Source organism: Hermetia illucens, chromosome 5, assembly GCF_905115235.1.
Source record: "Hermetia illucens chromosome 5, iHerIll2.2.curated.20191125, whole genome shotgun sequence".
NCBI classification, from domain to species: Eukaryota; Metazoa; Arthropoda; class Insecta; order Diptera; family Stratiomyidae; genus Hermetia; species Hermetia illucens.
This window is the reverse complement of record NC_051853.1, coordinates 33,403,706-33,475,794: the sequence shown is the minus strand read 5'-3', so window position 1 is coordinate 33,475,794 and position 72,089 is coordinate 33,403,706. Positions and strand designations below refer to the sequence as shown.

Below are 72,089 nucleotides of genomic sequence, written 5' to 3'. Positions count from 1 at the left end.
CTTAAGACGCTTAGTTATGAAGCCCACTCCGCCTTTACTTCCACAAGTGCATTGCACCGCTCTCTAACCAAACCTTTACAGCACTGAATGCTTCCCATGAATAGACCACAGCATCATCGAATTACTTTGCATGTAACCAGCGCTATGGTCTCGGCGTAAACCACACTGAACTACAAGATTAACTTCATGATTGTCCATGATATTCCCCGGCAATGAGTCCAATGGAACACTCGCGAAAATAACACACTCCTTGGGTCCAACGCCGGTTATTGTATGCAGCTAAGATAGGTGAAAACCCCAACTATTGCTAGAAACTTCCGTATAACGCTTCAATTGGCCGAATCCAATACATCCCTCAAAACCAGGGTCACTACCACGCACGCAAGCCTTTCCATGAATTTTATTTTTTGGCATCAATGATTGGTCTGGCTTTAAGGAACCCGTATTACCTATCTGAAAGACCACCTTGGCTCTCCGTAATCGGGAGTAATCTATTGTAAATTACCCTCTCTAAAATTTTCTCCATACTATCTAGACTATAGGGAAATGAATCACCAACTGGTTTATCAGCCTTAGGTTGCTGTACTAACTTCAGTGACTTGCATAATGCAGGAAATATACCCCCTGACATGCACCCTTCAAACAACTCAGTGAACATGTCCCGTCTAGATTTAATGGGGAGGTTTACGACCTTATACGGTATGCCGCCCAGACCCGAGGCTTTACTGTTATCTATTCTACTGCAAATCTGAAGCAGCTTACATTCAAAGGTCCCTCGAAACTATCAGTATCCACCTCTTGCTGGGTAAATATCCAATGGCTAATTTTCAATAATAGGGTAGAACACGTCAATGAATGTGCTTGCTTTACTAGGCTAGTCCAACCACCGCTCCATAAATGTTTGCCCATCCGCTACTACATTGTTTTCATTGCAGTTAACGCCTTTCTATATTATTGGCATTTACCGCTTCCGGCAATATGCTAGTTTTTGCCTGTTCTTTTCTCTGGTTCCTAGTGCAATATGTCCTTTCTTCCTACACCTTCGGCATCAGTTAGATCAATAAATTCAGTTAGTGCACATCTTCTCCAAGTGCCTAAACATAAAACATTTGAAGCACCACTTTAACTAGAGCTGTTCTCTTAGGCGACAAAAAACCCATAAAATTCAAACTTTTTGTAAGGCCAACACCTTCAGCGCTGCTTCCGCTAGCAGTCGGCTTGTAACCATTTGAATACCCCCATAAGCTTTTCTAAGAGTCGCGATGAATTCTTTTGCAAATTCTTCCAGCTTAAATAGTTGGTCCAAAGAAATGCAATTCAACGTACCAGCTCTCAGTTTTTCCCATTTTGGGTTTTTTCAGCTTAAACATAAGATCCCCTTTCTGAGCTATTCCGATTTTATTTCTGCCAAGGTCTCCTAGGTCGGGATTGGATTTAACCCTTCTATCTCATCACCATTAACGGCGCAACAACCGGTATCCGGTCTAGGCCTGCCTTAAAAAGGAACTCCAGACATCCCGGTTTTTCGCCGAGGTCCACCAATTCGTTATCCCTAAAAGCTGTCTGGCGTCCTGGCCTACGCCATCGCTCCATCTTAGGCAGGGTCTGCCTCGTCTTCTTTTTCTACCATATATATTGCCCTTATAGACTTTCCGGGCTGGATCATTCTCATCCATTCGTATTAATTAACCCGCCCACCATAACCTATTGAGCCGCATTTTATCCACAACCGGACGGCCGTGGTATTGCTCATAGATTTCGTCATTGTGTAGGATATGGAATCGTCCATCCTCATGTAGGGGGCCAAAAATTCTTCGGAGGATTCTTCTCTCGAACGCGGCCAAGAGTTTGCAATTTTTCTTGCTAAGAACCCAAGTTTCCGAGGAATACATGAGGACTGACAAGATCATAGTCTTGTACAGTAAGAGCTTTGACCCTATGGTGAGACGTTTTGAGCGGAACAATTTTTGTAAGCTGAAATAGGCTGTATTGGCTGACAACAACCGTGCGCGGATTTTATCATCGCGCATTTCATCTATCTCCGTGTACGATAAATTTCTCTTGCTGAAGAGTGTATTCTTTGCCTTTTCAGTCACAATCTTGGTCCATCCGCCGTTTTTATTTCCCTTGGGCTTCGTTTCGCTACCCGACATTCCCAGTTTAGGGCACATGCTCTCCCCTTTACGAACTTGCAGCTTCGTTTGTTGTACCTGCTAAAATGCCTTTTTTATTTTAGGTAACATTCAACTCCCTAAAGCTTCCCCGTCTTTATCTCGTACTCTTTGACTTGGCCGTATAATTTGGTGCCCCTTGGATGCGGTGTTGGGGCAGCAGGTTTCGGCTTCTTTCGTCCTCACATGACCTTTTATAAATTACAGGAACGACTATCACCATGTTTTTAATGGCTTGGTCCACGTATACGAGTACATACCCTTAATAAGTTAAAAAAGTTCAATTATTTGAGCTCCGTGAAAGGCACTTCTTGCGGATCAGGGTTCTATTATCAGTAATTCTTGGTCGAATTACTTCTTTAACACATTGCTTCTCCTTTAGCATTTATCGAGCTTCCCTAAGCATTCTCTCCTACCGTTCTTTGGCATTGGAGGAGATCCTAAAATTGATAAGCTTTTCCTAAATGGAAGCTTTTCCTAAATGGAAGCATTTCCTAGGCTTGGAATATCACTTGATCAGATGCGGTGGGTGCCACAATCGCCTTCGTCTGCCACCATTCTTCGTCTTTGTTTTTAGTGCACTTGGTGAAATTGTGTATCGTTTAAACGCCTCCTTCTTCAAATTTAAATCAATGGAGCATTAGATGATAGGGTGGCCAAGTTGTACTTTGTTGTGTTCCAGCCTATTTCTAACACCTCTTTTGTCATAACTGGGGGTGTTCTGCCACATTTAAAGGTCTCAAAAGACGGTTGTCCCGCCTATCTCTCTGATGAAATAAGCTTTAAGCAATCTTCATGAGGATATCAGCACTAGTAATTTGCCTTTACAACCCTGTAAGTCCTTACCCTTTGATTTAAAATATATCCGTCCTTGTGTAGTGTCAGTTATGGTAAAGTAGGTTCTGCGTAGCTAGCTTGAGGTTTCTTCGGGCTTCCCCGCAGCCTCCTGATCAATCATATATACAACGATTAAGATCAGATAGTTCACTGTTCCACCAGCAGCTATGCTTTCTGCAGGGAAAAGTATGAAGTTTCGCCATCGATATATCGCGACGGCATACGAGTGTCTAACTACGCATCTAGTTTTTGCCTATAGAAAGCCAATAGCAGACTGCCTCATATATTCCTGTATGGATTTGCCAAGCGTGCGTATTGTCAGATCGACTTGTCATACTTTATTAACAGAGGTTCGCTTGTTATAGCCGCTTATTTCTCCAATTTCTAGGTGGTATGGAAGAGCAGGTCTTCGACGACCGCAGTGGCTGAAATCCGAATCTAGATTTCTACCTTCAAAGTAAGCTTGTCTGGGTCCTATCCGTCTATCTGTCTGGCAGATTCAATTTACTCAAAAATTGTTAAAGCTTTTATCACGAAATTTGGTGTGGAATATGTGATCTGTAAATCCTTTACATCCAGCAAATAGCACCATTTTATTTTAACATACATCATAAAGTGAAACAGGTTTTGTTCTCAGTACTTATCTAGCTTAAAAATCTGGTAAATATCACTAACATGTATCAAGATAAAATCTCATTCTCAAAATACTTTGCATTTCCATTTAAGGCAACTAAAATTCTTTTTCTTCGCAGTGCTTCGGCCCGTTTTAGCCCTTGGCTTCCCACAATATTTGTTTCGGGGTATCTTGCCCTATAAACCTAATAGGATTTCAGCGTTGGCATCAAATGCATCTTCCCATCCATTTCTCGATTTTCTCACTAGCCTCCTTCCGCCAATTTTTATCTTAAATTTAAATTCTATACGAGCCTCCTCCACAATTTGACCTACTGCACAAGTGACACAAACTTTAAACAACCCGCTCGAGAATATTGATGAGCAATACGCTGCCATCAAAAGTGCATTTTTCCTGGTGCGAATGAAATTATCGCCCACTTCCCAAAAGGATGTTACAAGAACAAAAAGAACTAAGAGATCTATTGGCGGGTGCGAAGCCGGCTGAGTGCGGCTCGCTCTAACTCCGTGGGAAAGCACGTGCTATGTAAAATACATTTTCATGCTTGCGGTCAATTAAATGCATATTCCTTTTGCATAAGATACATTCACAACAACCCATAAACTGGCTGCAGATATTGGATTGCGTATGTCCACAGATGACAATGTACTTTCAGCGAGCTCTGATCAAAAGTGTTCAGAGCTTTCAGGGAAATATCTAAGAACTGAAAAACATGAAAATAAATTATTTATTCAACAATTGTAGAAAATTATTGTAGCGTTTTATCACTTTAATTGAAGAGCTCTGTTTTGGAACCGCCACATGCTTAATCCACATCCAAACTGGTTGACAATCCCAGTACCTATTTGTGCGTCGGCTGAAAACCCGGAAGAGATAACTGTGAACTAACGTTAATGGAACTAACATTCAAGAACTTCTAACTTTACATCAAACATAAACTACATATCATAATAAGTTGACACTACATAAGGCATTCGCACTTTATCTTCATCTCACCATTCAAGGGCGCAGATACCACGAAAAAGCTTTTATATTTGAAAAATTTATATGCTACAATTAGCGCATTGATATCTCATTGGCCTTCGAGATAACACACTTCTTACATAAGTTACATAAGTTCAGTATTACGCTTACTTCTACGTTTTTGTTTTATTCTCTCCTATTTGTCCCTTAAATGCAATGATCATTGTTTGTAAACAACATCGAGCACACAGAAAAACAGTGAAAAACAATAACAGTGGAAATTGCGTACTACGCCACACCTACACTCAATATGAGTTTATCTGTAATAGCGATAAAGAGGTTTTCCTTTCATCTAGCGTACGTAATTATTGGTAACAAGTACCTGTGGAAGAATGTTGGCGCACAACGCAATAAATTGATCTAAGCTTCAGTTTCCGTGCGTTAGATGTGGACACAATAAATGTAAACATTAGCGTAGTTTTCTAGTTCGAACTAGATACTCTATCGGCAAATGTTTAGATATTTATATATATTAATCCGGGGACAAGGTTAAGAACCATATTGAGCCACTGTTGTAAACTTCTTCACCCTTTTTTGCGGGAGTTGTAAAATTAAGTTTGAGTTGCAAACAGAGTGTAGCTCCAGGCAATGAGTATACTCAGCTGAGCAAGTAGGAAGGTTGATATAGTTTTAGGAACCTAATTTGTGTAAGATACAAGCACTTAGGATTTTGCAGTGTGGGTGAAATATAATTAATATTCTTGATAGGATCGTGTTTAGAACCACCTGGGTGTTTTCAATCCAGAAATAATAAATGAAATCTTTTTAGATAATATGTATTGATTACTGAAATATACAAATGCATATAGGTAAGTGATATTATCCAGCCTTAAGGGTGAGTAATGGCTAAAAACGTCGATAAAGGGTTTAGGAAGAAAGCATTGCTGAAACCAGTAGTTTTCTAGGTGTTCAGATAACTTAATATAATGGTTAGAGCAACCAATTTTCAAGTGACGAACTCGTTTCAGTAATTATTAGGATTGCACTATAGCCAAGGACTATCCTAGTTGGCGGAAGTCATCCAAAAAATCAAAGCTATCACAAAAACCTAAAAAGTGCTGCGTCCGCATCTTCGCTCTTATAAACTATTTAAAACTATTTTCAATTTTATGATAGCAATTTTCAAAGATTCCCGTATCGATCATTAACTTTCTTTATTGATGTTTTCACACTCATGCTGCACATTATTAAACACATTTCTAACGTTTATTTATGACTAAGGCGAAATGTCATGCATGCAAATGTAAATGGTGGGGGACACTTTCTGGGTATTTTGTTTGTTTTTTTTTGAGGCGAAGCCGGTTCAAGACAAGACAGCTATATATAAATTATACAAAAAATTTAGGCAGCTTTTGCTATTGTTCCAGGTTGAGGGGGGTTGGGCAGCTTAGTAAGGTGAACGGGGAAGTCAACTGACTCGACGATTTGGTTCGGGACTTTTATAATTTTGTAATGTGGATATTTCAAAAAATAAAGTAGGGAAAGTGATTTTTCCAGCCAAGGGGTTTTCTTGAAGTATCTTTTCAGCATTTCCCAAGCATTTTGAAGAATGTGTTCAGAGCCGCTGATGGAATAACACTGGTTTTTCTTTGTAATTTCGGATAGTGAAGGATGAAATTGGTGTAGTTTGCCTTTGCGAGTGACTCATATGATCTGTTCGGATTTCTGCGTCGCTGGCAACAATGACTGGAAGTATATTAATCAGTGTACAAGTTACTTCCAACTTATCGAGAAAGTAAAGTGGCACTTAGAGGATATAAATTTCCAACAACTGATCCTTTGTCAAATGGGGGATTTGCTATTGCGATGAAAGTTGTCCGGCGTTTTATACTACATCTTTTTCGAACGCCAGTACTCTGAAGAGCTCACTCATATACACTTAGCTATTATTATTATTCTGTAAAATGAGTAAATTAATTAATAAATTCAAATGAAAAAAAGGGTAACAGGCAGCCCTCCATAATTTTCACCCCAGGCCCGGATAATTTTCAACCCGAGCCCTGTTTTCCGTACAATTTTTCCCCCGAGCCCGGATTTTCTCCCTACAACCAAGTTTCCCTAGTATAGTTCCCTCGGCCGTTCCTCTTCATTTTTTAATGACATAGCCACGAACCCGTTTCCGATTCCACAGAAGGGTTCTTCCACGTGTAGAGCCATCCCTGTTCCCTTTCTAGCCAGCTTGTCCGCTGCTGTCCAACCCAACCTGGCCTGGAACCCAGAGAATCCAGACCTTATTGTACGAGCCGAATATATGCAGTCTCTCAAGGCATTCCCATACCAGTTTAGAGTTCACCTTATTAGGCCTAAGTGCCTTGATCGCTGGTTGGCGACGGCCGTGGTATCGCTCATAGATTTCATCATTATGTATACTACCGAATCGTCCATCCTCGAACGAGTTCGCAATTTATCTTGTCAACAAACCAGGTCTCCCAGAAATATATGAGGACTGGCAAGATCAATGTCTTGTACAATGAGAGCTTCGACCCTATGGTGAGACGTTTCGGGCGAAAAAATTTTGTAAGCTGAACTAGGCTCTGTTGACTGACAACAACCGCATCGTCATAGCTGTTATCAGTTGTGATTTTCGACACTAGGTAAGAGAAATTATCATCGGTCTCAAAGTTGTAGACTCCTATCTTTATTCTTCACGTTTGACCAGTGCAGTTTGATAGTGCTGATTGGTTGGTTTTTGGTGCTGACGTTACCACCAAATATTCTGTCTTGCTTCTTTGATGTGCAGCCCAATATCTCGCACCGCCTGCCCAGTCTGGATGAAGGTAGTCTTTATGCCCGGGATCGTTGTTCCCATGATGTCGGGGGTCCTCGCATTTACGTCAGCATCACGGAAAACTTTTTCCAGGGCCAAGTTAAAGAGGACGCATGATAGCGCATTCCCTTGTCTTAGACCGTTGTTGATGTTGAATGGTCTCGAAAGTGATCCTGCTGCCTTTATCTGGCGTCGCACATTGTCAGCCTAGTCACTCTTATTAATTTTGTCGGGATACCAAATTCTCTCATGACCATATACAGTTTTACTCTGGCTATGCTATCAAAGGCGGCTTTGAAGTCGATGAAGAGATGGTGCAATTGATGTCCATACTCCAACTGTTTTTCCATCGCTTGTCGCACAGAGAAAATCTGATCTGTTGCTGATTTGCCTGAAGTGAAGCCTCTTTGGTATGAACCAATGATGTTCTGGGCGTATGGGGCTATCCGGCCCAGCAAGATGCCGGAGTATATCTTATAGATGGTACTCAGCAATGTGATACTTCTATAATTGCAGCTTGCACCTTGAGCATCAGTTGATGAACCAGTTGGTGTAGTTGGTCGCCTCCATATTTAACCAATTCGGCTGTAATTCCATTTGACTTATGGTCTTGAAGCCGGTGGATTGCAGGGACTTTCTCTTCTACGCTTGCTGGTGGCAGTATTTGTCCGTCATCTTCAGTTGGTGATGCCTCCAACTCACCGATATTTTGGTTCCTGAGCAGTTCATCAAAATACTCAACCCATTGCTCCAACATGCTCATCCTCTCGGAAATCAGATTTCTCTCTTTTTCTCTGCAAAATGAGCATCGAGGTGTATAAGACTTCATCCTGCTGACTTGTTGGTAAAACTTGATTTTGATTCTTCATCTCCAAGTACTCTGTTGACTGCGGTTATTGCGACATCCATTTCTCCCTTTTAGGTGTATTGACTCTCACCTGATTGTCAGAGGGGGTTCTGGGTGGTATTTTAATTCGAGCCCGGAGCATTATGCCAACGAGATAATGATCCGCGTCTTTATTGAACCCCCTATATGTTCTGACATTTATTAAGACTGAGAGGTGGCGACGTTCAGTCAGCACGTGGTCAATTTGGTTTAAAATGGTCCCATCGGGAGAGGCCAACGTATGTTTGTGGACCGCTTTCCCCGCAATCTAGGTACTTCCTGGAACCATTTCGTGCGATACTGCTAACTGAAAATACGCAGTTCGTTATCATTGGTATCCCTATGTAAGCAATGGGAGCCAACGTATCCCCTGAAAACAGGCCTGAAGTAGGAAACTTGACTGTTGAAATCTCCTAGTATGATTTTTATATCATATTTGGGACAGGCTTCGAGGATCCGCACAACTGTCTCTTAGAAGGAATCCTTCTCCGACTCTGCAGTCTCCTCTGTAGGGGCGTAGACATTTATAAGGCTTATATTTCTAAATTTGCCTCGCAAGGGCAGAGTGCATAGCCTTTCGCTTATATTTTCGAACGCGATAACAGTAGGTTTCATTTTTTGGCTGACTAAGAAACCTACTCCGAGCACATGGTTTACTGGATGGCCGCTATAATATATGGTGTAGTGACTCTTCTCCAGGAAACCGGTCCCTGTCCAACGCATCTCTTGCAAGGCTGTTACATCGGCCTTATATTGGGACAGGGTGTCGGCTAGCTGCTTGGTAGCTCCATCTGTGTACAGGAAGCGTTCCATGAGAAAATACACAAATTGTTATTCCGTTGTCGCTGCCGAGTTCATCGTTTTAAAACCCATCCTATCCGAGGCTCCTTCAGTGGCTTCGTAAGTTAAGTTATTTTCCGTGTAGGGTTGTCAGCCTTAACCAACCTCCGATCTGGAAGACCAGTTGTCTTCATCCTTTTCCATCTACAGTTTTTCATGAAGAAAGAACTACAAGCGATCATCACGTGGAGGTGGAGATAGGATTTAGTAGTAGAGCTGTTGGTATTGGTTCAGCAGGCGTTTTCTAGGTGTTATGTTCCATCGTCGGTACCAATCAACGTTTCGCCCTGGGACCAATACTACCCTTTGACCGCCCATATTCATACGGACAATATTTGGCTGACAGAACATCAAAGTCTTTTATAAACAGACATCAGAAGCCGTTTAGAGGAACGTGAGACAATCTTTGACACCACTCAATTACCGAGGAGATCGTCTCGCTGCCACTTTCTTCATTATACCTCTGCAGCATGTCATCCCAAGGATTCCCAATGAAATAAAGCTAGTGACATATGCGCATGATATATAAACCAAAGCAACCGTTCTAATTCTGGAGTCGGCGGCAATGAAAATGCAATTAAGTTCCAACATACCAAAGGAAAATTTATGACCGAAACAGGAGAACCAGCGCCAACACATAAAGCACTCCTGGAAAACGGTCTTTGCTGCCCTGCTGCTCAACAAAATCAGGAAATAAGTCTAGCAAATAAAAGTTGGTCTTCCCTATTCCGAATTTAGGGAAGCTACACAGGAACAGCAAATTCCACATACGCAGGACAACCATCGGACCACTTTTACTGTTTGACTGGGAAAATTGGAGCGTGGCATGGGTATTGAAAACACCGGCCTATACGGAAGGAATCAGGTTGGAAAATCAGGTGCAACCAGCAGATGTACAAAAGCTTAACCACCCAGCTGTATCAATTTTAGCCTAACTTCGTAAACTACAATGGGCAGGGCGTGTGAGAAGCATATTAACGAAGCAAGAATTCCTAAGCACACGTCAAAGGAAGAAATTCAAGGCACACGACCACCACAAGGAATACCACGAAAAAGATAAAAAGACACGATGTACGACTACAGCAGTTCACTGCTAGGATTTGACCATTGAAAGAAAGAAAGAATTCCAGAGGTCAAGAGTTCATTTAAACAGCCGAGCTATTAGTGATGATGAAGCCCACCACCATTATGTTTATTAAACTGCCTAAGTACCACTAAGTCATCTTTTATTATTCAGTATACACCTTGACAATATACTATGCTACACTCAATGCTGAAACTATTCTAACTTCGACGCTTTGTATATATGCACCTAAATAGAGCAGCATTTGAAAATAATCAGTGGAATAATAAACGAAGATTGGTATTTCACAAATACTGTTAACCTTCATCATCTACCATATTAGGTTACGTTGTGGAATCTCAAGAACCGTGATCTCATATTAATCATATTCTAGTATCACTCGCGGGTTTTTCCAAATGAAGGGACATCTCATAATCATAATGAAATTCCTCGCTAAAGGATACCTTGCTTAAATCTGCAGAAGCTGGAAGGCTGCATATGAAGCGCATAGATGATGACCACCAGAATTTTCTCTAGATAGTACTTTAGGAAACAGTGTCCTAAAAAAACTTTTCAAAGGTTTTTATGCTCCAGTTTTTAAACTTTTCCAATTGGGTTGCATATATTCTCGCGGCTTCACTCTTTGGGAGAAATTTGACGGTGAAAAGCCACCGCTGACCAGCCAATTTGGCAATATCTTCGAAAAACTCCCACATTTTGCACCTATTGAAGTTTTTGACGTTTAGAATTCATTCTTCCTCGTTTCTTTGGGGAAAACTGGATTGATTTCAAATAAATAGATTCAGTATTCACTAGGACGATCAGGAGCATCATTGCCACATTAGCTGAGAGCTCAAGTATATGAAATGCTGTGTAATCGTGTTGACTAAAGGTCCAAATCAGAACTGCGTTTAGAGATAGTTCGAAACATACCTACAAATCGACTTTAGACATATGCGCCCAAGAGATTACTGAGAATTACGTTGTCCATTACATTTTCAACACACATACGCAAAATGCTCGTCAACCAAGTTAAAATCATGTAGGATCCTCTCCAAGATCTCCCCCATTGTTCCTTATAACTAACTTATTCTCACATATTTTGTAAGGTCTTACACTCAAGGAGGGAAAAAATGGTTCCCGAAATACGGTTTATGTTATTAAAATGAAAATTCAAATCCAAGGTGAGATAATCATCTAATTGTTAGCATTTAAAAGGTTAGCTAACAAACATAGTCCAGACTCTTCAAATGAATATAATTGTCACCTTGGCCAACAGACTCTTCAAAGTTTCGAGCAGAATATGATATACCCCCGATGGTTGCCTTACAACTGTCCACGGTCCAGGCACTGGTCGCACCATTATCACGTTGTTGCGATCAGTTTGACCATCTATCATTCATCAGATTCAGACTGATTGAATCACACGAGATTTAATAACAATCAAAATTACGATTAATTTCGTAAAAAATTGATAATAAAAACGAGGCTAAATGTACGCATTTATATGTAAAAGTGTAATATCAACATGTAGCCTACGTGCCAATGATGATACTCCCTAATAAAACATTTTTTTTTTAAATTGTGAATCGTAAATTAATTGTTAATTCGACATAACAGTTCAGGGATTGGTGCGGAATAAATAATCCACTAAATTTCAAATCAGGTTTGATTTTTTTATTGAAATTACACGCGTACCATACTCAGTGATAAACCCAACATGAAAACTATTCAAATGAGGACACTTTACATTTTTATTTTATAAAAATTTTAAAATATAGCAATAAAAACAACGGCCGAATTTATTTTCATTTCTATTTCAATTTTTTAATGAGTTGGTCGCAGTTTTCCTTACTTTTTTTTTCTCAGATAATATACAATGATATGTCTAATTTTAACATATTAAAAATTAATTTTAACATATGAAGAAATTACACATGGTCACATTTGTTATATTGAAAGAAGGAAGCTTTTCGAGGATGATCATGAATTATTTAAATTTAAAACCAACTCAAAAACTGAAACCTCGGTGATTCAGATATGAAAACTTTTGCGATTTTCTTTTGAACGAAATGTTGCACGTTCTACCTATACGTAGCTAGCAATCCTATATCCTAATGCCCTATAAAGTCCGCGTATCGGAAATACCCCGCCTTCTTTAGTATCAACCCTCACGACGAGAAAAAAGTAGAAAGTATTATGCCGAGGTCCACCAATTTGATGTCTCTAAAAACTGTCTGGCCTGCACCATCGCTCCATCTCAGACAGGGTCTGCCAAGTCTTCTTCTTCTGCTGTGGCGCAGCAGGGTTAACAGCATTCGAAATTTATTTCGAATGTTGTTAATTCCACTGTCAGACGCCACCGCCGGTGTTCTCCGTGGCGGAGTAGGCTTGAAAATGAAATATGAAAAATAATAAAAGGTTGAGTTGACAATGAATTTTCAGTCAAACTAAACGAATTATTGGAAAGTTGTAAACTTTAACTTTGAGAGAGTCTCGCTAATTATTCCTTAACTTTATATCAATAAAATTATTTAAGCTGTGATTTCTAAGTTTATTTTAAAATGTTAGGGTTCCGAATCGGAAGGAGTTGCTAGTGATATTAATATCCAATATCTGGAAGAACCTAGAACAATTAAGTCGCATCAAAGTGGTGACCCCGAAACAAGAAGTTAGAGTAACGGATCTTCGCACTGTCAGAAGACTCCGCCACTGTGTTGCAATTCTGACTCGCGGCAGCGAACCCATCAACTACCGCGTATCCAGATCCATTCGGAGAGCCGGCGCATCAGAAGTCTAACGAGCGCGACCACCGTTCAACATTCGCAGCAGCAACCTAGGCAACGAACAATTATTTGACAACTGCGGCCTCAAACTCAAATAAGGCCACAACTGACTTCATCTCAACATCACCACAGCATCATTCGCGGTCACAGATACAAAAACAGCCCCCATCTCATCCGCAGTAATCAGTGGTGTCGATTGGAAATTTAGTTGGGCCACTGTCGACGACATCGGCAAATGGTTTCTCTTCGTCAATCCCCCAAAATGGCCCGAGGAATAAAAGAACTTGTTAGAAGTGATTTAAAAAAAAAAAAATAATGTTAATAATCATCATAAAACCGCCGCAAGAGAAGGCATTGATACTCTTTGGATTTCCGCGTCCTCTTCGGGGTGCGTCGGTTATGTCTCTTTTTCTGTCGAACGGGCATTTCTGGATGCGGTCTGCCATAGTCAGAATAGAGCCTTTTAGAATTCTGTACAGCCACGTCTTCGATAATACTCACGTCGTTAACTTAGCTTTTGTTATGTCGATTGACAATAAAGAGGCGGCAGGCCCATGGGATCCTCAGGTGACCGCCCTCGCTGTGCGCGTCCCTCCCTTTTGGCGACGGAATCCGGAGCTGTGGTTCGTCCATCTGGAGGCGCAATTCCAGATGTCCGGAATCACAGCGGACGCGACTAAGTTTAATTATGCCTTTGTGGGCTTGGATGAGGAGTCCATCCTCCCGGTGGCCTACATATTGAAAACAAAGTTAATCAAGCGCCCGTCCGTAAGTGAGTCAACTAAGCTAGATCACTTGCTGGCAGGTTTGACGTTGGCGATCGGACTACCAGCCAATTGCTTCGCGAAATGAGGCAATTGGGTGAGAGCAAGATCGACGCGCACCCCACGGTAGCGACCATTCTTCTGATGAATTAGGCGAGCTGAAGCGTGAGGTTGCCACTTTTGTGGCCAGCATGGCAGAGATGAACGCGACGCTCGACGCTCAGCGTTCGGGCACCAGGTCGCAAGCTCGTTAGCAGTCTAATGCTCGAAAAGGGCGATCGGTTAGCAGGTCGTCAGGACAACCAACGGACCGAAGCATTTGTTGGTACTATCGCAAATTCAGCGATTCGCGCCAACCTAAAAAAACAGGTCCGCGGGGGGTCCTGGTGACGGCCACCCAGAACGCAGCGCCACGTCACCTAACAATTTATGACCCTCTCAGCAGACGCTATGGGTTGCTGGTGGACTTGCAAAACAGGTCCCTTATAAACTCCACAACCAACCTTAATTCCCCGGGCAGAATCTCATCTCTTTCTAACAGCAAACTTTCCGTACTTTTACTGGTTCCCCTATCTTCTCGAAGGTGCGTCCCCTACCACCCCAGAAACTGGCCATTGCACGGAAAGAATTTGAACAACTTATCCAACAGGGTATCTGCAGACCTTCGGACTGTTGTTGGTCTTCCCCACTCCATATGGTCCCTAAGTAAAATGGCGAATGGCGCCCCTGTGGGGATTACAAAAGGCTAAACGCGCAGACTATTCCAGACCGATATCCTATTCCACTCATCCACGACTTTGCGCAAACTGCCGAATCTTTTCGACCTTGAATTTAACCAAGGCGTATCACCAAATCCCTGTAGCTCCAGAAGACATTCCAAAGACGGCCAAGAGGCTGCTACCGACGAAAACATAAAAAAAAATCTACCAAATAATTTTAGATAGCCGAAAGTGAAGTTGGTCGGGATAGTTGAAGCTCTAATGATATCAAAGGACATATGGGTATGCGAAAGTTCTGTTCAAAGTGAATGCCGCGCAAGCACACAATTGACCAAAAACAACAACGGTTTGACGATTCTGAGCAGGATTTGAAGCTCTTTCTCCATAAAAAACCAGAATTTATGCATCAATATGTGACACTGGATGAAACAACAAATTTTATCAAATCTATTATCTATGTTAACCTACGAACTCTTCAGGCCACTTGGTACATTGACATCTTGAGGAGGCATCAGCTGCTTGCTATCCTTTTCATCCAACCCCCCATTATATGCACCCCACGAAAGAAATTTCTTTATATCAGTTAACAAACCAAACAAATCCTGCATGATTTTCCACTAAAACAACCCTCTCCTTCAACCATGAAAATTTTCATCATTTCTATCACATTCCCTACCAAATAGTATGCATAAAACTACCCTTTTACAACCAGATGAAAAGGAGAGAATAATTATTTCGACTCATATTTCTTAGATCCTGGAAATGTTTTCATCTCAACATGGAGTATTCATGACAATTTCTACTGGAGCAAATCAAAGAAGCAGGAGGCAAACAATTTACTATTAGGCAAGTGCTCACTCCGGCTCGTAAACGAAAGAGTTCCTTCCATACCATCTTGCAAGACGAGAAGCATTCATCCAGATATGTACAATATGAATGGGCTACAGCTCAACCAGTTCGTAATGAACATCATGAATGCGGCTTGTCACACTGACTAACAAAAATCAAGGATAACACCCTGGTGACATTAAGCAGACTCCTGATGAATCACGGCCAAATGGCTTTCATCCATTCATTTTCCACATTAATTCATCTTCTCTACTATTTGAAAAGTTCCCCAAAAAAAAACATTCTCGTAAATTAAGGATACCATCTATTATATCTCTTTGGGAACTGTTGAGTCATTCGCTACAGTCATCGGAATCAGAGAGCAAAGTGAAGTTGAGAGAATACATCAGCTCAGTGATGTTGTAAGCGACCCACAAAGGGATGTTAGCTTCTACGCAATCCATCCTTTGATATCAAGGATTACATAACAACTTAATTTTATCAAAGTTTCGATGGAAATTTTAAGGAGCAGGGCATGATTTTATCATAAGGACGCAGCTGGTCGCAAACAGAATTTGGTGAGTTATACACACAAATTCGGGATCATGTCAAAGAACATAGAGAACTGGCTGAAGTTTTCCGAAGGAATACAAAACTGAGTAGGTTGGTTATATCATGCAATGTAAAAGTCATTCCTATTTAAGGCAAAATACTGAAATTGTACAGAATAAATTTCAGAAGTTTACTATGGCAATGGCTCAACTTTATTTTAGGAAGCCAAATTTAACATCAGGTGTTGACCTAATAATAGGCGGAGGCCTAATTAACTTTCAAGTTTTTATCTTTCTCAAGTAATCATTCCTGGTTCCAGGACTTAAATATAAATTTAAACGCGATTACATCGAGTAAGCTCTTGAATAGTTTTCCACCAAAATTCACCATAAATGGGTTTTCAGCCTTCTTTGGTCCCATAATTGCTCGTAAGAAAGAAGGGGAAAAAATAGAATAAAAGTTAGTTAACACAGTCAGAATGGTTTTTAGCTGTAACTAGAGATCGTCCATTTGGAATTGGACAGTAAACGTGAAAGTATTACAATATCAACGGTCAGTCAGCAAGGGCCTGCTTCATTCACTAGATATAGGTAGGTAGGGATCAGTGGTCGCTCCGAGGAACACAATTAGCGCTGTGGTGGGCCGTTTTGATGCCACAAACCCCTAAGACTATGACTGTCAGGGTCCAGCCGGCCCAGATCTTCACAGGCAACCCCTAGTGCGAAGGAGAGCAGCTCTCCCAATCTGCAGCTAGAAATCGCTCAGAGGTTCCCAAAAAATAGTTTACCAAGTGTCCGTAATGTAACTCTAGCTGGAGCTGAGCAATCGCAAAGGTTTCCGCCTCTTCTCCGCAGCTTTGGCATGAATTGTCTGGGCCGGGGCCCTGTGCACACTGCCGTTATCTGGCACAGGTGATGAACCTTCACCATCTGAGGTCGGCGGCTTTAAGTAGTGCGATCCACGAGCAGAGTTCGCATGCCCAATTCGTCAGCCCGCTCATTCCCTTCTACATTCCGATGACCGGGAACCCAGAGGAGGGTGACGTTTCTGCACTGCCCCACCAGCCTGGAGAATGTCGTCCCTAAGTACAAGACCTTAATGGCCGCTCGGCTGTCGGCCAGAACGACTATGTTACGTTTGGGGCTCCGATCATGCCTCAGCCACCGATAGGTTTCCGGTATCATCAGTACTTCCACTTTAAATACCCTGACCAAACCTTGAAGACCATACGACTCGGATACACAGTGTGCATTCGAGGAATTTCTCGCACTAACTCCACAAACTATCTTTGATCCTTCGGTGAAGAATACTATGTCATAGCGTTTCAACACGCCGCGGTCTTCCACTCTGCCCTGGTTGAAAAGTTTACAGTAAAATTTATGGTGAAGGTCAACTTGCATGTGGAAAAGTCCGTGGGGAATGCCCAGATTTCCCAAAGTACTTCGTCTAAAATATTATTATGACCGTAGGCCTTTGCTGTACAATATCCGGACTCACGTAGTCTGACGGTGCTAAACGCTACGACGACACGTTAATGGTAAGATCTAGGGGAAGAAGATGCAGGAGTACATTGAGAGCATTTGCCAGACAGGACTACGCAGCCCCGGTAGCACCTCCACACGCGGTGCTTTGAATCATATCAACCTTCTTATTATTGTACTTTTTGCTCAACGCGTGCCACCATACAATAGATCCACACGTTAGATGCGGCGCACATAAGCATGTCCATCCAGAGAAGCATCCTTGGCCGGAGACCCCATTTCTTTGCGAAGGTTCTCTCGCAAACATAGAAGACTATACAGGCCTTCCCTCAGTTATATGTTCAATCTCCAATTTAGCTTGGGATCTACACCCAAATAGTTTACATTGGAGAGAGAGAATCAATCTTTGTTCATTCAGCCGCGGTAGGTGGAATTCAGGTACCCTTGGCTTGGTGGTGAGTAACATCAGTTCCGTTTTGGTTGGGTTTATGCCGAGTCCACAGGCACAACTTTTCCAACGCTTCTTCCATGACGCTACTCATAGTGGAGGCAAACATCCCTCACATCAATATCACCAATACATCGCCATACGCCACCACCATCGCCTCTGGTTGCGTGGAGGGTTCGTCAATCCCCGTCAGATCACCCGTTGGCGGCGTTAATTGAATTTAGGTCGTCGTCCGGTTTTGTAGCGGAACACTTTTACCTTTGGGTTCCTAACTCCGAACCGTACTTTATAATCTACCTTTTCCAGTACCTCCAGGCACTCTTCATTTATACAGAGCAGGAAAGGGTGGCTGTTCGTCTGGGGTTCCTCCTCCTTGATAACTACCAAGTCGTGCATGGGAATATCGGGAGTTTGAAGGCGCAGGGATTGGACGAGCTTGCCCTTATCCATGCGGATCTTCGGCAACCAGATGCGAGCGGCCGGTCTCCTGGGAGTCTCGTCGTTGGGATAACTTTGAGCTTTACGCAGTAGATTCCAAGGTGGAAACCACTAGCCCGTCTACAGCCTCGCTCCGGGAGTTCCCTGCGGTTGGTTTCAGCACAGTGGTGCCACGGCTGACCCCGATTGTACTGTTTTTGGACGACTGCTGTCTAATAATGTTTCCTGGCAGGATGCCAGCAGCTCGTCCGATAATGCGCCTGGCATCAGCACCTCTTCTTCTCTCATCTGTTTGTTATGTTTACTTTTTTAATTGAGCCCATGTCTTGGTCCCACAATTATTCCGGGAAGAATGTCCACCCTGGCTAACCTGGCCACCAAAATAAAGGTCTTATTTGAATCTGAACTGAACCCTCGGCGTATGCTGTTCCACCTTGGCTTGGAGTCCTAGTAGCTCTTGCTCTACTGCAGGAAGGCGATCCCCGGGCTAATCCCCCGCCAGATCCATTTGCCCCTAACACAGAATCAGCAGACAAGCAGATCCTCGTCAGTTGGATGATCCTACTCCCAGCCCGCCAATACATACTCTTACCTCGTCCAGGTATAACTAAGAGCTCTCAATTTGACTTATTAAGAACCCATTGCCTTGTACAGTCAAAGCTTTGACTCTTTGGTGAAGCGTTTCGATTGAAACAGTCCTGAAGAAGGCTCTACTGGCTGCCAGCAACTGTGCGTGGGTTTCGAAGTCATAGCTGTTATCAGTTATGGTTTCGATCCTTGATATTTGTTATTTTTTGTTATTTTTCTTTTCGGTGCTGACCATGCTCGACTGCTATCAGTACTGGTACGGCTCGACTGTGATCCTGTTGGTTTTATCTGGCTTCGCTCATTGGTCAGATCAGCATAATTCCGCTTGTTAATTTTGTCAGGATGCCGAATTCTCTCATAACAGTATGAAATTTTACCATGACAATGCTGCCATAGCTACTCAGTTAAAATATGGTGCTGACGGTCCTATTGCAACCGCTTTTAATCTGACTGTTGACTTTTTGCTAGAATTTTCGGAATTATTGCAGTTGTTCCCCGTATTTCTTGGGTCTTGTAGTTTTTTCCAGGCGCCCTTCTCCTATTTATGAAGTCGCTTTACTCAAAATAAGCCTCAGCGCGTGATTGTGTTGTCCGGATTCGCACATTGCCCGGCGAGCAAAGGATGAATTGACCAAGCGACAATTGTGATTGTGCTTCTTCCCTCGAGGATTTCTACGCCATCTATGGAATTCACTCTTCCAAGATGGCAAACGGGTGAATTGCTCCAGGAACACTTGGGGCAGAACAGTAGAGGAGGAGTTCGAGCGTCTCAGAAAGTCCTGGAAGCAGTTAGAATGCATTTCACCGAGCCGTCAACGATGGCGCATAGGCGTGGTTAACACACAAAACATTACCAAGATGTGAATGGCAACCATATAAGCATATTCAAGTGATTCATGATGCTGATGCTTCAAGGTCACTAAACTACTAATCTATGTCTTCATCCAGGTCAATCAGGCAGTGCGCAACTTTGCATTGCACATTAATTAAGGCAAGAGGAAATATATGGGGATAGCGTCAGCACTAAAACGCACTGATCGACAAAAAACATCAAAGATAGAAGAATGCAACTTTGAAATTCTAGGATTGAAAGCCACAACGAATAACAGCTATGATGACAAAATCCTCGCTGCTGTTGGTGGCAAACAGACCCTCTTATAGCTTACAAAAAGACTCGAGAGGTCTCATCATAGGATCAAAATTGTAGAAGACAACGATCTTGCCATTCCTCGTCAACGTAGACAGATTTACCGAAGCATTTCTTAAGATGAGAGAAAGTCGCTAAACGCATATTTATTGGCAGGGAAGGAGTGATGCCCCGAGCCTAGAGTTTTCACAGGACATTAACAACTTGATTTGGCAATCGGAGGCAGAGAAAACTCACCAGACGCTGCCTCTCCCCTGCCCTGAGAGCAGTGTAACCGGAGCCATACCTGGAGCTGTGCAAGAAGTCACATACCTCAGGGTGACAATGAATTCCCGCCTGTCCCACCTCTCTCATATAACGAAGGCACTAATCCGTGCGACTGGTGCCTTCAGGTCCCTGTACTCTATCCTAAAATTGAATATCCCTGCTCCCAAAAAAATTAAGCTCTTTTGTTCTAAGCAGCTTATCCGACCTATCCTCACTTTCGACTTCATTTTCTGGTCCGATAGTATACCAAACAGCAAATACCAATTCCATCTGCTGCATTGTCTACCTACTTAAGGACTCAGCAGGACAGATCGGGATGGAAGTTTTCCAATATTCTTCTTCAAATCTCCATTAAAAGTATAATAGGTAGAAGTACCTTACTCCAATTTCTGTTTGTACAAGTATTTACCGTTATTTAACAAAGTAAATACTATCCCTCAACGTCAAAGAACTGACACTAGAAGAGAGCATTATACCAGAGGCAGCTTTTCCTACCGCAAGCAAAGTCATGTAACCGAGAATGTTAATAAGTTTCTAACTTTCCCGGTAGTTCTCCAATGTATAAACTCCGACCAAGCAGACGGTTCTCACGAATGGACAAAGCCATCTTTTTCACAGAAAGGCTACCACCTCAAAGAGCAATGGACCCTCCTCTATTCCAACTATAACTCGAAACGGCAAATATGTATAGATGACTTAATGACGTTTCGGTACAGTAGGAATCCTTGAAAGGGGTCTGTCATATTTCTTTTTCTGCATCTAAGAATTTGATCCACATCCTGCAAAACAAAGACGCAGTCAATTCGATGATATTCAACTCTGCTTTCAGCGTTCAAACCCGAAATATGATTTGGGTTTACACCGTTCAGCAAAGAGCACCAAATCAGATTCACAAATTCCACCACAATAGCCCGTGTCTGTGATATACTTCATTCAATCGAAACTTTTGTCAAATTCGATGATTATTCAGCAGATAGGATACCGATTAGTTTTGATTCACCCAGCCCAGTTTTTACCACTTTCCTAAAGGTTATCACAAAACACACACGACCCGTACTAGCTGCCTGTCTGTTATCGATTGATTGTAGGGCAGCCTCTGGACAGTGTCCTCTTTTGGGCTTTAAAAGATCGATTAGGCTCAGGAATCAGTCTAGGCCACAGACCTTCACCAAAAGTTTTACTTTTGTGAGAATGAAAACTCTCTGAAAGCCTTATTTCTCGGGCGAATTGCCTTCAGTGTTTTCTGGGAATTTCATGATGTTTGATGTTAATACCCTCATTATAAGCAGAGCTTTTCGTAGGCTCTTCAGCTTAAAGGAACGACAGTATAAATGTTGTGCCTTGATGTCAGTCCTGCATCCGGCATAACTTAGCAGCACTAGGATTTAGACAGTGGACCTCTAACTAGCGGCGAAAGGTCAATGTATGACTGAAATGGACCGTGATATTATGCAAATATGGTAAGTATTCACTTCTATTGGTAAAACTAAACTAAAGGAAGAATTTTGACACCATAATAAAGTAATGATGTCTGCGGCAAAAAAAAACTTGTTTGCTAGCCTATCTATCAGGAAAATACCACCATAGTTGCAAGTGACCTTTGAGACTTAGTGTGCATCATAAGAGAATTTGCAGTTGGTAGATAATCATTTGTCCTCGTAATAGCCCTGGAGTTAATTATTTGACTCCCACTTTCAGGTTCAATGCAAATGGCCTCTCGATCCCAAGGAGGCAGAAAGTTTTTCCCGGCTTTCTATTTCAATCAATTCTTTTTTTATATAACAGCCTGTGCGCTCCTCAAACATTCAACACATTCAGTTAAGATTAGATTTAATGGTCACATGTGTACATTATAAGGCTTAGGAGTACCAGTAACCGTGCAGTGACGCATTATATTAAAGCATGCATTAGATTACTATACTGTCGTCATTTGGCTAGTGCTAACAAATACTACAAGAAAGTGACGTACACCCTTGAACTTCATCCGATTTTCACTTTGTAGATTCCCATAGAGCAACCTTGTGGGCGTTAAGGGAGATAACCTTGTTCTGACGTCAGTCGTAGTACATTCAATGGCGAACACAGCAAGTGCTTCAATTTTTTACTCCTGACATCCTTGGACATTCGATAATATTTTGTAATCATCCAAATCCGCCCATAATAATGGGGAGCAAGTGGTATTTTTTTATAAAAAGCATTTTTAGATTTTTCCAGTAAATCCCAATTCGAAGGCTAATTGCCACCGATAAAGGTTTCTAACTGCACCTTATCTTCATACTACTCTACTTTTTGCAATAAATGCGTTTGTTATTTGTGAATTTATACACAAAGTGGAAACGGACGAGATGGCAGTGTCTTTAGAAAATGTGCTAAGACTGATAAGATGGTCATGCAATCACTGACATTGTAATCATTTGAAACACGTGCATATCAGGAAATGTGGGTCATGCAACTTTGTATGCGGAATTTTTTAGATCATCTTCCAGGGTGAAATATTATATAATTTTTAATATAATTTTTTTAAAAGAGGAAGAGCATTAAAAAGGTCGTGAAAAACATGCTAATCTACGCCTCCCCTTACAAGGAATATATTGAGATTGAAGTATGATGTCCGCAATTAACATTCAAATTGTTCTTTAGTCACACAAGATGCAACCTTGCTCCAATCTGATAAAAGAGCTCAACCGAACAATCTGAAAAAAATACCATATTTTTTATCACTACATTTTTCGCAAATTGACTGGCACCCGTCAGGGCGTCCATCGCCGCCTCTACGAATAAAAAATTAGTAGCACTTGACAAAATCCACTCCACCGTCCTCAAGAAACGCGCCCCTAGCATTGCGTCCATCATGTCCTCTATTATCAACCACTGCCTCATCAACGCCCACTTCCCAACAGATTGGAGGATAGCCCCTATCCCAAAAACGAATCAAAATCCTCTAAATCCCGATAACTACAAGCCTATCTCTATCCGCCAGGATATTCAAGCCAACATTGACGAGCACTGTGACTCCAATCATTCACTCCCTCAGTTTCAATTCGCCAACCAACCTAAACACTCGGTTCAGCATGCACTCCTTCTGCTCTAATCGGACGTCCTCCTGGGCCTCAACTGAAACACGCCGACCAAAGCCTGTCTCCTAGACATAAAGAAAGCTTTCGACTCCGTATGGCAATACGGACTCGCTTATAAGCTTTCCGAAGTCTTCCATATCCATCCACACCTCTGCATGCTAATTTTTAGCTTTCTTGACGGGCGGAAATCCCAAGTCCAACTCCAAGAACATCTCTCTTCTCCCTCAGGGATCAGTCTTCTCCGCTACCCTCTTCTCCCTGTTCACCGCAGACCTACCCAAACCAACCTCACACGGAAATCCAATCCGAACCCTCCAATACGTGGATGATCTCATCCTCTACACCTCCACCAGCAACATCCAGGCCGGTGAAGCCCGCCTGAATTTCTATTTGGCGAGCTTTACCGGTACTTCACCCCTTTGAAACTATCCTTGAATCCGTAGAAATGCGAAACTATCGTATTCTGCGGTAGCGCAAGGATGACGCCGAAAATAAGGAGCAACATATCAACTCTATCCCTGAAAATTCACAACACCACAATTGCAACCGTAAAGGAAGTCACCTACCTTGAGGTGACACAATGAATTCCCGTTTAACACCCCCCCCCCCCCCACCCCTCTCACAAAAGCACTGAGCCGTGCAACTGGTGCCTTCAAATCCCTTTATCCAATCCTAAAATACAGCAGCCAACACCTCCAAAAGTCAAGTTGTTTTGCTACAAGCAGCTTATCCGGCCCCTCCTCATTTTCGGCTTCATCTTCTGGTCCGACAATTCCCCTACGCAAATCGAACGACTCCGCCTCAAAGAACGCAGAATCCTACACCACCGTTCCAAACCCTACAAAAACGAAGATCGCTCCACATTTATCTCCAACCAGATCCTCTACGGCTCCTGACAAACGCCTCGCATCAACGCCGTCCTAACTCGTCATGCCCTTAAATTAATCAACAAATGTCTATCCCATCCGAATCCCCTTATCTCCCAGGCCATAAAGATTGAGATCGTAGAAGATTCTCTCATCTGTTCCCTCAAATCCTCCTATTTCTCCAGCCCCGAAACCTTGTTTTCGACCCCGACGGTAGAATAATCTTCTACACCGGTAGGTAGGTAGATAGATGTCAGTGGCCGCTCCGAGGAGCCCAATTAGCGCTGTGGTGCGCCGTTTTCATGCCACAAACTCCTAAGATTGTGACTGCTGTTATGGGAGCGGGCAGGCAGAGTCTAGCCGGCTCGGAACTTCAGAGTCAGCCCGTAGCATTCACGAAGGAAAGCAGCACTCTCACCCTGTAGCTAGAAATCTCTCTTCAATCTCAAATTTAGCTTTAGATCCAGAATTACACCCAGATACTTTACATTATAGGAAAGAACCAAACTTTGTTCATTCAGCCATGGTAGATGGAATTCAGGTATCCTTGTCTTGGTGGTGAAAAACATTAGTTGCGTTTTTGTTGGGTTTATGCTGACTCCGCGTCTTGCGGCCACAGGCCTTTCGCAATACTCCTTCCATGATGTCGCTCATAATGGACAGAAATATCCCTGATGCTAATATCACCAAGTTGTCGGCATACGCCACCACCTGCATCCCGCTGCTGTCCAATGTACGAAAAATTTCGTCCATTACTATTACCCAGAGTAACATGAAGCCACCCTGGCGCGTGCCTCTGCTCACAGCTCTGGTCAAGTGATTGCCTCCTTGATCCGGCTGGATTATCCTGGTACTTAACATGGATATAATCCAATGGGTGAGATACCCCTCCAATCCAATACCAGTCAAGGCTTCGTTGATGGCGTTAGTACTAACGTTGGTAAAAGCTCCCTCTATATCCAAGAAGACAGCTAGGGTATACTGTTTGTAGTGCAGCGACTGCTCAACGGTGCCAATTACCTCATAGAGGGGAGTTTCTGTGGATTTTCCTTTGAGGTAGGCATGCTGGGACTTAGAGAAAGACGTTCTCTCCATAATCGTCCTTAAGTGAAACGTCCAGGACGCGCTCTAGCATACATTCAGCACAAAAGAGGTCAGGCTAATTGGTCGAAAGTCCTTCGCGAACTCATGACCGCACCTGCCCGCTTTCGGTATGAAAACCACTTGTGCGCACCTCCAGGACTGTAGTACCTATCCTAAAGAGATGCAGCTCCGGTAAATCTCAACAAGCCACGGCACAACCCTTTCTTGCTGATTCTGTAGCATGATCTGCATTATGCCATCTGGGCCTGGATGCGGAAAAGCTGTTTATAGCCCAATCGATCTTATCCTCGGTAATTACCAATTTGATAGTCTCGCACAGCTGGGGTGGCCGCAAATCCTCCAAGCAAGGTTCTGACTCACAGTCCTCCTCGCTGGCGTGAAAGTGCGTTTGAACCAGCAGCTCCAAGGTTTCGCTAGTCCACCCAGAAGCCTTCCAACTTTTTAAGAAAAGATGGGCTCTTATGTTTTTTGGACAGAATCTTACTGAACCTCGCGGATTCACTGGTGTTTTCGATGTTCCGACAATAGTCCAACCAAGACCGCCCCTTGGCGGTCCTGTTGGCCGACTTGTACTTCTTCAGACAGTTCTTGTATGACTACCAATATTTTTGCCTGTAGCAGATGTTGAAGATTTCTCTGGTCAACTTCCTGAGGCTGAAGAGATCTTCATTCCACCACGGTGGCAGTATCTTTTTGCTATAGTTAGTAGGGTACGAGACTTTAAAGGCGGTATGGAACGCCTTTTCCAAAGCCCCGACCTTTGACTCCACTTCGTCTGTCCTGCAAATCTTACGTTGTTAATTACTTGACCAAACTTTCTGCAGTCGATCCTCCTGGGGTCTCTGAAGGGTTTGGAGACCTCTGCGCCGAGATATAGACTGAAAAGTATCCAACTTTGATCCTAGAAGGATCTCTGGTCAGCCACTCTTCAGTTACTCACCGATAGGTTTGAAGTAATAATAAAATCAAAGAATGACTCACCCCCTCTCGTTGATTTCCGAGCTTCCCCAAGGCGTATGCCTTGCTTTGGCATCGCAGCCTACCAACAGGTTGGCTTTCTTTGTTGCTATGGTGTTCGTCAGATCCTGTAGTTCTTCTGGCGGAGCTGATCGGTGGTGAGCCATGTAGGCCGAGGAAATATACACGTTCTCTGCCCCGGCCTGTTCCAGCTTGATCACGACTAGGTGGCTGGAACTCAAGTCCGTACACAGAAAAGCGTGCATACTCTTCCTCGCGAGAATACATGCTGTAGGTCTATCCTGATTAGCGTCTCCTGTGCTGTGGAATAAATTAAAATATTTGCTTTGGAGCCTTTTGATGGTTCGGTCGCCTCCGACCCAGGGCTCCTGTATTAGTGCGATGTCGATGTCTTCCTCTAAGAGGACAATCAGATTAGCTGAGGCGCACTTCGAGTGCGAGACTTACCTTCGTTACCCTCAGCAGCATTCCTCGTCGGACCGTCGATCATCATCTCCTCCAACAGCTCATTGGCGGCGTCGATTGGATCTAGGTCGTCATCCGGTTTTGCAGCGCGGAACACTTTCACCTTTGTATTCCTGACTCCGAACCGCACTTTATAGTCAGCCTTTTTGAGTGCCTCCCGGCACTCTTCTTTTATACCGAGAAGCAAAGGTTTGTCTGAGGTACCTCCTCCTTGATAACAACCCCGTCGTCCATGGGAATCCCGGGGTTTCGAAGGGACAGGAATTGAACGAGCTTGTCCTTATCCATGCGGATCTTCGGCAACAAGATGCGAGCGACCGGTTCCCTAGGAATCTCGTCGTAAGGGATGACCTTGAGCTTTACTCCCTCCCAGGCGTCGCTGAACTTAGCAGCGCACGAACCGAGAAAGTCCCTAGAGAACTGGTCCACGCAAGCTACAACGTGCAACCCACGGACCACCTGAGAGGAATCAAAGCAGGGGATTAGTCCCGCGTGTTGCCTTCGGTGTCCAGAAGATGCTCGAAGACCATCCCAGACAACCTGGCCTCAACACTGGTCCACACCTCCGGCGCTAGCTTGCCGCTAGCAGAATTACCATCCGCCAGCGCCACACGTAAATGGATCCTCGCCACGTCGCTAAAGGGTTTCGCAGTTCCTGGCCCGTCGGCTGACTGTTGCTGCGCAATTTTCTTCGCATGTTGCTTGGCGTTTGAGCTCTTGCCCACTCTGTTCCACTTCTTATCTTGCTCGACCTCGTCTTGGGATCGATTGCGTTTCAGAGCGATGGGCGCCTTCTGCTCGTCTGCCAGGTTGCTATTGTATTCCTCAACAATCGCCTGGTATTTAGCGAGGTCTTTTTCATCCCGCTCGTCGACAGTACCGGATTCCTCATTCTTAGCAATCTTGCTGAGAATATGCATGGCCTTCTGGTACTGGCTCTTGAGCAGGACTCCAGTGAACCTTCGCTTCTTAACGGGTTTCCGGCGACCGACGTTCTTGTCGGTTTTCACTTTCGAGGGATCTCACGACGTTGGGAGTTTCGGATTAGGACTGCTATGTTTGGTACTCGCCACTCTACTATACTAGGTTGACGGCAATGGATTCCACGCTGGAAGCCACTATTCCGTCTACCATCTCGCTCCGGGAGGTCCCTCCGGTTGGTTTCAGCACAGCGATTCTACGGCTGGCACCGAGTGTACTGTTCTCGGCGGCTACTGTCTCCTGGCTGGAGGCCAGCAGCTCGTCCTCCGATGATGCGCCTGGCATCACTCCCTCCTCTTCTATCGTCATTCATGATCCAAACTAGAGAAATCTAACTGTGACATACATAAATGTACACTAGGCCTTCCTGTCCGAATTTCTTTACTTAAACTAGTTCATCGCCATGAAAAATATCAAATTACGGAATTCACTGGAGAAAAATTGTCTGTTTACATTAGCATTTCCCACTGTTCCTTCCGAAAAGTTCCAGGAAAAAATCTGACTCTGTTGTACATTCATCTGAATTCGAGGTCATTGCGAACGGGCGTGAAAAGCTCCTCAAACATGAACGACCTCTGAAAATAGAAAAGTTCCATTATTTATGGATCCAATGGAAGAAATTGCCCATTCAAGGTCAATATCTGGCAGCTGTTCCTCATTCCATTATCTGTATACAAACAAATGGGGGAAGAAAAGCGTTAAACAAAACAGCGGAGTTATGGCGGATATGTGTGAGCATCAATTTTCGTTATTCTTTTCAACACTCCAGAACTGCACGAGGTAAACAAAGATCAGACGCACTGGATACATCGGAAAATCGCCCGTTCCCAGTGCCGTATAAAATTGAGAAATCATATTGCCGTGATTTTATTGCACGATCAAGGTAAGCACAGAGAATTATTGAAACACGCCAGGCCGTATCGATATTGTTGGCTTTTTATGACAGGGGAGAAGTCTTGATAATAATCATAAGCGGTCGCCATAGATATTACTCAATTGACTTTATTGGAACCTGCGAGCAGTAATGCGCTGCAAATGCTGTTTTAATAGTGCGGTAATTAGAACATTGGTCATTGATCACATATAGAATGCTGGAAAATGTCCATGGAGCGAGATTTCCGGATAAAGCTAGAAAAATACAACACATTGTAGCGACATTGGAGCTGATTTCGCTATACTCTAAGAACTGCCTCCGTGTGTTTTACCGGCAGGTTCGGTTTAGATCCAATTCTGCACCACAACCGCCGACTGGTGTTATACGAAACTCGGGCACTCGTATCACATTCGATAAGAGAAGACTCGTGGCGAATTCCTTCCATAACAATGCACTCCTTAGGTCCGCACAATAGGAATCTTTGTAAGGAATAACTCTCGACAAACCTAGCTAAATAACCAGCAGCACCCAGTTGACATAGTGTCTGCAAAACTTGCCAAGGATTCACAATACCTGCTGTCGCACTAATTGTCAAATGCCTATATTTCCTCTGGCAGGCCATCACTTTTACCGAATGAACGCGAGCAGGGCGGTCAAAGGATAGTATAGGTCCCAAAGCGAAATGTGGACTGGGACCCAAAAAGGAGCATAGAACTTGGGAAACACTTGCTGAACCAACACCAAAAACTCTACTACAAAACCCTATCTTCACCTCCCTGTGGTGACCGCTGGGAGTTTTTTCTTAATGAAAAACTGCAAACAGAAAAGGATGAAGGCTAGTCTTCCGCGCCTCAAAAAGGGATAAATTTTATTAGCTGGTCCTCGAGGGGGTTGGGTATGGCTGACAACCCTACACAGAAAACCGATGCTACGAAGCCACAGAAGGAGCCTCGGACAGGATGGAATTTAAAACGACGAACCCGGCAACGACAGCGGAATAACGATTTGCGCATTTTCTCGTGGAGCGTGCGCTCCCTTTACAGCCGATGGTATTACAGCCGAATTGGTTAAATATGGAGGCGACAAATAACACCAAGTGGCTCATCAACTAATGTTCAAAGTGTGGGATAGCGAATCAATGCCTGACGATTGGCAAAGAGGCATTCTCTGTCCCATACATAAAAAGGGGATATTACGCAGTGCAGCAATTATAGAGGTATCACGTTGCTGAGTCGCATCTATAGGATATGCTCCGCTATCTTGCTAGGACGCATAGCCCCATACGCGCAAAACATCATTGGTCCATACCAAAGAGGCTTCATTCCAGGCAAATCAACAACAGATCAGATTCTCTCTGTGCGGCAAGCGATGGAAGAACTTCTGGAATGTGCACATCAGTTGCACTAGCTTTTCATCGACTTTAAAGCCGCCTATGATAGCGTAGCCAGGGTAAAGCTGTACACGGCCATGAGAGAATGAGATAAAATCCGTAGGATCACTTCCGAGACCATTCAACATCAACAACGGTTTAAGACAAGGTGGACAAGGGTGGATGCCCTATCATGCGTCCTCTTTAACCTGGCCCTGGAGATAGTGATTCGCCATGCAGGCGTAAATGCGAGAGGCACCATCCTCTTCAAGTCCACTCAACTACTGGCCTATGCTGACGATATTGACATTATGGGAAGAACCCGAGGTGTACAGTCTACTTTCATCCAGATCGAGCAGGCGGCGCGAGATCTTGGGCTGCACATCAATGAAGGCAAGGCATGGTGGCAACGTCAGCGCTAAAACCAAAATAACGAACCACATCGAATCGCACTGGTCAAACGAAAACAATGAAAATAGGAGACTACAACTTTGAGACCGTTGAATATTTCTCCTATGTAGGGTCGAAAATCAGAACCGATAACAGCTCCGACGATGAAGTCCACGCACGGTCGTTGGCAGCCAGCAGAGCCTATTTCAGCTTACAAAAACTGTTCCACTCAAAACGTCTCAACATAGGGTCAAATCTCTTACTGTACAAGACAATGATCTTGTCAGTCCTTATGTATTCATCGGAGACTTGGGTTCTTAGCAAAAAAAATGCGAAATCTTGGCTGCGTTCGAGAGAAGAATCCTCCGAAGAATTTTGGCCCCCTACATGGGGATGGACGATTCCATAGCCTACATAACGACGAAATCTATGAGCGATACTACGACCGTCTGGTTGTGGATAAAATCCGGCTGAGCAGATTGCGGCGGGCGGGTCATCTAATCCATATGGATGAGGATGACCCGGCCCGGAAAGTCTATATGGGCATAATCTACGGTAGAAAAAGAAGACGAGGCAGACCCTGCCTGAGATGAAGCGATGGCGTAAGTCAGGACATCAGACAGCTTTTAGAGATATTGTATTGGTGGATCTCGGCGCAAAACCGGTGTGTTTGGAGTTCCTTTTTAAGGCAGGCCTGAACCGGATACCGGTTGTTGCGCTGTTGATGATGATGAATTTCTAAGAAGAAGACATAATCACTTTCAACCCCCCGAACTCCACACCTTTCCAACAAATGGCAAAACTAAGAGCTGCTTCGGAAAGTGCTAACCGGAACCTTTCATTTGATGCCCCACATAGCTGTATTTGATAAAAAAAAATGTATACCCTCCTTTTGCATGTACCACCCTTAAATTCGACCTAAAATTATGTAACTCACTGTATGCGTGAGGGTTCACAGTTCCCACCTTTTCACCAAGTTTGGAGTCAATTGCTACAATCGTCCCCGAAAAAAATGTGTGTGACAGACAGACAGAAGTAAACCGATTTTAATAAGGTATGCCCACAATCAATCCGAACGAAATTTGGTAAACAGATGGGAACTATGAAATCTTACGCTTACAGTGAGTGATATAAATTTAGGTGGAGTTTGAAGGGGGGCTCCCCATACATGCAAAAGGGGGATTTAAAATTTTTTTCAGCGGATGTAATCGTGTAGGATATCAAATCAAAGGTCTCAATTAGTACTTTCCGAAACTGATATTAGTTTTGGCGTAAATTTAGATTTGAGACGTACGCTGATACGTCGATCACAAAGAACACCAGTTGTGGAAAGCCACTTCATCCAGGTTGCGTTAACGCGTGAAGCAATTTCATTACACAGTTCTCCATTGGCTGATAGCATTGGCCCGGGATATTTAAATCGCTCAGTTCTGGGCTGCCACTGACAGAATTGAGCGATTTAAATATCTTGAGTCAATGGAGAACTGCGTTATGGTCCTCACATAGAGAAACACAAAACCTTTTATACCTGAAGCGCCAAGCTTCCGGTTTCCCGACTTGTTTTTACTCGACTATTAACACACAAATCATCGACGATCGTACCTTTTCCCTCAAAACAAACCCGAAAACCCCCTTTTGAACTTGGATTTTCTTTCACACTCCCAGTGTGAACATTTTTTGGTTGGGCACTGTATATATCTGGAGTTGAGCAATTAAGGGGGTCATCTCGTGTGTCGAATCCGCGGAATCGTTTTTTTTTTGGGCATCAATTGTATTTAGATATAGTGTACAATATATAGGCAAAGTGATTTTTTGATATTCGGAGTCGTTCGGAAATTAGTGTGAAACAGGTAATATGTCACATGCCAGATTTACGTCGATCGCCGTAATAAAGCGCGTATTTATCAGTCCGAATGACGTTCGAATGACTTCGTGAAAATCATAAGAATTGAAGACAAGGCTATACAAGTGTTTTTTCAAGAAACCTAAGGCTTATGAACTAGGTATAGCAGATTAATTGTCAGTTAAGATTTTATGGCTAAAAATCACATTCTACTTTTTAAATGCGTTTTTCTCGAAACTGTATATTCAAAATCCGCTGCCACCATAGTCCAGAATCTATCCAACCAAATTCTTTGGAATTTTCACGACTTATTCAAAACATATTTCTACGGTCCGCAAACTAGGATATTTGCGACTCATTCGGTACTTTTTTTTATTCATTAAGGGGGTCATCCCGTGTGTCGGGTTGGAGAAATCGATTTTTTTTTGCATGAATTGTATCTATATATAGTGGAGAATATGTGGGCAAAGGGATTTTCCGATATTCCGAGTCCTTCAGAAATTACAGGGTTAAACAGGTAAGGAGTTTGCAGCCGCCGCTAGAGTACTCGATGAGAAAGAGCATCGAATCTTTTTTACCTGTTAGTTTTTTACCTGAGCCTTATGATTTTGAACACAGGTATAAATATAAAAAGATAGAAAACCAATCTATTGTCTAAACTTATTTGCTGTTTGCAATAAAAAGCATAATCCAGTCTAGAGTGAGCACTGAAAGGCGTTCAAGCCATACTCAGTTATATTTTGTTGTAAGTATTGTGCTGTTTGTGTGTTCAGTGATTTTTTTAAATGGATCGTACGAAGGGAGATCGCTTTAACGTTCAACGTCATGCTCGCACAAAAAAACGAGTATTTCATGGGAATTGATAGTTATCAGAGAAGAAAAAGGACTTCGCATCAACATCAGCAAAGAAACTTTTAGAAAGCATGAACATGGATGTTCCAATTGCGACAAGTTTTGTATATTGTATATTAGATTTTGCTGGAGTTTTCTCCGGTATTTCTGCAACTAATAAAATATACGTAGTAGTAAAAAAGGAATGCGTAGGACATGTCAAGAAAAGAATGGGAACGCGGCCTAGAAATGGAAAGAAGAATCACAAAGGCATTGGTGGAAAAGGGGCTGGAAAACTTACTGATAAGGACCTCACTACATTTTCTGGGCTACACGCAAAATCCATAGAAGGAATGAAGCAAGAAATTGGCGAAACTTTCTTCCATACATGTTCTACAGACGAAAATCCTCAGCATCAAAATTGTCCAGCAGGCGAGGACAGTTGGTGCAAATGGCGCAAAGCGGAAGCTAAAGGAGAACTGGATAGTTTTCACCACGAGAAGGCACCTTTGACTGAAGAAGTTCAAACAATCATTAAACCAATCTATGAAGATTTGTCACGAGATGATCTCTTGAACAGATGTTTAGGAGCAAAGACCCAGAATAACAATGAGTCGTTAAATGCATTGATCTGAACTTTCGCTCCTAAACACCTTCATTCTGGGGCCAAGGTCGTAGAAATAGCCACTTTTCTGGCTGTAATTATTTTCAATGAAGGATTCAATGGCATTCTCAAAATCGTAGTGACAATGGGATGTCAAGTTGGTCACATATGTCAGGTTTATGCCGACCGCTGTAATGAAGCGCGAATTTGGCGGTCCGAACGGCGATCGACTGACCTCGCTAAAAGAGCCACAATTGACACCAGAGAGCAACAATCGGCCTTACAAGACTTTTTTGAAGAAACGGAGGGTGCTCTCTATGGACCAGGTATAGCAGATTAATGGTGGGCTAAAATTTTACTGTTGATAATCACATTTAAATTTTCAAATGCGTTTTTCTCGAAACTGCATCTTGAAAATCGGCTGCCACCATAGCTCAAAATCTATCCAACCAAATTCTTTGAAATTTTCACAGGTTCTTTAGTACATATTTCTACGGTAGGATAACTGCAATCGGACGGGTAATTTTTTTTATTCATAAAACAAGCCGTAAAAAAACACCAAAATCCAAAAAATTAAGTTTAAAAGCCCACCAAACCTTTACCTTTTAATATTTTCTAATTATCCTAGTTTGCGGACCGTGGAATATTGTCCACATTAAAATGCCGTTTAGTTTTTTTCCTCTGACGAACACAGCGCCCTCCAGCGTGGCAGCAGAAAAACACCTTTTTTGGAAGATGGGTGCATAAATTAACACCTATTCCGAAAATTAGCTACGAAATCAAGCTGAAAGATTTATCACATATACTAGAGATATCAATAAACATATGGTGAAAAAATCACGGTTCTATCTTTATCCAGTCCTTCGAAATAATTTTTCAAAAAAGGCAAAAAAAACGGCCTTCACACGGGTTGACCCCCCTAAGCCTGAAAAAACACCAAAATTCACAAAAAATAAGTTTAACAAGGCACCAAAAATTTAGCTTTCAATGTTTTTTGATAATCCTAGTTTGCGAACTGTAGTTGAGTCTGTACGTAACAATGCCATTTAACTTTTTTTTCTTTAGAACGATCGTAGCGCCCTCCAGCGTGGCAACACCTTTTTTGGAGATGAGTGTATAAATTGCTCTGTATTTCAATAATGAAGGATGCTATCGGACTGGAAAAATTATTACACATGTTCAAGCTATTAATAAATATATGGTCAAAAATTCATATTTGTATCTTTATCCAGTTTTTCACAAAAAAAATCTAAAATAAGCAAAAAACAAGTCGCTGGACGCTTCAGGTATGAAAGGTTTTGTGTATTTCTTTTATAAAGAGATTTGAGTGTGCATTTGTCCCATTAGTGTTTAGCACGTAATATATGCATATATTATGTGAAAATATCCACTTTCAAGTGACACTAACATTCATAGTCTTGAATTTGTACAGAAGCGACAGCTATAACTTTATTAGTAGTATTTGTAATTTGTAGTATTTGTAATTTGTTACCATCATGCTCTATGAAGTAGTCTATATTGTTGCAAAATTTGACGATTCTAGGGTGAACTTAAGGGGGGTTTTCTTGTCAATTACTAAAAATTATAGTAATGTACTATTATAAATTTCATTTGAACAGGTATCGATATGGGGGGTATTTCGGAGCCTAGGCATCATATAGTGACAGCCCCTTCATTTTTTTCAGATTTTTCGGTTGGGTAGTTTCTAAGAATGGGTTCGTTAAAAAAATGATCACTCTCAACCCCCCGCACTCCACACCTTTCCAACAAATGTCAAAACTAAGACCAGCTTCGAGAAGTACTAACTGAGACCTTTAATTTGATACCCCACATGACTATATTTGATGGAAAAAAATTTTACACCCCCGTTTTACGTGTACCACCCCCTTAGATTCGACGTAAAAAGATGTAACTCACCATATGCGTGAGCGTTCACAGTTCCCACCTTTCTACCAAATTTGGTGTCAATCGCTACCGCCGTCTCTGAGAAAAGTGCGTGTGACGGACAGACAGACAGACAGTAAACCGATTTTAATAAGGTTTTGTGTTTACACAAAACCTTAAAAAATGGCGTCCACAAGGGATGACCCCCTTTACCCAGGAATATTTTGCATTTTTAGTTATGCACGAATGGAAAATCAATTCCTCACATAAAATGAACACGAAACCTTTTACCCGAAGCGCCCAGCTTCTCGTAACTCGACGTTTAGGTTTTAAGGAAAAATAAAAAAGCTCACTACTCGCCTAGGATTGGATTTTTCCCGGCAAAGTGAAGTGAAAGCCGTCTAAATTCTAGAAAAAAATATCATTTTACTCACCTTGAAACCTTCAACCTTGAAAACTGCTCTGAGGCTAATCTGTAAGGAAAAAAGTGACAACGCAGATAACAACGCTTTGAGTGAAACAAGACTGCGCCATTTCCGTCAAACCACTTTTGACACGAAAAAACGATCACCCACGTTGAAAAACTTCAGGAGTAACACTCAAAAAATGAAGACAAACACAATATTTTAGGTTTTGTTTTTCAAGACTTTTATTTTCTTTTTTCATTCACAATATATCTTTCACTTTCAATTGTTTTCAGCTTTCCGATTTCTTTATTATTTTTTTTTTCATTCTTCAATATAACTTGGCTTGACAAAACAAATTCACTGTATTCAGGTTTGCATTTTCATTACTGAATTTAAGCATATTCTTCTATTGCTTTTTTCTTTTGTTTAGGTATATGTTTTTGTTTGTTTTATATTTTCATGTTTTTTCTAGAAAAAATGTATAAATTGTAAAAATAAGTAAAAACGAAAGGGAACATACTTGATCCTTTTTTTTCTTTATCTATTATTCAAAATCTTAAACAATAAAGTCTATGTACAAAAAAAAAACAAGAAACTGTCTCAGGATGCCAAACATTTCCATAATTTCTCAACAGTAGAATAGCATAACATATAAAATGTCAAAGAAATAATAATTGAAAAATAAAATAAATAAATCATACTTCATTCTGTGCTATCTAAGCGTTCAATGGAAAACAGAAAAGGTAATAAACGAAAAGTGTTGAACATGTTCGGGATTGGCATCGTAAACATTTTGAAATGATAAAAAAAAAAGATCGAGATATAAAATATTTACACAATAAAGTCACTAAAGAATTTATTGGAGGAACAATAAAATAAAGACTGATGCAGATAAAAAAATCAAATGTACATAAGTAGTTGGATTACGAATTTATCCTTCGTAAGCGGTCTTCTATATCAGTATCTACTTCTAGCGTTTTTCTTTTGCAGAGTTGCTCTCTTTCTAAGACCTCTTTCTGGTTATATTCAAAGCAATAAGAAAAGAAAATTCATATTTTATTAAGATACTTCGTTATCTCTCCTAGTATTGTATGTTTACAGTAAACGTAGTTGTGTTAATTAATCCGGATATAATTACAGCTTCCATAGCGTAGAATTAATAGTAGAATATCTGTATAAGCTAGAAAACTAGTTAATAATATATGTTCATATATATTTAAATTTCACATTCGAAACTAGAACTACTACAAATATATTATTTAAATATAAATCGACAGTTGTACAGTCAGAGCATCTTTCAGCTTCCAATGTGACTCTGACCCGTTTCTGAATTTTGAATTTTCTTAATTACAACTTACTCCTCCCTTTTCATCACTATCACTATCTTCCTAAATCTTGTTACAGTTTGTTTTGCATTTTTGCATTGAAATTAAATATTTCCGTTTAGAATTTCTGTTTCTTACCATTCCAGAGGATAAAGAAAACACTTTGTAGGTAATATTAGATCAGAAAGACATCGTAAAACTTAATAGGAAACAAAAAATAATTATTACAAATGGATAAAGATGTACACAAGGTTTGGGAACGAAGCCTCGCCCCGTTCGCTAGGTCTAAACGCGTACTAAGGTTTATCTATGTAAATGTTTATCCACCGCCTCCCCGCTCGGTTGCTCTCGGCCTAGGCCCACATACAATCACTTGTCATTGTCTGGATATCTTTGCTGGATTCTTTCATATGTTTCTAGTGTCCATTAGCAGATTGTAATAAGTATAAAGTCTGGTGTAATTTACATAAATCGTAGTCTCGTATCACCGCAAAACCTCCACCAACGGACATCCGCTCAATCCACGCCGCGTCAGCGAGGAGCTTCCCGGCGTGGTTGAACCGTCTTAACATTCTTTCCACTAACTACCAGAAGCAAACACAACTATATAATTCAGCGACGAAGGCCCGCCAGTTGAGAGGGCCTTCCTTCTAGGAACAAATCAACAAACCTTTATCGATACATTTGTCCGCTAAAAGAGGTTTCACCATAATACGACTCTCTCTCCTCGGTTCGTCGACCCGATACTTTTTGGTATCTCCTTCGTCGTCTTCCTGTCGTCCTGGACGCACTTTCTTTAGTCATTCAATTCAAGCTCCCTGCACTTTCAACATCTTCAAATGTGCCTGCCGCCGTTGCAGTTGCATCAGAAGCTGTTGTTTCATCGTTTGCGCTTGGTTCTCTTCACGGGTCAGTTGCTCACAAAGTTTCGCTGCTTCGCGCAGGATGTTCACCTTCGGTGCTCGGTCCTTATCTTTTATGCTTGGTATTTGCCGTTTGAGGGCTTCAAACAGATTTTTCAGCCCAATTCGTCTCTGTCGTTCCATGTCATTGTGCAAGTTGCGTTTTTCAATGGTATCAGCTTCGTCCTGATCGAATGAGTTGGCATGCTGTCTACGACTGCCAGACGGCCGCTGCTTCTTACCACGACTACGCTTATTTGAGGGGATGTAATCATCCTTGTAACTGGACATGGAATGCCGTTTGCGGGATGATTGATTATTTGAATATTTGCTACTATTGTGGGTGTGGTGGTGAACACTGGATGGGGAAATTGAGCTGTAGATAGGTCGTTTGCCGACATGGGGATTTCCGTCTGCGTTTCGGGTGTAAAGATTTTGACGGCCGATGTGATCCTTGGAACGTTTCAGTGGTGTCGTTCGGTGACCGGCTGACGCTGTTCCTATGCGGGATGTAAATCTGTTCAAAAGATTTGATTGAAGGACACGACGGTCCTTGTCTGATGGATTTGTTGGGAGCTTCTTATCACCATTGCCCACAGAAACTACGTCTATTTCTTCATCTGTAAAGCAAAAAAAAAAAAAGAGATCTCATTAGACATAAAACTCTCCAGGAGGCCATCAATACTAATCAATAAAACTTAAGACAAAAAACGTAGAAAGAACCTGAAAACGAGAACTCTAGAAATATCCGGATCTGAACAGAAAACATTGCGAAAAAGTCGAAAATTATCATTTCTACGCCTAATTTCCATAAATCCAAAACTACGCACTAGATAGAATACGAAATTCAATAATAGACGTAGCCAAGGTCAGTTCTGAGAGCGTCAATCAACGAATCAGCGGTCCAACAAGCCAGATACGCGTTGAAACAATATCAATTAAATCTAATCATAGATTTGGCACTTGAATACTACTGTGGCGCACGACTCCCACAACACCTCCGCCATTCATCGCAATATCTTTCAAAAGCTCTCACCAGTAATCATTTTCGTGTCTCAAATTTCCCAATCACTCCAAAATTGGAAGAAATTACATCAACAAACAAATTGGCCATTCGTGATAATTAGTTGATAGCATAATTGGAGACCATTTTTTTGCCCTGAATCATCATCATCACTCTCCACAAAATGTGTACGACCGCCATGGGGCCAGGTCAATTGATCCTTTTGCCCACAGCCTGTTCGCTGCATCCACACATGACAAAACGGGAGAAGAATATACTCCAGTGATCTAATTCGGGACTATGATTCCGAAACTATTTCAGCGACAGACACTAAAAATACAAACGCACACATGAATATACTCCCCAGTAACATGCAGGCATGGGCATCCATCTGATACCAGACACCTCTATCTATCTAGCAGGCAAACGAACGCATGATGCTCTGACCAGAATATTGCTCGTGCTAAACTTTTTTTTCGGCCAAGCCACCCCCTTTTCTGTTACCAACCACTCTGCACGTTTCCCCATCGAGAATTCAACTTAGGTACATGGAATGTCCCGTGACCTCCTCCTCTTCCGCGCGATTCCACACGCACTTTCGCATCGCGCCAAAAATTAGCGATTACGTAAAGAGCGCCCCATAAAGTTTTCCGCATAGCAACAACGCACGAGACCAAAATTCGGTTAGCCTTTTTTTCGTCGTTGCTGGCTTTTACGATTCCACATCGCACGCAAAGAACCTAGAAGAATGTTCAGAGTGTGTGGGGGGCGCTCACGATGGCGACTGTGTGAACATTAGTGTTAGATACTCCTAGCATTGCCGAATTTGAATCTGCGTGTGTTTTACATTAAAGCACAAGCATGGAAGCCCGATATGGGGCACTCTGCCAGCATAGTATCACGGCGTGGAGGAACAATGACGATAGGGGAGCCTATGCAGGCAGTATAGCGGCGTCTGTTAACCAGGGGAGCAGAGCTAGAATGTGAGTCAGGCTAGCAACATTTCGGAGTAATTCGAAACTAAATGTATGCTGGGCTTAGATTAGATATTCAAATTAGATACTGGGAAACAGCCAAGACGCACATATGTGTCCACACAGCTGACGATTGCGTATTTTTGTATGAGGCGCACGAATTCGGTCCCCGGAAATTAAAATAGCTAGAAGATTAGATTCAACACGTTTTCGCAATAAACTTCTGGTTTGAACGGTTAGCTGGTGTCAAGGGGTTACTCAGGCAATGTGCGGAAGCAAAGATAGACCTGTTGCGTTATCAGGGGCCAGAAAACTATCACCCCGAGCAGAAACTTTCCAGCCTGTGGGAATTTATTCCCTAATCGTCTATCAATCTTGCTGCCAAACAGACCATAGAGCACGTTGCGATAGTTCAAGCCCATAAGTTCTTGTACCCACCAAAACAGGGCATACCAGATTTGAATGGCATTATTGGCTTAAACTAATGACCCAGCCCGATCGCATCGCACACCCACAGCATGGCCTTCACAATTGTACCCCACAGCTGAGATCAAACCGGAGACAATCTCCCGCACGTCAGTTGCCCGCGGATAACTGGAGTACACTCACTTATAGTATGTTGCACACATCAGCAATTTGGTGACCTATAGAACTACTAAAGCGGGAAAAATTACGCTTTCCATTCATTCAGAATGTACGCGCGTTCGGTTCAATGTAGAATAGAAAGGCCGCGCCGTCACAAACGGGCACGCCATTCTATATATCTCGGACTGACGTGAATACGTGCACCCAGCGGATTTTGAACGGTGAATGGCCGACAGAGCAAGTCAACTGTCCGGTCAGGCCATTCATCAAAGTAATTACGATATACACTGGGTTGAGTAGATAACCTACTTATGGGCATTTGGCTTGTTTAGGAACGACATTCGATCATGTGATAAGGTTTGAGTGGTTGATTGGAACTAGATAAATTATGATGGTATGGATTGTGTGGGTCCTATGACTCCGGGAAATTTTTGTGTCAGAGAAACTACACGATAAATGTCACGCCATGATCACAAGTCCTTCCAATGGCTTTTGAACCCCCTTAATATTCCCAACAAGACAAAGTTCCGATCGGAAAACCCCCAGGTAAAAACCAATCAATTATCCAAACACTCCATTAGGTCACTTGACCACACGACCCCCCATGCAAGAGAGATTAACCAACAACAACCAAAAATCTTTAGATACTCAGATTGCCTCAGAAGCTTCTTAACTAAATTCCTCAGAATTAGCCTTGATCTCCCAAAGCACCAGTGAGATTTGTCTCCAGCTGTTCCAAAGACAATTCTCCAAGCCAAATGAGCTTTGAAACAGTCCAAGATCTTGGCGCAACCAGTTCTCACTTACCAACAGAGCAACTGCCAAAGGGAGATCATTAGCTCCAGTGATGATCGTGATCGGAGCTGACATCGTCCCAATCGCTACATTTGTACAGTGGACACTGTATTAACTTCTCTGATTGTGATAGTGTGACATAAGCTCCACCGGTCATCCAATCAAGCGTTTTATGTAAATCTTTCAGTGGAGCCCCAAAAGGAAAAAAATCTCAATGGCCCGATGAACACGATAAGATTAATGTTTAGAGCGTTGTGATTGGGTTTGGAATGCGGTCCAGAAGATCATGATCATGAAGATCACCTGTCGCTTGGTAACCGTGTCATCTTTCTGAGTTAGGTTTTGGGGAAGCGTTAGGAGCGGGGGACTGTTTCCTAAGAACTTGTAACGATATCAATTCGGATTTGTGTTTGTTTTGATTTTGGTGATCATTAAATGATATCTGAAGATGGCTAGTGATGTGAGTAGCGAGGTCCGGCTGAATCATTGACAAGATCAAATTTATCTTAATGTAGGTTTCCTGGTTATTTTGCTTTGAACGATTTTAAGGGTAGTGGGTAACAGGTGGGCTAAAAAGATGAGTTTGAGCCCAAGGTTCGATCAGCGTCAGAGCGTAAACCCTTGCGATACAGAGAAGATAAAAATGAAGGGATCTGTCAAAGCAGCTCACAAAGATTTGATGCATTTTAAGCGTAATAATGATGACTAAGAAAAATAAAAGCAAAGGGCCAGCAAAAAATTGCGGAAGCGTTCCTGAAGATGGAGATAAACTTTAAGCAAACAAAGGGCAGATGATCGGATAAGGATTGGGGAAACAGAGAGATGTAAGACCAAGTTGTGAACAAAGTAGACTTAGCAAAAAAAGGGCAAAAAAAAAAAAGAAGAAAAGATAAGGAGCGAAGAAAGGATACGGAATGAAAAAAAGGCAAGGAATGCGGAAACGGCAAGAAATAAAGGATAATGAGAGGGAAGAAAAAGGAGTAAGGGAAGGAAAGGGAGTTAAGGAAGGAAAGAGAGTTAAGGAAGGAAAAGGAGTTAAGGAAGGAAAAGGAACTAAGGAAGGAAAAGGAGTTAAGGAAGGAAAAGGAACTAAGGAAGGAAAAGGAATTAAGGAAGGGAAAGAAGTTAAGGAAGGAAAAGAAGTTAAGGAAGGAAAAGAAGTTAAGGAAGGAAAAGAAGTTAAGGAAGGAAAAGAAGTTAAGGAAGGAAAAAAGTTAAGGAAGGAAAAAAGTTAAGGAAGAAAATGGAGTTAAGGAAAGAAAAGGAATTAAGAAAGGCAAAGGAGTTAAGGAAGGAAAAGGAGTTAAGGAAGGAAAAGGTGTTAAGGAAGGAAAAGGTGTTAAGGAAGGAATAGGAGTTAAGGAAGAAATAGGAGTTAAGGAAGGAAATGGAATTAAAGAAGGAAAAGGAATTAGGGAGGAAAAGGAATTAAGAAAGGAAAAGGAGTTAAGAAAGGAAAAGAAGTTAAGAAAAAAAGGACTGAAGAAAGGATATGGAGTAGAGAAAAGAGGTGTGAAGAAAAGGCGAGAAATGAAGAAAGGACAAAAATTAGAGAAAAGGTAAGGAGTAAAGAAAGGACGGTGAGTGAAGAAAAAGTAAGGATTGAAGAAAGGATAAAGAAGGAAGAAAAAATGAGGAATGAAGAAATAATAAGGAATGGAGGAGAGGAGTAAAGAATGTATAACGAATGAAGAAAGGACAACGAATAAATGGAGAACAAGGAGTAAAGGAAGAATGAAAGGGCAATTAAGGAAGAATGAACAAGGAAGGACAAGGCAGGAAGAAGGGACAAGGCAGGAAGAAAGGACGAGGAATACGAAAAGCAAAGAAGGAAGGAAGGACAAGCAATAACGAAAGGACAAACAGTAAAGAAAGGACAAAGAGAAAGAATAAAAAACAACATGAGCTAAAAAGGGAAAAAGAAAGGAAAAAAGACTATAAAAGAAAAGAGTGATTTGATAAAAGAAAGAAAAAGGAACAGAAAAAAGGAAGTATAGAAGAAAAGGAATAGACAAAGAAAAAAGAACAAACAAAAGAAAAGGAGCAGAAAAAAACGAGCCGAGAAAAGAAAAGTGACCGAGAAAAGAAAAGGGGACGAGAAAGGAAAAAGGAGCCGAGAAAGGAAAAGAAGCAAATATTAATAGGTAAGTAACGGGCAAACATTTGAAATCGCACAAAGCAGTGACCCTTCAACTTTTGCACCAAAGGACACTAAGATGTTTCCTGCTTTCCAGCAAAATAGCAAGAGATTCCTAAGAAGTTGTCTAGCGTAAAGTAGCAGACTGGCGAAAATCCGTTCCGAGTAACTAGTCCGCAAGGCACTCATTCCTTCCTATGTTGGATCTCGGACAAATGAAAGAAGATAATCGAAAACTTGGACTACCTTCGAGATGCATGAGAGATGGATGATTTCTACTGCCAAGGATATCTGACTTTCTGAACTTGAAGCAATGCTTAACAGTAAAACGAAAATTTTGCGCCCCAACGGCTGAATCACCCCTAACCATCAATGGCAACCCCCAAATCAGTCTAAAATCTTCCAACTACGCACCATTTACCTTTCCTACGTTTTCAAAATTTACAACTAATTTCTTATCAGCGACTATTACGCTTAACTTTTTTTCATAAATCACTAATCGAGCAGCACTTAACTCAGTATGCGCGTTTTCGCGTTGACCTTGACAGCGAATTTGGCTCAATCAAATACGCCGCATAGACCAAAATCACATAACAAAGGCATGTTATAATGAGAAATATACACTCCACCATTGCCTATTGTGTGTACGCACTACGCACAAGCTTATGCGCACGCTTCTATTAGACCTACCGGAAAGACAGGAAAGTCAAAGCGCAAAGTACAATGATATCATTTAGGTTGGAAGAAAGTGATTTGAGCTTGATTTGGAGCGTCAGCAGGTTATTTGGTCGATGAAAAATGTAAAACGGTTCCAAGTTAGGGCCAATGACGATGTAGATCTGATCCCGGAAATTTTTTTTCATCCCTGAACACCGGAAATAGTTCGCAAAAACCTCGCACATACTGAATTGCGGTAACTATAAATTATAAACCCGGGACCGATTACCCAATAGCAGCATCTTTGAAACGCCAAAAGCAAATCATGCTACGAAGCACTTTATTTTACAGAAATTTAGTAAGTAGGTTAACTATTTCACAAAAAAAAAGCTGATTAGATTGGGAAATATGAAAGATTGTGCTTTATCACAGTGACAAAACATTGTTTTACATGTTGATAAGAAAGGTATAAATAATACTGGAATGAAAATAGGTCAAAACGGAGCCGATGAAAGCGCCAAGGCGCCAACCTGGGCACGTGGAATAATGGACTAGTCATGGTTTTATGACAAAGCGGGAAGTACTCCAGGAACAATTGAAAGTGAAATGGATGATAGATGGAGGTGGAATTTCCAAAGAGTGGAGATAGAGGTGAAGTGGGACTTTAGCAGGTGATGGAGTTAGTAATAAGTTTGACATTCCGGTTATTGTTAAGTTGGACTATTCTTGTTTTGAATTGGATCCCTGTGGTTAAGGGTTTGACTTCCGTGATTTCTTAAATTTTGTGTCAATATTAATTTTTCCGCTAATAATGAACTAAAAAGGGGCCAAAACTTTCCAAAACAACTCCCGACGAATTTGACATATTTGGTCCGAAATTATGGCTGCGCATACCATGTTTTGTGCAGAAATAGAAATTTCGAGTAAATCAGTTTAAATGTTTGCAGTCTAATTCATGAAAACAAAAGAAATTTGATATCATAGGGAATCGGAGATATACAAAGCGTTATGATCTAGCATGAGTCGAATTTTCACCAACTGAGGTAGATATCCCTGCGCATACCACTTTGAGTTACGGAATACCGTTTTTTGGCAACTCAGAAATGTCTAAAATAACCAGAGGTATGGCGTGCTTTAATAGAAAACGCATAGTTGTTATGAGTTTCAAAACTTCCTGCATCAGTTTTTCTAAAAAGAACTTAAGGCTCCCCCTGGACCACGTAGCAGTCCACTAATGACAGCGATTGTCACAAGACCCATCAATGACAATTATCGTGTCTGTTGAAAAATTATGAATTACAGCTACAAGAATGCCTCTAGGTAATTAACTACACATTCTAAACCCGATCAGCGGAGAAAGTAGCCCCCAATCAACAAATTCATCACCTGCAAAACGCCATTCAAACCATACTCTCATCACCCGTGACAAAAAGAGACATCTATTTCGTAATTGATTATAATTGCACAACTATGTAGTAAAGCCTGTTCCAAGCTTTCTTCCAGTTTCCATACAAACATTCCAACTTTTCAACACACCACCAATCATCAAGCCTTATATGCAAGTCAATCCAATTAGTGTGACTCAGAAGCAAGGGAAAAAAAATAACTTTCTATTATGGTTTGAGCGCCTCAATAGTGACACCAGCAATACGCAAAATATTCCAATTATTTTTCAATTGGAGTAACATGAAAAAAACTGCCTAGATACCATCACAGAACCGGTAGCCGAGATAGTAGACGCAAAGTGTATGACATGCATGGAAAACTTCATAGATTGGAGCCGCAAAACTCACAACTGTTCAAGGAACAGCCGAGCGAGGTATGTGGAGATCCTGAAATCAGACTAGTAAAAAAAGGCGTTGGTCTTGGATATGTAACCAAGTTAGTCAGTGAGGCGACTATCGGCCACCCAGTCCAGCCGAGCAATGAATTATAGCTGTTTTATCGCCAAGCATGAAATCAGACAAATCAAGTCGAGATCCAGTTTATAATTATGCTTCAGTGATCACATCTCGTTGTCATTCCACATTCAGCAGCATGTAATTATGCGAGACTACTTTCACTGCTCGCAATGAAGATATGGTTGCAAAAATGACAGAAACAAGCAGTAAAGTATGTTAAATTACTCCACGAATCTTGCAGACAACAAATAAATTCTTTTGGCAAACAAGAAGCCATTTGAGGTGCGGATACAAAACGCTTTCCTGGCAGAATCATTGCCAATAAAATTGATTTAAATCCTTTTTATCCCATCCATATTGGAGCTATCAGACTACTTAATGGGCCGGATCGCATCGAGATTCGTCCATAAAAAGATTCATCTGCAATATGACGATATGTGAAAGGCGGGAGCAACGACTAGACAACAATGTTTAAGATTGATGTTGTCCCTGAAAGTTGTTCATGGAAACGAAGAGGGTCAAGGAGGCGTAAGCGAATCTCGATGACGCAATCTTGGCATATTTCACGTAAATCAAGTCCTTTTTCCAGGAAAAAGATACACATAATCCGGATAAGTGCTTCCCTTCTCCCAACAAAAAGGAAAGACCTGCTTAACATACAAAAACTATTCATTCAACGATTCATCCATTATTTCCACGAAATCTTGAAACATTCTTCGTCATCTGTTCTGCTTCTCACCCCCAGCCTCCAAAATAAAGTTCTTAGACTGTTCGAGAGAGCGAAAAAAAATGACATAAGAATATACAATTTCCGATGAATCATGGGAACAAGAACACGTCGCCGTCACTCCTCTCCATTGAAGCATGACTCGAAATTAACTGCGAAACTATTTCATCAATTAGTCAGCATAGCAGACGCAGCCCATCATCGCATTCCAGAACATCCTCAGGTCAACTCTAATTCTGCTCATCTTTGCGTTCGCCAATTATTAATTTGAACTCTGGGTGGAATTTTTTTCCGCTGAAATATGTTGGATGGCGAAAAAGTTCAAAGCTCTTGAGCAGACAATATTATTTCGCACAAAGTGTGTCCGGTGCCGGTTTGTTATTTTAAATGAGTTGAGAACATCCTCATCAGAATCATGTAGAAGTCGTTGAATCCGGTGGGAAGAGACCGGACAAATCTAGAATGTTTTAGTATTGATTCAAAGCGGTATCGCTTCCTTGGGTTGGAGGATAGTCGCTCAGACAAGAAGGACCTTCTAGACTGTCGATTGTCCAGATTTTTTTCTCGACAGCAGTGGCGGCACCGTCTAATGCGACATTCACCAGGACAAACCAGACAACAATGGGTTGAGAGCGTAAGGTCGTGGACACCATGTGTATGCGCAGAGTGTAAGGGAACAAAGTTCGCTGGCTGCTGTTCGACGGTGCCGCCCGTCCAAGGACACGCAGCCCATAAATTTCGCCTTTTTCAGGCAGGGTCAGGGGTTTCAGACTGACATCCAACCCGCACTCCTAACCAAGTACACTTCAACTTCAAAAGCTTTGCAACACCACCCACTGAAGCCCAACCATCATCCCCAAATTTATGCAGAGCTTTGGGTGTGTCGACATTGGAAGTCTCTGTTATCAGAGCCCCTTCTTTCCATTCCGCTGCAAGTACACGCGCATACGTAATGATTGCCTAAAGTACACTCCACAATTTTTCCTGCAAAGAAGGGGAGCAGAAGCAATGACGAGATGGAGAAGAGGGTTGCGGGGCGCCGGCAAGCGCAATGGCTCACACGAAAGTGAGATCGTTCAACCACCTGACCTTGAGAGTAAAGACCGGCACACGTGTACAAATCCATTGACTACTATACAGCACCGCGTCGGACTATAAAAGCCCAAATAGTTATGTTCATTGAGCGGGGCAGGAGACGTTACGACATTATGCGCTACTCCCCACGTACGATACCCAAAAAAATGGAGCCAAGCGCACCACATATAGATAGCACTCCACGAATTGGATACATACAGCAATTCAAACAAGAATTAAGACGAGCCACGGAGTAAGATGGCTAGATAAAAAAAAAACTAGTCCCGATGGGGCGCACAACCTGTCCAAAAACATGTTGGCTGGTAGTAATACACAGTGACCGAGCGACCGAGACCAGACTTTAGAGCCCCAAGTGGGGAGGAAATCCAACTCTTCTGCTAGTATCATCATAGCCATTGGGAACCGCGACGATGATCTATAGTTTTCCCATCACCATGCTGAGTTGGTTAAGCCATAAGCAAAGAGCCCAGCCACACGATGGTTAGTTACCGAACATTCGCTTTTTTTCCGGTGTGAGAATCGGAGAAGAATGTTGAGCCTTGGCCTTCAACGAGTTTATTTAACTACACAAAACCACACTCGACCGTTGGATGTTTGACGTTACTCTGATGGTTACAATGCGTGCTAGGTGAAGAGTGCAAGATGAGGTTTTTTTTGCCGCTGGCACATGAGGCTTTTTCCTATTTGGGAGATAGGTGTTCACGAGACATTTACCTGCACTACTGGGTGTGCTCTGCCTTGCAGGTTGGTCGGATGGCTAAGTTGCCGGGCTGTAAATGGTTGTAGAGTAGCGAAATGATGATGCCCGAATTCGGAAATGCAGAATGATGAGTAATCGGCATGTGTGGCGAATTATGGAAATGAGAATTCAATGATTCGGTGGAAATGGATGGAAGTTTAGGTGGTTTTTGGAGAATTCGTTATTGTTTGGACCATCAGAAAGTTCGAATCCTCATCAGGGAGGGAAGTCAGAAATCGTTCGTTAGATCTCATTTCTGGGCAAAAATATGGAAGGGAAAAAGGTCCTTCTCTCTATCGCAATTTTCGGCACCGAAGAAAATTAATAAATTTTTGGAATATCAGTATCTACAATAGGAGAAACGATTGACGATTTCGTCACTTTTCAAACGCTGCCTACCCTCGGCCTTGGAGCAGTATGACCAAAGTTTTTTTTATCTTCATTAGTGACTTACTCTATTACAATTGTTTGGCCTACCCGACCTTCTGTATAATTTTACTTTATTTGTATTAATACAATACACGGATCTTGACAATTATTTTGCTTGACTGAATAGTATGACCGAAAGTGGTCGCTCCTTTTTATACACTCGAAAAACACGACATGGATGCGAATTATATTGAAAGTAAAAATCGCATGATTCAGGCCTAAGCTGATCAAAGCAATTGAAGAGAAACTATCTCTCACTTTTTGAATCCATGACTGGGAAACTGTTTTCCTCAAGTGGCAGGATCTGTCACCAAAAGGATACGAGAGCAAGACACCCTCTATCCTTAAATATGAAGCTTACGATAAAGTTCCTTATGAGAACATATTTTCTGAGGTGAAGAATTAAAAGGAAATAACTTTGAGATACCCAAATACAACCCAATTCATGTTAGTCTAGATCCAGTCCACAACATTACGCCCATACAACCACTACGTAATGCCTAACACGGCCCACTATTTTCACGCAATTTAAACACATTCCACCCCTCACAACCCTAAACTAAATTCCCTTCCAACTTCCTCCACAAATTCACTTAATTTCCCACTTACAAATTTCTAGTATAATCTTCCTAACCATCGTATTGTCTGCTCCTTTTCATTACATTCTTCATCCATTTTCCGACACTTCCTCTTCCTCTACAATTCAAAACTCCAATATTGCATAGATTGCATAAAATCTCTAAAACTAGGCCTGTGGGTCGTTTTAAAATCTCAAGAGATGCTCAGATATATTGTCTTTTGCACCACTCGGCCAAGAGTGTAGCGTGTAGGCGGTCTTACATAGCTGACTGACTCTATCGACTATCTTGATTTTGAATCACCTTAGAAAGGAAATCCATCAATTGTCGGTTGATGCTATTACCGTCGCCGCCTAAACTATAAAACCTAACAAGCCAACAGGCAATATGAGAATCAAGTTAACCTAGTCAAGTTACATTCAGACAAAATAAAAGATTCTTGCTGGTTGGGTAGCAGTAGATCCATTGTCTTTTTGCTGGAGTGTTGCAATGTAATAGAGCGAACAGAGGACCATATGTTTTGGTTGAGTTGTTTTTCTTTGTTTCTATGGTGGCAATTTTGTTGTAACCTCTTTTTTTAAGAGCCTAGAGCATATCACGCCCCCGCATAGACGCCCGAATTTCATTCATCGAATAAATTGATTTAGCACTTCTTGTTGGCTTTCTATTTTCTGCCTAAGAATTAATTTGCATTTCAGAGCAAAGCTTACTCCCTCATATTAGGCTATCTCCGAAACAAACAAAATTGATGACCATATAGAATTGGGGTGATATCGGGTGTGAGCCTCTTAAAGCAATTTCAATCTCAAAAACTAATCACAAATCTCCGCCCCTCTCAAATATCCCCGCAAGAAAATCTGCAAAATATAATCCATGAGCCATCCGAACGGAATAAACAATCGACCCCATTCCTATTCTAGCACCAGATAAAAATCCTTCCTTGCTTACTAAGAAATTTCCGAAACCGGCAGCTAGCAACTAGCAAGTACCTTGGCTATTTATGCTTGGCCTACTTTACCTACGACAGCTAAGTGGCATGGCTCCACGATGGTGTCTCCGGAAGACAGAAACGCCCTAGCAACCACCCTTCATTCTACCCTAGAGCCTATGCACTTAAACTATGCATAAGAAAATCAAGTCAATACAGAGTTTCTTTTTTGAAATTCAATTTGCACCACGCTAAGTGCATTATCTCATATTCTTGTCTGCTGCGCCTCGTCTTCGTCGACAATTGAAACCTTACAATCACCGTCTTGAGTCGTATGACGTGGTGATACCAAGTTGTTAATGTCATTTGTAAGTTCTCAACTTATTAAACAGAAATCTGTTCTGTGTCAGGGAGGAACTGGTAACTTTTTTGCGGTAAAAACTTGCCACTTTTTCCCGCCGAAAATATTATGTAGTTTTAATTATTATTGTATCTATTTAAAAGTGCATTGAACTCCAGGAAAAGTAATTCCAAATCAGGTGCTACAAAGTAGCAATTACTCACAAATATTATCGAAGCGGCAGGAGTAGAAAGCAAAAAGGTGGTGGTTTAAATTCATTATTCTCCCGACAAGAATAAGCTTTTAGGCTTCCCACTATCATTTACTCGCTCGCTCTCCCTTAAAGCCGACAAAAATTCTACTCCTCATAAAGAAAAAATCAATATTCAACACGCGCCAGAAGTATTCTGCAGTAAAAACGGATAACGACCTACTACGACTGCCTTAGGGTTATGTGCTCCTGTTCTTCGATCCTAGACAGTTTTCTTTTTAGTTATCTTACTGCTCTGCAATAAGCTTTTAGGGATATGAGAATCATGTTTTTTTTCGTCCTAGCACAAGTTTGGCTCCTTCAAGTCCTGGTCACGGCTGGCATTGTTCCCAGGGGAGTGCTGAGATTCAAGGATTCTAGACAGGATAGGAAGGGCAGGAGAAGGGACGGGGCAGTCAATCGTGTCTCGTGTCGGATGATGTCAGGTTTCTAAGAATGAAGACAAGGCCTGGATAGTGTGTGACCCTGCGCAAATAGAATACTCGAGACTTTTTTCTAAATCGGCAAATGCGAACGAGCATCACAAGTTCAGTTGAATTCTGCAACCCTATTTTCAGTGAAACTATAATAGTTTTACGCTAGTTTCTCTACAAGTCTCTGGAGAGGATTGGAATAGTAAAAAACTCAGCAGGCGACCATTTTTACTCCACATGCACTACTGCCGCCGCCCTACATTCACACACCCTGATTCATTGGCGTAGTCCCCACCATCCATATGGTGTTCCATCTATCGAAAGTATCTACTCGTTAGGTAAAAAAAGCTGCAGCCATGACGTCAGTAGGGGCGAGGTCGCATAGGCGAGACATTACCGAGTTTCCTGCACCGCACTCTCTTCCCCCATAATTCCATAAATTCAGTTCATGCGCGCCGACATTTCAAATTTTTGGCGGGAAATTTCAAAAGCCCGGTAGAGACCGAGGGGGTTGCAGCAATTGCCACCTACCCACCGGAAAACTGTTAGATGCCTTCCTGCTGTATGCCGTTCATGCTGCCATTACGAGACCAGCACGGTTGGAGAGGAAGTTCTAACTACCAGACCAGACGCATTCATAAAATCGCAGAAGATGACTGACTGGAGCCAGGTACAAGCGCAGGGGTTGGGAGATCCAACTTTACGCTATGCTACTACTCGACGTCAAGCTAGATGACTCACAGTATATAGTGTACCCATAGTGAACTCGATGATGGTATAATTCGCCAGAAGCCGTGCAAAAATAATTGCAATCACGGGGGACCAGAAGAGGAAAGCTCAGACTACGATGCATGCTCCAATCTCGTCGTCAGTGTACATGCACAAGCTTCTCCGCATAGCTTTCCACTTCACACCTACCTCAACCTAGTCTACCTAAACGGGAAAGAACCGCATCGCACTTTAGCGTTAGCGTCGCGTACACCACGTACCCCCATCCGCCACGCTGTCAGTATAGTATAGTATACCCCTGGCCGGCAATTTAAATAAATTGTTGGCAAAGTCATTGACTGCGCGCGGCAAAATGCATGCACCGGTCGTAGCGTCGCATTCTGGGAGAGCTGAAGCTGATGATGCCATACCACGCCATTGGCTGCTATTACTATTTGCGAATGCGCTAGCCAACTCTTCGCATGTTTTATGGCTGATGGCCTGGCTGCTTGGCGGTACACTACATATAATCATCATCTAACCAGTGGAATTCGGGCCGTTCGCCTCGAAAGATATCGTGTATTATTCCTCTGTCTGAGAGATATGTGTATAATGCTCCCCCTCATGATAAAACACAGTTCGATAGCTTTTTAACGGTGCGGTTGGATGAACTAGTTAGTTGTCTGTCTGTCTGGGCTTGTGATTGTCTATTGGAGGGTTCCCGATGGTAATGTGTCTGAGAAAAGTTTCAGACTTTCGATTTGAAAGGAGGATTCACAGGAATTTTGGCGGGGGAGAGAAAAGGGTGTGATGGGCTTGTAAGGATCAAGTGGAGCGAAAAAAAACCAGAGAATTTTGAAGGTTCTTTTGGAATGTTTCGATGGAGACGTGGGACTTTTTGATAAGACGTCAAGGAGTCTTATGGAATATTAATGGGATGCACCTTTCATCGGTCAGAAGCGTTGACCTTCGTCCCCTTTTAGATAATTTTATTGAATTCGGTGATTCCTTCAAATTTGGCTCGATGATGATATTGGCTTCAGACGTTAGTTCACTTGATATCTCTTTCTTAGTTTATAATGCTGAAGATTACTCAAAAGGGTCTTATTAGGAGCGGAACCCTAACTCTCACAAAAAATTCTTAATAAATATAAGAAAAATTGTGCAAACGCGAATCGATCTCTAATAAACTATCATTGCAATAACAATTTCGTCCACTACGAAGAAGGAAGAGGAAATAACTGATTCCCGAAATACGGTTTTTATCCGAATAAACTGGAAGGAAGAAAACGAAGAGCAGATTACCACCATTGTGTTCGCCTAGAAACCCAATCATACTCTTCAAGTTCTACCTCACCTCGCCAATTGCAGCCTAAATACAGAAATAAATGAACAATGAACGGAAGATTGAACCCTTGTTGAGATATGTTTCTTAAACAATCTTGTAAATTTAAAGGTAATGAAGAACTTAGGCTTTTAAGCTAAATTTATCAATTTTAATGCATGTACGGTATTTCGGAAACCACTTGACCGGTCCTCCAGTGCAAAATTTTCATTTATTTCACTCACAAAAACCTACTCATTGGGTGCTACTCCAATCTTTCTCTACCGAATTTTCCCCTAACAATTTCTCTGGCTAATATTGGGCACGTTTATACCGTTAGCTCACCCTTTCATCTCATGTATTCATGGGTTAAGGCCAACAAATTTTTGCCAATCAATTGAAAATATTTAAACCCTAATTCGGTCCACTAACACTTAAACTAGAAGAAATAACGAAAAAAACTACTAACCTGAATCACTAGGTGTCTCTACTCCCAATGCAGATGTATCTACACCACTTTTCGATCTGGTATAACTATGATCACTATGTGGACTATTATATTCAGGACTTTGACTTTCATAACCAGATGACGGTGAATGTGATTTCATTTGATAATCATCACTTGCTTCCGAATCACACTCTGAACGATCGTCACGTATCTCAGGTTGACTATCATGTAATCTATCACCATCTATGTCTTCTATAACAGTTAATACGTCAGTTATAGTTGGTGGACCGTTCGTTCTCGCTCCTGTCACTTTACTTGTAGGATCCTCTAATTCTGTCTTGATTTTCAAAATTTTATCTATATCATGATGATTGCTTCCCGACATTGAAAATGATGTATCCAAGCTAATATTATTTGATCCTGTTATGCATGCTGATAAATCTACAGAGTGTTTAGTTTCTGGAGGATCATCATCTAGACTTAGTGGACTGTCCGGTCGCATTTCAAGGAAATACGATTGCTGTTGCTTGTCCCGTTCACGTTGACTCAGGAAATTCTCCACACTGACTGTTGGGATGATGTTCTGTTTGTGGCTATCTATAATTGTCTGTTGTTTCTTTTGTTGATTAAATCTTGAATTGAGTAGCAATGAAGTTCCGGGAGCGATATTTTGAATTGATGATTTGACATCCTTATGGCTTATGTCACGCTGAACTGGTGCAGGTCGGGTAAGTACTGTTGTTACAACTGCAGGGTTTGAATTTTGTTTTTTCGCAGCCACCACGGTTATATTGTTTGTGACTTCTTGTGGTGGTGCCGATCTTTGTGGTTGAATCGGTGACGTGCTCAGATAATGTTCATCTTTGCAACTGTGACTGTGGTGAAGGTGATAGCTATGTTGTGAAACTTTTGCTGCGGTTACTTTGTTCTTTTCCATATCAGTTTTGCAGCGACCGGACCACATGCAATCATGCAAACGAATTTCATATTTGTTATTTTCCATCTGCGGGTAAATTCCTTCGATAATATTTGTGTCGAATAGCGGGGGTAGACCATCTGATTCTAACATCTTGCAATCTCCGTGAACTGTGTCACCAAATGCAAAGTCCAAGTATGGAGTGTGTTTATTAGGTAGAATATCGTCCATATCGGACAAAAAAATAGAAATCTCATCCATGGTTAATTTGTTGTGTTTTACTTTGAACAGAAATCTCTCCAAATTTTGATTTCGAATTTCAAATACGTTTTTCCGTAACTCCTTCTGATGAATCTCAACAAAAATAGAATATTCTCTTGCGGGGTTTCTTTCTTATTTTTTATATAAAACTATTTTTATCACAAATAATATATTTCTCTATCACAATCTGTATATCCTTCCTTCAAAAAATGAACACCTGAAAGAGAGAAGAAAGAGAACCATTAGTTTGCTAATAATGCGAAACGCAAAAAATATAAAATGCAGATACACAGAAACAATGGGGATCGAAAACGGTTTAATAACATGAGCAGCGTAGATGAAATCTGAAAATGAACAGAACTCAATCAAAAATTTCCAGAGAGAGAATTCGGGAACTTTCTCATGCCAACAAATGAGTATTCTCCCTATCCCATAAATCTTGCGATTCCCGACCAAACAAAAAATCGGAAACGACGAGACCTTCAGGTCAAGGCCCGATTTCAGTTGTCGCATAATTGAAATAGAAAAAGGAGAACGACCTCTCAATGCATCAAGTCAGGGGATACAAATCGGTCGTCTGGATCCTTCCAGACATCCTCTTACTTTCCCTATTATTACCCTCAACCCAGTCTCTCACACATCCTCCCATACCTTCTTGCGCTTCATTTGGCACTGAAAAAGTCTACGCACTCACTGCAGACACTTTTGAAACTACCACCGTTTGTTGTCTGATATAATTTTCTCACTCCTCTACCGTGCGCGCCCGCCGATGTTACACACTTTTCCCGTCTAGCACGGAATTAAGATACTATCAAAAATCTTTCGGTATCTTTTTGGTTAGAGAAGTTGACGGTTAGTCCCCACCGGTCCTCATCAACGGCTACGGCGGATTCAAACTCTCTCGTCGAGACGCTAGACAGTCAAAGAACCATCGAAAATCTAACTCAAAAAAGAAACTAAACCTGAAGTTTTCTATTAACCTTTGAACAGGGGGGGAAGTCATGAATGTTATTTAATTTATTCATTCGGTCAACTTGTTTCAATGTGATATCATATGAGGTAATACATGTGTACCGAATACGCAACAAAGGAAAAATGTTAACACTCAAGTGTGTAACGCAGTTTTTGCACGTTTTATATCTTCTTGAATATCATATGTTGCCTACAAGCCCCCCTCACCTTGGTCGCTTTGTTCCCCTTGGAAACTAGACGATATTTAATTGATTAGGCTCGTGTCTAATTTAATGTGTCTGGTGACCATGACGGCGGAAGTATTTTGAATTTTTGCGCGCCATCATGTCTTCTTCGTCAACTAAGCTAATAATTCGCACACCCTCGGTCCGCGATGAAAGAAACGGCGCCCACCTAACTAAATTTTCATATATTTTCTCGATCTTTTGAACACTACAAAGTTAGATTGATTAGTGACGACTTCGAATATGCAAAATTATCATGGAAAATGTAGAAGGAAGCTGTGAGATGTATAACGCAGATAAAACTGGTCAGACATCATAAAATTTTGAATGAAACTTTAGTAAAAGAAAAATTGAGGACCGTATTATATGTAAGGTTTGATATGCAAATGATAGGCTAATTAGTTGAGAAACTAAGCCGTAGGACTGATGGGTTGGGTCCATTGGTAACGGGTTTCGCAACTTAGTAACAACCTAAATAAAAGGTGAGATTAAAGCGACCTTCTGTAGCTAAATGGTAACTGAATTTTATTAAATTTTACAAGAAAACTTGAATTAGCATTTGTTAGGTGTTTCCGATTTCAGACCGAACTTTTAAGCCAGTCCCAACAAGAAAAGAAAATCCCAGGAAAGAATGTGAAAATCAGGAAATAAATGCACAAATTACGGCGAAAAATTAGCTCTAAATCATACTGAAGAGAAGATACTTCAGTGGGAGCAGTTCCAGAAGAAACGCCCAAAATATGCGAGAAGTTTCTACGAGACGAAAGCTTCCAGAAAGAAATCAAAAAGGTATAAACAAACAGACGACAATCTAGTATAATTCCAAACAAAGTAGCCAAATCCACAGAAATAGATCAAAGGCTAAGAGACAAAGATGCGGGGGAAAAATACAGAAGAAAAAGTTAAACTTCAAGAGAGGGAAAAACGTCAAACTGCGGGAAAAAATATAAAACTAGTAGAAGTGAAGACAACGCTGGAAAAACAAAACTGCGGCAGAAACAAAATTTCAGGATGAAAAGAGGGAACTTCGAAAAAGAAAGACAAAACTGGAAAAAGAAATGGTAGAACTGTGACAATTAAAGTCAAAGCTGCGAGAATAGAAGCCAAGACTGAGAAAACTGCAGGAAAAGAAGCGAAAATTGCAGAGAAAAAAGCAAAACTGAAAAAGGCCAAAACTGCGAGATGAAAAGGTAGAACTGCAGGAAGAAAAGCCGAAATTGCGGGATGAAAAAGTAAAACTACGGAGAGAAAAGCCAGAACTGCAGGAAGGCAAAACTGAGAAGCCAAAATTGCGAGAAGAAAGGCAAAACTGCAGGAAAATGCAAAAAAAATGCAAGAAGAGAGAGGAGCTAAACTGCTGGAAAACCAAAACGACGGGAAGAAGAAACAACAGAAAGAAAGAACCTCACTACGGCAAAAGTCGAACTTCTAGGCTTCAAAAAGGCAACACACGACGAACAATGCAAGGACCAATCAATTTTAGGTGAAGAAACAAACGTCAAGTGAAAAATGCCAAATCTCAAAATAGAAAAATGAAACTTTGGCAAAAACATCGAAAAGAGGGATCTTCGGGACAGCCTACCAGTTATTGAACGAAATAAGTCATAACCATTCAATTTTCCATATCCTTTGGACGATGAAATGAGTATACCGTCAAATAGTGAAAATAAAAATAAATTCCATAAAGATTAAGTCCCAAAAAAAGTCAAACATGAGGAAAATTGATCAAAATAAGAATGAAAATCTAAGAGGAGAATGGTAAGCGTTTAAAGGAAATAGCGAAACTGCAAATAAAGCGTCTTCAAAAATTCCAATGGAAGAGATGAAACTCCAGAAAAAAAATCCCCCGGAAAAAATAAATAGAAGCGTAAGGTGTGAAGTGAAAAGGAATAAATTATCATGAAAAAGGAAGAAACTACCAGAAAAGGGGAAGGGAAAATTGTCAGAAAAAGAGGAAAAAATTGCAGAAAAAGGAGAAGAATTTGTCAGGAAAAAGGAAGAACTTATCAAAAAAGGAAATTCTGAAGAGGAAATTGTCAAACAAAGGAAACTGCCAAAAAAGGAAATTGCCAAAAAAGGAAATTGTCAAAAAAAAAAAAAGAAATTGTCAAAAGAAAGGAAATTGTCAAAAAAAAATAAATTTTCAAAAAAAAAAGAAATTGTCAAAAAAAAAAGAAATTGGCAAAAAAAAGAAATTGTCAAAAAAAAAAGAAATTGTCGAAAAAAAGAAATTGTTAAAAAAAAGAAATTGTCAAAAAAAAAGAAATTGTCAAAAAAAGAAATTGTCATGAAAAAGAAATTCTCGGGAAAAATGAAAAAAAAATTCTAAAAGGGAATTTCGGAAAAAAAAGGAAAATATTGCCAGCAAAAAAGGAGAAATTGTCAGAGAAAAAGGAAAAATTGTAGCGAAAAAAGGGTTGCAAGAAAAATAAGAAATTATCAGGAAAAACGAAGAAATTATCAGGAGCAGAGAAGATCGCAAGGAAAAACACGAAAAGAAATTTAACGGAAAAGAAACAAAAGCAAAGAAACAAACAAAAAAAGAAATTGTAAAGGCAGCGAAGAGAAAAAGGTAGCGTAAAATGAGAGCAAAGGACAAATCGTAAAAAAATGGAGGAATGGCAGCAGGGAATCGAGAATCCGGTGGTAAAGTAGGAAGGCAGAAAAGATTGTGGGAGAGGGAAAATTTTTGGAATTTTGAGGAGGAAAAAGGAATTGAAGAAAGAAGAAATTGTAAAGCCCAAGGTCAAATTTTCAAGGAATGTAAATTGCAACAAAAAGAATTCTAGGGAAGTAATAGGAATTGTAAGGAAGGAACAAAGATGAATTTTAGGGAAAGATAAAGGAATTGCAGGGAAGGAATGAACGTAGAATCATCGATAGGAAAAGAAGGGGTAATTGTAAGGAAGAGTTCTAAGGAAAGGATGAATTGTAGGAAAGAAAGGAGGAATTGTACGAAAGAAAGGAGGAATTGTAGGAAAAGAAGGAGGCACTGTAGATAAGAAAGGATGAATTGTAGGGAAGGAAGGAGGAATTGTAAGGAAGGAAGGAGGAATTGTAAGGAAGGAAGGAGGAATTGTAAGGAAGGAAGGAGGAATTGTAAGGAATGAAGGAGGAACGGTAGGAAGGGAAAGAGTAATTTTAGGCGGAATGTTAGGCAAATTAGGAAGCAGAATTTTAGGGTAGTAAGGAAGCTATGTTGAAGGCGCTAAGAACAAAAGTGGAGGAGCGTCTGATGAGTGTCCTTGCGTGTACAAAACCGTTAGCCATCTTTATGTAGCAAAGAAGAATGAATTGTAGGGAAGGAAGTAGACGAAATTTTAAGGAAGGAAAGTGTGGAAGCGCCGGAAAAAAATAGGACAAACCACCGTACAAAAATTGGAAGAGACGTCAAAAGAAAAGACAAAATATTCGGAAACCCTACAAAAAGGATTTCGTCCTCGTACCATTGGTTCGATTTCCGGCCATTCATGTTTGTCTAAAGGAACTATTGTGATTCATAGGTAACCAAAAGATATAATTTACGAAGGACTAGTATGAAGGATTTATGAGCAACAGTTCAAGGTTTTTCCAATCTTTCCAATAACATCTTATCCTATTGAAACAAGGCACTAACGTATGAACTAATGCAATACTGCGTCAATTTGATAAATATTAATGAAATGACTTTCATCATGCAATCAATTCTGATCGTTGTCAAATAGAGACATTTACAAAGATTCACCCAGCTCCCCCATGAATTGATTATTCAAATCTAAACTATTATAACCAAGAAATCACGATTTCTTGCTCTCTTATTACTAGAACAGACTTAGATATTGGAATTCAAACGAAATGCGTCATCACTTAACGCCAACGGGTTCTATGTAAAATTTTACCGCCATAAAATTTTCTCAATCAAAAAACAAGCTTGCATTCTACTTAAAAAAAATTAGCATACTAGCACCCTCACTTAACGACAAAACTACAATCACCGGACTTTTTATCTTACGTCTGTCATTACCTGGAATAGTATTGAACAGGTATTTCAGTCATCATCTTGCAAGCGAAATACAATAATCAAACAAGGGTTTTCCCCGACTTGAAATTACATCAATAACCTGATTGCAATGCATAGAGCATCACAGAGCCGCTCTCGTGACATGCATTCCGCCGTCTCAACAATCTTTTTCAAACAGATAAAACGTGCAATGAATATCCTAATGGGATAAGAAAAAAAAAAGATACAAAAATAATGATATGCGATGATAGAATAGTTTTTCGCGAGTTAAAAACCTCAAAAATTTTGTTTACACGACTAACTTTGGCATGATTAACTAGAGAGAACTGCAAGGTTCCAACTTGGACTTGATTAAGCGATAGAAAACGGTTTTTCCTAGTAAAATACAATGCGGTTTTGCTAGTCTACGTCCGGGCTCTGTTTATCGAGCACTATAAATAAAGTAGCACATACAAGAGAGTTTCAATTGAATTAAATGCAACACCAACGCCTTGTTTAATTTACACGACATCTTTCTCGGGAATTAGCTCTAGAATGAATGAATCAAGCAATTTAACGCCTACTGTCGCGCGGCTATAAATTTGCATATTGTCTATCATAAGAAATATTTCGAAAATTCCAAGGCATGCAGGCAGGCCGGCTTTGGCGTCAATCGTAGCGTGAAATATGTAGATAAAAAGTGCATAGAATATTGAGAAAGTCACATTTCCGCGTAAGGCATTCCAATGAGTAATCCAGGCCAGTGCATAATGTGGAAAGCTCTAATAATCTCTACTTTGTATGAATAATGTTCTACGAAATGAGATGTGAATGCAATGCTAGGGCCTGGATCCAAGACGACTGCATCTTCCTAGGGAAGTCTTTCTACTTAAAAAAAAAAAAGCAATAAACGGAAATATGCGACGTGTGGGACTCCCGAGAGAATTGACATCCCGATGAGATAGGATAAAAATGGGATCATTTTTAGGGATTTGGGAGTCCTAAGTTCGCATCAACTTGATGCCGGACCGGACCAAACGGAGAGCAGCTTGCTCCCACTCTTGATGGTCCACGGACTCCTTTTTTTCGGGTTTACCACCCAAGCTTCCAAAATTAAAAGAGAAACGACTACGGTTTCTTACCAGGGCAGAGGCAACTCTTCGGATGCTGTCTCACCTCCATAGCTCTGTAGCCGTCTTCGTCCTTCTTTTAATTTTGAAAACTTGGGTGTTAAACGAGGAGTCCGTGAACCATCAAGAATGGGAGTAGGTTGCTCTCCATTTGATCCAATTCGGCATCAAGTGGATGCGGACTTAGGACTCCGAAATCCCTAAAAAAAAGCTGTCTAACTCCAGCCAAGCTTGTGTCTGAACTGTAGGCGGATTTACGTTGATTTTAATTCGTGCCCCTGTCGTGCTTTGCGAATTTTAAAGGGGAGCGTATAACATCTGTGAGCCGCTTCGGTCACGCTGCTCCCAGGGCAAAGGTGAGGCAGCGCCTGAAGAGTTGCCTCGGCCCTGGTAAGAAACCGTAGCCGTCTTCGTCCCTCTTTCAAAAATGTGATGTCTTGTGAGATTTCCGCTTTATGTTCGCAGCAGAATGCACCACCTGTTAGCTTTCGGACGAAGTGAGAATTCCTTGATAAGCAGACTTTGCAGAATTCTAACACTGTCAAAACGCATGACCCTTTCAATTGCAAATGAAGTTAATAAATCCTACAATCTCGTCGTCAAAGTACGTGAAATCATATATTCCACTAAAAATTCCAGTGACGAATTTGCATATAATTTTCCTAGAAGGTAACAGATATCATCTGAAGAAGCTCAGGTTCAACATTCTTAGCTTATCTTACATTCTAGGCCTTGAAATCTTCAAAAATCGCCAGCTCGTAGCCAAAACTTGAGAAGAAAACCCGAAAAATTCGCTGAACTAAACGAAACACTAGACCCCAAGATAGTACCCTGCGGGACGCTTCCGTTCGCCCTGACTATAGAGAGAAGTTTTTCTGATGGTTGATAGCAGAAAACACGATCAAATTCTTCTGAATCATTGAAACATTCTACAAGTTTGCAAAATTCAATAGCAAAAATATATGATCTACTTCCTGCGACCCCCAATGTTGCATAGGCGGTGTAATTTGAGATTGTGACTGGAGTAGAATGCAAGCAATCCCGTCCGGTCTGTAAACAATTGAAGCCAAGACGCCACTAATAAGACAAGCGATTAAAGGCCAACGTAGTTGACGTCAACCTAATAAACTCATGGGAAATGTGGAATTATAAAAGCTATCGTAGATTTCTTAACGGGAAACTCAAGTATTATGAAGTGCAGAAGCGCTTCAAGTGACTACGATTGTAAGTTGGCTGGCAAGCTCAAGTGATCCAGTAAGGAAAACAAAGAAATTGGAAAAAGTACTCAACTTCCATTCCCATTCCAGGCATCATTAAAAGCCCAAGTTTCGTCACGGTCTAGTACCACCTACACCTATTATCCCTCGCTAGACGCTAATTTTCGCTAATTGAAACTTTGCACATTTTTTTTGTTCCTCTGAATGAACTTTCAACGGGCAATCGTTCTATAGCTTCCTTTTTTTGTGAGATGCAGCACACCTGAAGGCAGAAAAAATCTAATTTGTCATCAAATTACTAGACCGTTTAGACCTGCACCAGTCTTTCCAGTGGCTGTTGTTATTATATTTCCGTATTCGTTCCATTCTCCTAGTGTAATTTACCGTCGTCTAAACAACTTAGTCGATTGTTTTGTTGCATGCTATAACATTCCCGGGGCCGTCACCTTCACGCCGCCTCACCGGCCGGCCTTATCGTACGCTCTGCATGTGAGAGAAAATAGATTCTGTAAATTTGTCGGTCCCCCTTGGCCTGTTCTCAGTGGATACAAGGAGCGATATGAAAACTATGTTTCTTTTGCGCTGGCGGGAAATTGATAGTAGTGTATCCAAGCCAACTGCGATCACCAGTACCTCACTCCTCTCTGACATGTGCATTATGCGCACGCGGATTTTCATTTTCCCGACGATTCAACAAGGTACCCCATTGTTCGATGAGCCACAGCCAAGTCAGCAAAGCTGCCATTGCATGGCTTGAGGAATTTTGCCGGCTTGGCATAAATACCACAAAAGAGCGGTAAAAGGAGATACGTGCAGAGATACCTCAAGTAGCCGGCAACCAGTCGAACCAGCTAGTTTTTTGCATTCAGTCTGCACTACGTGTGCAAGGTAAGAATGCTTAGAATTGGGTCCACTCTGATAAGATGCAGCCAAGGAATGAGCCTTTCATTTTGCTGTGTGCCGCTTACACGACTGCTGCTCCTCTAGCTCTTTTTACTAAAAATATTCAAAGAAAATTGTAACTCGAACTCAGCACCCGAAATTCTGTGCATGAGTACGACGAGTGCTATGTAGGTGTCTTGTTCGACCGGTACTGGGAGATATTGCTGTGGAGCTTCTACCATTTCTAGACCCAAATAAGTTCCGATAGTATCAAACAGCTTCGAGGCACGGCAAACGTAGCGCAGCAATTGAGAAATTCAACGGGAGAATTGCGTTTACCTCCCTTGAAAATTTTCCCATGCAAGCTGTGTGGGAGTCGAAGTTGCGGAGGCCCCCACATCATTCGATAGCGTGAAAATTTGCCGGCATGCTATTGCGCCGGTCTAAGGAATGGACGTAGGAGCTGCTTCATAGGGAAAGTAGAGGCATTCAGAAATGCCGGCTTGTGAAATAGTACGTACGTATTTACTCCTCAGGAAATACAGCAGAGCATAAATTTGCGAAATTGAGGTTGTCGGTTAAAATTGCACTGTTAGGGGGCTGGAAACAGCATATGAAAGCATTTGTTTTCGAACAAGCTAATTTATTTAGATTTCAATTCACCACTTATCCGGTTGGGGTTTCGACTAAGTCTTCCCTCTACGATAAGTGCAATTTCGAGAGTATTTGAACGACCTTTCTGTACAATCGATTCCCCGAACAAACGTCTAAGGTAACCGTAGTGGGCGGCTACACGAGCTTAGATCGGGCCGTCCGTATGGCGACAATAATTTGATTAGAACGTATTGAGAGTCATTACGAAATGAAATCTAAAGTAATTGGGAGAGCCATGAAAAGCGAGCAAAACAAATTGAAGCCGAGGCAAGACAATGACACAGCAGAAGCCCAGAGAGAAACCTGGGCAAAAACAATAGCGAAATTTAAGGCCACGTATTGAATGGCAACCTTCACCTGTGGTTGTATCAAAAGCCTGTTCTTTGCAGCGAATTGTGAAATTTCAAGACACGCTACTAATAGCGTTATAAGCCTGCAATTAACTGAACGGAAATGTGAGCGAATTTCACAATATTGTAGAATTTCACAACCAAAGCAACTCCAAAAAATTCTCTCTCATGATATACATTCTATCAAAGTGTAATCACTTTTAATCGGCCTCGTGAGCTTCCTCGACACCCCTTGCAACTAATGGCGCGCCAAAAATGATTCTCTACTTCTAAATTCACTTTCGATGGAATACCTGCGCAATTTCTATGCAGCTAAAAATACAGCGAAAAGTACAGTGATCCTTACGTGAAGCTTGAAGTGGTCTTCCTCAATATGTTTTGCTTTGTGTTTATTTCTTTTGACTTTTCTAAGCTCGTGATGGTTTTTTGTGAGTGGTCAATTTGCATTCATGTCGAAATGTATGAAATTTAAATAGACAATTTGGTCATACGCTGCGTTGTTTTCAGAAAATAGTTCTGGGTGATTCTGATGAGTCATGACATTGCTGAGCAAGTTAGGTTACAGGAAGTTGAAATTGTCAAAAATGTCGGGAAGGCGCTTGGCTTGTTTATTTTTTGCATTTCGTTGAAAGAACAAAAGAAATGTGAGAAATTACTGAGCAGTATTCGCACGAACTTTAGTTTATTTATCAAAAATTGTTTCAAGCTTTTTTAGTGGAAATGATCGACTTTTCGCCCATACTCTATTTAGGAACGGCAAAATTAGGATTTGAAATATTTCAGACAATCTAATGGGAAATCTACCCTTTTAACAGCGTGAGGACGATCCTGAAAAAACACCCTATTTTGAAAACAACTGTCAGTCACTTTGTCAGTGTACTCTTTTCAAATTAGTTGACTCCCGAAATACGATCTAATTTCAATAAACAAATTTAGCCAAGAATGGAAATTTTCCCCCAATTTGGCCGAATCGCTGACCAAAAAACATCCCCGAAGACTCCACCAAAAAGAATGTAAAAAACTGGGCAAATGATACCTTTCTGACAGACACTACAACGGCCAAACGAATGGAAGGCACGGTGATGGAAGATTCGGAAGACAATCGTTTGAATAAAAGGTAAATCTGGGCCCGACTGAAAATTATTCAGGGCTATTATCCCTTTATTTCAAGAAACTTCGAATCTGGAGAGTCAGACACTTTCCCTCCTTTCCCTTCCTTCTGACGAGAAGTCAGATTTGATGGAAGCGACGATTGACGCTACCTTCACGACTCTTCCCAAACGACTTCAAACCAAAACATGAAGTGAAATTAAAACAATGTCAATTACTTTGCTGGAGAAGGAGCTTAATTTTTTTATTTCATCGTGACATTCCGGCTTCTGAATCAATCTCGCTTCCGAACAGGACAAAGACTGAAGATTCGTGCTCAAATTAGGATATTTTTCAAACGATTGATCTAGCCGGGCTATAGCCTTCTCTCATACGATTGAACCGAACCCATGACTAGCGCCTTTTTCAAACGATTGATCCACTTAACTGAAATCTTCCTCAGACGATTAGCTCCTTTAAAAAAGGCTTTGGTTTTCGCCAAATATCACGACCAAATAAATAAATTAGTGAAACTGGAAGCCCCAAAAACATCTTATAAACTCGTCTACTTTTTTTCTACTTGACACTTTTTTCCTCAAATATTTTGCTCATCAAAAAAACTATCGATTTCTTTTGGGCCACTTTGAAACTAAGTTTTTTTTTTTGCAAAAATAAACGGTTTTCGCAAAAGAAGAAACAAAATCTTTTATTGACCTTTTTACAGAAGTCTCTAATCCGAACGTTTACCCAATTTTTAAACAACTTTTGGAGGCAGCCAACTTTCAACCACTTTCATAAATACACATTTTTTTAGACACAACTTACTACCTTTAAAATTAAAACTGAATCAATTTTCATGGAAACCGCAAACAAAAAACTTCCAATTAAAACCGAAAAAAATGTTAAAATTATAACAATATTCCAGCAAGAAATCTGTCTATATCTAAAAAAATCCTCTCTCGTTGAAAATAAAAGTGAGGCACTAAATGCCACATAGACTGCTTTAAGGAATATTTTCTCTAGATTTTTCAAGGCGCGGACTTCATCAGTGATACTAACTCAGCGAAATCTTGATTGCAACTGGGGTATAGTACCAGAGGTATGTTACCAGAGAAGCAAACTATACCGTCGTTTGCGTCTCTGGTAATATTTTGGACCAAGCTGGACCACTTGATTGTAGCTAGGGTACCTCGGAACCAAACTAGGGTAAACTGTGATGTTAACTAGGCCTAACCACTTCGCTGTACCTAGGGCACCAAACCGCCAAACTAGGATAAATTAACGTTTTGAATTAAGCTTAACCACTTGGTTGCACCTCGGGTATATCGGAGGCAAACTAGGATAACGTGTTGAACTAAGCTTATCTACGTCATTGCTCCTCAGGGACCAAGAAATTACACTAGGACCAATTGACTTTTCGAACTAAGCTTAACCGCTTAATTATGCCTAAGGTACCTCGGAAACGTATACTAACAACAAACTGCTGTCGACTGCTTAACAAACAAAAACTGTCGCTAGTAAATTCGCTTTTAAGGCATATACCGATATTCCGGGTACTATTTGTAGCAACAAAACAAAATTTGCCACTACGACGGACATCATTCCGAGCCCAATTTTAAGTCACAAATCTTTCACTGACATGGAGCATCAGATTCAGATTTTTCGAGCCTTCTGAATGATTTTTTAATCCTTCTGTGATTGACGTGATCACTGACGTTTTATTGAAATTTCAAAGAAAAAATACCATTTTAAATCATGGACGAACCTCTAATGACTTGCTTAAAACAACTGCCAATTTTCTTCCTCGTAAAAATCTACCGTGGCGCTCACCCATCAAATCTGAATTTATGACGCGACCCGAACGCTGTTCAACTATCAAGAGACACTTTCCGACTATCAGCATATTCTGCGACGGTACACACAAGTAGTCAGTCTCCCGCGTAAAAGTATATGACATTTCATTTTATAAAGTGAGGCAGGTCAGTACAGTAATAACGCTGTATTGATTAGAAAGTGAATTGAAGTTCTGAGTTTTAGGCAGTACTTAGGGATTTTTTTTTTGGGAAAATCTTAATGAGGAAGATTACTGCCCGGAACCGAAAATTGAATGAAGTCTTATATTATCGTTTTGCTTTTTTATAAAAGTCTATGACGGACTCCTGAGTAAACTTCGGGCTGAGAGGTATCACCTCCTGTGGGAGTGTATCGCGACTGCGTCCAAAAACACGAATAGTTTAGGAGGACTTCTTGGATAGGAGTCGCTATGGATGGCCTGCGTTCTTAATGACAGAAGGGAGATATTTGGAAAAAAAATAGTTCTACTACGAAAACTTTCCGAAACTCATTTGAAATTGACTAAACCAAACTAAAATCATAAACTTAGGGCCAAAGGTGGTACAAAAAATTTGGATCAAGGACACCCTAAAAAAAATCAATTTAGAATTTGGGAGCTCGTCAAGTGTCAAAGGTAGACAAATCCTTTATACCAGCCTTGTACAGCAGGTATAATCAGAACAGCAATCTGAAAGCTGGTACCAACATTCTAAGCTACTAAGCGCCTGGAATGATAATATATGAATGGTAGCAGAGATATGACAATGTACCAGGGCGCATAGCACTTTTCATCTAATATTAGAATTTTGCCAATTCTACTTATCTTCCTTATGTTCCCTGTTTATAGTTGCATTTTTAGACCGATCCCCTGTTCTGAGACTCGGGTATTACCTGAACTCATGCAGTGAAAACCACAAAACTCCTGAGACTTTGTTTTTGAGAAATCTTGCTTCACCTCGCTCATGTAGACACATAAGAAGTAACTTTCTATAATTTTGAAAAACAAAAGTCGCAGGACCTCCCGTATTCAGGCCTTGACGAGAAATATCATCGAGTTTTCTGCTTTCCTGTCATTTCGATCGATTTCGATAGAAACACGGCGGGAGAGCGCGGAATATCAAATATCCTGACTTAAGGAAAACAATGTAATAAGTGCAAGAAAAATTCTGCCAACCGTTTTTCAGAGCACTGGCAATACCTTCCAAATCAGATTTTCAAAAATTGACAATTTTGTAAGGAAATTCTGGGAAACTCAGGAAGGGAATCTTGTTGAAGCCGGCTAGCCTGAGCGGGTACTTTTTACCGATACATTACTGACAGTTCCTGGACATTAGTCCAATATTCCTCAATTTTGAAGGTCATTTTTGCAAACTACTCAGAAATTTGAAACTGATCGGGGTACTCAGGTAGCAATCACAAGCACTCAAAGACTCATTAGTGATACAATAAACTGACTACAAATCCTTCATTGCCAAAGTATCCTGAACCGGCTTACTAAGAAGTCTCTCCCCCAGGTAGTCCTCGCTCGAAAGCCACCAACAAATGACTGCACCCCCAATAAAAATCTCAATTGTTTACATGGAAACGTCAAAACCAATTCAAAATAAACAATAATTCCCGCGGCCCTTCGTTTACCATCGAGCAGCCAATCAAAGCCCAAAACAAATGACCATCAAAATTTCATTTGTTAGCAATCTGGAATTCGCGCGGAATTTTCCGAAATCAATTTTGCATGAATGGCAAACGAAAAGCAGAAATTTAGTGACTTACTTTCTCATAAATTTCCTGTCCCTGGGAGCGGGAAGCTCCTGTGCACAGTACAGGCAAACGAAATTTCAGTTTTAAAAAAAAAATCACTTCTCAGCAATCCGGAGATCAAAAAAAAAACTCCTCGTTCCTCAGAGGTTGCAGATACAACTCAAAATTCACTCAACGAATCGAGTCCTGGCTCAAACTCCTGATCTAAACAGAACAGTTCAACACTTGCTTAAAGAGTTCACACGTCCAGTTCTGAGGGGGGAAAGCTTCAAGCCTCCCGGTCTTCTGTTCACGCAACGTCCTACAGCCGTCGTGGCTTGTTTTTCAGTTTGTTTCCTCTGAATTTCACAATAATCACTGTTTTACTAGAAATTTTACAATGAGTAATGCTTGAGCGAGGGATGACACTGAGGGTGGTTGGGGCTGCGAAGGGTGCTGCTCGCGCTCGTCGCAACAGCACACTCCTGCTAGCGCTGCTCAGGGAACCACCACAATGGCAACTACCGTCGGTGGTTAGTCTGTTTCTAGACGCGGCCGGGGAGCAATTACAGCCACTTGAACGTCTGTTTTTGCTTTTGGGGAGTCTGTCACAGTTTGTATGCGGAATTTCAATGCGACCCAAGACTGGTGCAGGCATGACACCTTGATCCGCCGCGACAAATGCAACAATCGGAGGCAATGCACAATTGTCCTGTAGCACACCAGCCAGAAGACACACTCGCGGCACGGATCAGTTCGTTAATAGGCAAGGACACCCAGAGGCTCGTACCAGAATTTGGCGCACACTAACCTTTGCTTCGATTTGTTTATGTTGCGAAATAGCTTAATCACTTAGGGGCGGATCGCTTGGCATTAATCCCGTTCTGGAAATTCACTTCACTTCAGCTCGGACAATCGCTGGAAAATCCGCCACCGGCTTTGGCTCGCACCCACCAAACTCGACAGTCTTCGAAGCACTTTTCACTAACTCCGCTCGCCGCTGTTGACGTGCCGGAAAATTTATTTACACTACACACTTTAACGGCTCAATTACTCGTTTTATTTTGCCTGTTCCGGGCGAGTACTATTTTGGGCGTATCTTCTATCTGTACTTGGCTGCGGCCTGTCTAGATACCAACAAATTTGACAACTGCAAAGGGAACGAACGTGGTTTCGGCGACTCTCTTCCTTTGCACTTCTCCTCTGATTACGCACTTGTAATTTTCGGCGTTTTATATGGATTTTACGGTCACTTGGATTCTTGGTTGCTTTTTCTCTGCCAACGGCACAGCAATGGTCGGGACAACTCGGCCCGCAGAAAGACGTCCAGACAATTCGCGATCTCGAGACCAACTGAGAGAACTGTTCAGCGGCTTCCGGGGAAAAAACACCATTTTCAACGCGTTCACGTTTTTTTCCACAAACGGTTCCAAGCGCCCGCCTCGCCGCTCACCGGCTCGGGCAAAAACGAAACACAAAAAGCAGTTCAAAGTACGCGCAAGGGAGAAAACAAACCCCGCTGGGTGGAATTTCCACGAATGACCTCTCTCCACACACACACACAACTACACTCACGTGCCGGCATTTTCTCTCTCTCGAGTTGCCTTCTCTTCGGCGTCACTCTACATCCTGGGAAACTCGAAAGGGCCCACAGTTTTCCGGAAAACCTGCCGGTCGCGCATTTCCACCAGGCAAACACCAAGAAAATTCCTCAACGGGAACGCCGCGGCCACGAAAGAGAAGACCAAGAGAGGACGACCGGCGGCGCAAAATAAATGAAATTCAAATTCACTCGCTCATCTACGAAGGGGAACGCCGAATTTACACACGCTACAAATTTGGCAAAGAATGTCATGCCGTGTTTGTGCTTAACCCTAGGATGGCGCGGCTAATGTAGCGCGTCTCCATCGCCGGAAAATTCTGATGCACCGAGGATGGTTGAGGACGACGCACTGAGCGCTCGCATTTGTTTATAAACAAAGCCAATTTGTTTATAAACAATGCGCACGTGTGCAGTCGCACTTTTCCGCAGCGCCCTGCGCTGTGTGTGCATGCCGTGGGCGGCTGAGTGGTGTGGCCGCGACCGCGGACAATCTTTGTTTATGCAATTTCACACTTTTGTTTTGATCGTACCGCGCCGTAAGAATGCACACAAGCACTCGATGGCCGGCGAAAAATTGCAATCAGAGCCTGCGACACGTTCGGAATTTGTTTTTTGTTTTATCTCGAGGGAGACAAAGTCTATGATGAAAGTCGGTTTTTAGAGTTTGTTGTGGATTATCTCTTGGGGTTACATCACAGTTCGTGTGCAAGAATCGTAGACTAGAAGGCGCCCCAGAGAGCGGCAATAGAGGTTCCATATTTTTATCCCCTGCCAGGTCTAAGGTAATTTTTCGAGACTGCGCGGAGGGCAACTGCGTATGCGGAGATACATCCTACTGCAGCTAACTTAACCAACCCTTTGAGGGAGCGATTATGCAAGCGAAACAGGTAGCCGCAAGGGTAGGATAAATGACCAACCTCAGCAGAAGCGTACCTTCGTAAAAATCCTTCAAGGAAGTAGCAGGAATCAGATATAAGTAACGCTGATGAGCAATAATTCCACTTCGAAGATAGGCTGTTCTATGTCAATGTGGGAAACAAATTTTCCGCTC

At 41.6% G+C, this 72,089-nt stretch overlaps 1 protein-coding gene across 3 annotated transcripts; it reads right to left on the bottom strand.

Annotated features, from left to right (window-relative positions):
- Positions 1–36,129: 36,129 nt before the first annotated feature.
- Positions 36,130–70,800, bottom strand: LOC119656492 (myc protein). 3 transcript variants are annotated; one of them, XM_038062821.1, is made up of 3 exons: positions 69,469–70,800; positions 54,213–55,585; positions 36,130–38,759 (listed from the first exon to the last, which is right to left on the bottom strand). In XM_038062821.1, the coding sequence occupies exons 2-3, from the start codon at positions 55,366–55,368 to the stop codon at positions 38,047–38,049; spliced, it is 1,869 nt and encodes a 622-aa protein (XP_037918749.1). In that variant the 5' UTR covers positions 55,369–55,585; positions 69,469–70,800; the 3' UTR covers positions 36,130–38,046. The 3 variants fall into 3 exon arrangements, with proteins under 3 accessions (XP_037918749.1, XP_037918750.1, XP_037918751.1); XM_038062822.1 differs by having other exon boundaries at positions 70,247–70,800; XM_038062823.1 differs by lacking the exon at positions 69,469–70,800 and adding an exon at positions 67,631–67,861.
- Positions 70,801–72,089: the final 1,289 nt, after the last annotated feature.

Bases quoted from the DNA above. Each gene is read 5' to 3' on its own strand.
- LOC119656492 (XM_038062821.1), bottom strand. From the start codon at position 55,368: ATGGATGAGATTTCTATTTTTTTGTCCGATATGGACGATATTCTACCT. The intron at 38,760-54,212 runs GTTAGTAGTTTT...TTTGCTTTACAG, and splicing joins AGAGACACCTAGTGATTCAG to ATGAAGAAATAGACGTAGTT.